This window comes from Ranitomeya variabilis, chromosome 3 (genome assembly GCF_051348905.1).
Source record: "Ranitomeya variabilis isolate aRanVar5 chromosome 3, aRanVar5.hap1, whole genome shotgun sequence".
Taxonomy (NCBI): Eukaryota; Metazoa; Chordata; class Amphibia; order Anura; family Dendrobatidae; genus Ranitomeya; species Ranitomeya variabilis.
Window position 1 is genome coordinate 16,698,974 of NC_135234.1, and position 72,089 is coordinate 16,771,062.

Below are 72,089 nucleotides of genomic sequence, written 5' to 3' on the forward strand. Positions count from 1 at the left end.
CTTTGTTATGTCATTCTCAATTAAGCAGATAAAAGGCCTGGAGTTGATTTGAGGTGTGGTGCTGCATTTGGAAGGTTTTCCTATGAAGTAAACATGCGGTCAAAGGAGCTCTCCATGCAGGTGAAACAAGCCATCCTTAAGCTGCGAAAACAGAAAAAAACCATCCGAGAAATTGCTACAATATTAGGAGTGGCAAAATCTACAGTTTGGTACATCCTGAGAAAGAAAGAAAGCACTGGTGAACTCAACAATGCAAAAAGACCTGGGCGCCCACGGAAGACAACAGTGGTGGGTGATCGCAGAATAATCTCCATGGTGAAGAGAAACCCCTTCACAACAGCCAACCAAGTGACCAACACTCTCCAGGAGGTCGGCGTATCAATATCCAAATCTACCATAAAGAGAAGACTGCATGAAAGTAACTACAGAGGGTTCACTGCACGGTGCAGCCACTCATAAGCATCAAGAAGAAAAAGGCTAAAAAACATCTAAAAAAGCCGGCACAGTTCTGGAAGAACATTCTGTGGACAGATGAAACCAAGGTCAACCTCTACCAGAATGATGGAAAGAGAAAAGTATGGCGAAGGCTTGGTACAGCTCATGATCCAAAGCATACCACATCATCTGTAAAACACGGCAGAGGCAGTGTGATGGCTTGGGCATGTATGGCTGCCAGTGGCACTGGGTCACTAGTGTTTATGGATGATGTGACACAGGAATGAATTCTGAGGTCTTCAGAGCCGCCATACTGTGTGCTCAGATCCAGCCAAATGCAGCCAAACTGATTGGTCGTCGTTTCATCCTACAGATGGACAATGACCCAAAACATAAAGCCAAAGCAACCCAGGAGTTTATTACAGCAAAGAAGTGGAATATTCCTGAATGGCCAAGTCAGTCACCTGATCTCAACCCAATTGAGCAGCATTTCACTTGTGAAAGACTAAACTTCAGACAGAAAGGCCACAAACAAACAGCAACTGAAAACCACCGCAGTGAAGGCCTGGCAGAGCATCAAAAAGGAGGAAACACAGCGTCTGGTGATGTCCATGAGGTCAAGACTTCAGGCAGTCATTGCCAGCCAAGGGTTTTCAACCAAGTACTAGAAATGAACATTTTATTTAAAATTATTGAATCTGTCCGATTACTTTTGGTCCCTTTAAAAACAGGGTGGCACATGTTAAGTAGCTGAAACTCCTAAACTCTTCATCCAATTTTAATGTGGATACCCTCAAATGAAAGCTGAAAGTCTGATCTTCAACTGCATCTGAATTGTTTTGTTTAAAATTCATTGTGGTAATGTCTGTAACCAAAATTAAAAAAATGTTGTCTCTGTCCAAATATATATGGACCTAACTGTATGTACCACATGCACTGGGGATGATGGTCACGGTCAATGTAAAGTCAGTACAGCACTTGCAGTAATCGAATGGTTAATGGCACTGTTACAGGTTATCAGTAGACAGATGGCCAACAGTAGAGAAGAAGAAAATCAGCAAACAAATGGTTAACCACAGGCAGTAGTGATGAACAGGCAAGTTAAAAGATTACATACTGTTGAAACGGCATTGTAGTGTGAACAGCAAAAAAAGTTTACAGTATTATCTGCAGGTGTTATACAGACTCTTTCTCTGTCGGATATTTCAAAGAAGATCATGTCTCTTCCAAGACTGACATTTTACTTCCTACTGGACCAGTCAGGAGTGTTTTATGTGATGGCTGCTTACAATTTTCATTGACCTCTCCATGGTACACTGGAGTTGCAGACTTGCTCTACTTCTTCCACGCATAACCTGAGATTACTTGGGCTCCATATTCTCCCACTTTGGTTCCTTCTGGGGCATTTTGTGTTTTCGGACTGATGAAAGAGTCATTTTTAATTCGGCAGAGCAATCTTTCCATCTGAGGCTGAAAATCTCCTGGGTTAATGAATGGAAATGAAAGCCGCACACTGGCCTGCCAAGTCAACGTCACTTTAATCAACTTTTTAGACGGAGTAGAGAAAAAAAAAATCCAACTTGTCCATTTCTTCCTGCCTCATTTCAGGCACTTAAATGATTTGATGAACGCGTAATGTCAAGGTGAACCTCGGCTTCCAATCTGTTTTGCTTCCCTGGTTTGAGTTCAGAAGTTACATTTTAGGGATGGAGCCAATAGATAGATTTAATAAAGCACAGATTAGCGGAGATCTGCAGAGCCGCATGGTCTTTTTACTCCATCACCGGTACAAAAAGTCAGATTTGTGTTCACTTACTGTACATTATGGAACATCTCCGAGGCCGGGCACGGAGATTATTAAATGGTCAAGGAAAACTAATACAGAATGGATTCAAAGAAAGTTTCTAATAGCTCAAGGAAGAACACTAGAGACGGACAAGGCTGTGAAAATGGAGAATTTATATCACTCCTAATGCAGAAGTTGTGTGTCAAGATGAAGGGTAAGAAAATAGTAGTGAATCGATTCAAAACAAATGAAATTAATTACGAATTTCCCAAACTTTTTGAATTCTGTTGAATCTGAAATGTACGGGATTTGATTCGCATTAATGCAGCAAAATCGAGAAAATCTGCATGAAATGAATATTGGGGAGATTTGCTCATCTTTGAAGACATGCACAATTTATGTATCTTTTTTGGTGGAACAGAAGGAAGAGGAATGTCTCTGTCTGCTCTTCCATGTTCTCCGTTGATACATTGTTTCTTCCATGTTCGCCATTCATACATTGTTTTGATAGCACTTTTTTTTAATAAATGTTTCACAACTTGTTTTATAGTATTCTAATACAATGACTTGTGCTATATAGAGAGTTTCTATTTTGTAAAAACTTTGTGTCATTTGTAGGCATCGCTGCTTCAACTGGATGACGTATCCCCTTTGATGACTAATATTAAGTGGAAGTGGCTTTGAGAACAAATTGTGCAACTTTAGCGCTTGTTGACTCTTTATTTTCATTGTCTGCTTGGTCCATCATTGGTTATCGAGTTACACCGTGATACCATGAGGTCACGCAGTGGTCCCTAACATAACGGGAGCTGTAATTGTATAAAACCTTGGCAATGTAGACAATGTAGACTTGAGCCCTCTCTTTTTGTGACATGCAGCAGATCTATGCCTGCAGTTTTCCAACCTCTACATATGGAAGTGTCTTTCTATATCTTTTTCTTAGCTATATATATACTTTTGAAATAAAAAAAACATAATTTTGAGATACTCTGTGAAGAGATGTCTATGCTGCCTGTGTCTACATGTGGCCACCTGGTGGTTGTGATGTGAATTGCAGCTTGTCAAGGATTTTGTTAGCATGTCGTGACGATGTATTGAATTGATATCTTAAGAAATTAAAGTCCTTAAGGTAAATGTTGGAAAATGTAAGGGTAAACACATCCTTAGTTGCTCAATTACCATTATATTTAGAATTAGGCACTCTCATTCCATTGAATGGATGCACAGATCACATTTCTAGTAACGTGTGTATAAATGTTGCCTAGAAGATGAGAATATCCTGTGTATACAGCATCTCTAAGGAAGGAAGCTACAATTTCCTCCTGGATTTGAGGCATCGCGAGCTTCTTCTAGACAGACAGCGGCGATACAGAGAGATGAGCAGGGCCGAGCCGGGAAGGATCTGTCTTTATCTGCCGCTCAGGACACCCAGTTTCTGAGAAAACCCATTAAAAAGTGCTGAACAAGGGGTCTTCTGTGGGGGAAGCGGCTCTTACAAATGCGCCCAATTTCTGGAACGTGTATCTCCCTGTTATTTTGTCTTTTATCATGGGAGACAAGTTGCCGGAATCTGCAGACTTCGGTGTTTTTCTGTTCTGAGACTTAACGTCTGTTCCTATGTCGGGCTTTTATAATCAAAAGGAGATAATAGAAAGAGAGGAAATACGGCCAGCTCTCCGGTACACGCGCCCCCGGCTTCCAGAGACAGCATTTTCTGTTGAACCAGCAGATTATTCCTCCGCTATCGGCATATTAGCGATACCGCTCCCCAATTATTACAGTCCCCGCAGCGATCTCACGGGAAGCACAATCATGGCCCCCTGGGTGTCGGTGTTTTGTCTGCTCTGTGACGGAAAGTTTTGTAATTTTTGTTTCTTTTGACATCTCTTTCCTGTTAGTGCAGCTTGTTTGACGATTGTAGCAAATGTCAGTTACATATTGCAACAAGAGAAGGAAGAAAGGTTGTGGAGCAGAGGCAGCCGAGCATCAAAGGACGCCGGGAAATGGCCGCTCTGAGGCTCAGAGAAGTGCAATGAAACCTACGGAACAAGCAGAGAAGTGGAGGACGTTTCCTCATCAAGATTCTGGCGCATTACTAAGAACGAGGACTGAGATGGAAGGAGTTCACTATCGGGAGTGAGCAACGCTCACAGGAGAAAGTATCAGGATATTTGTCACATGGCCTCTGATACTGTGTGATAATAAGACATCTTCCATAGCGTTTCTAGGGCCAGTGGTGTAACTAGAGTCCGATGGGTCCGGGTGCAAAATTTGGACCTGGGCCCCCACCTCCATGTTGTTTTGATCTAAGGGCTCTTTTTTATCCTATAAATACATACGTGTTCACCCTCCATGTAATAATGTCCCCATCCTGACACCTTCATGTTATAATGTCCGTCATCATGGGCTCCTTCCTGGTATAATGTTACCCATCCTGAGCCGCTTCCTGTAATAATGTCCCCTGTTCTGGGCCCTTTCCTGGCGTAGTATCCCCCTTCTTGTCCCCTTTCGTGTATAATATCCCCCATCCTGGACCCCTTCATTGTATAATGTCCCTCTTCCTGGTATAATGTCCCCCTTCCTGGCCCCTTCCGGGTATAATATTCCCAATCCTGGCCCCTTCTGGATATAATGTTCCCAAACCTGGCCCCTTCCAGATATACCATAATATTCCCAATCCTAATCCCTTCTGGGTATAATGTCCCCCTTCATGGCCCCTACTGGGTATAATGTTAACAAACCTAGCCCCTTCCAGATATAATGTCCCCCTTCCTGGCCCCTTCCGGGTATAATTTCCCCCTTCATCGCCCCTTCTGGGTATAATGTTCCCAAACCTGGCGCCTTCTGGATATAATGTCCCCCTTCCTGGCTTCTTCCAGGTATAATATCCCCCTTTCTGTCACCTCATGGGTATAATGTCCCCCTTCCTGGCCTCTTCCAGGTATAATATCCCCCTTCCTGTCACCTTATGGGTATAATGCCCCCTTCCTGGCCCCTTCTGGGTCTAATATCCCCTTCATCACCCCTTCTGGGTATAATGTCCCCCTTCCTGACCTCTTCCAGGTATAATATCCCCCTTCCTGTCACCTTATGGGTATAATGCCCCCTTCCTGGCCCCTTCCGGGTATAATGTCCCCCTTCATAGCCCCTTCTGGGTATAATGTTCCCAAACCTGGCCCCTCCTGGATATAATATCCCCTATCCTGGCCCATTCCAGGTATAATGTCCCCCATCCTGGCCCCTTCTGGGTATAATGTCCCCCATCCTGGCCCCTTCTGGGTATAATGTCCCCCATCCTGGCCCCTTCAAGGTATAATGTTCCCCATCCTGGCCCCTTCTGGGTATAATGTTCCCCATCCTGGCCCCTTCTGGGTATAATGTCCCCATTCCTGTCACCACTTGGGTATAATGACCCCTTCCTGGCCTCTTTCAGGTATAATATCCCCCTTCTTGTCACCTCATGGGTACAATGTCCTTATTGTCTGGAGGCATGTACTGCACTGCAAGGAGCCAGAGGATCTCTACACCGCTTTGCATTTCCTCAGACGCACATTAAACTGACATCGGCTCAACAAATTGAGCTGGCAGTTTTCTTAAGGGGTACAATCCCTTTAAAGGCTACTTCTGATTTTTCTAGTTTAATTGTTCATAGGCTTCATAAAAATACATAAGAAATGACTGTTCTGTCCTAAAAGCAGCAGCGGATTTGTTCTTCTTTCTCCTTTTTCTCTTGGATCAACTAAACTCAATATGATCGGCATTGGAAAACAAAAAACGATTTGTGACACTCTGTCAGGAGATATTTTTGCTATATGCTTATGCTCTATGTCGCTACCTGGTGGCTGTGATGTGAGTTGCAGTATACTGAGGGTTTTGCTGACATGTCTTGGTAGTCATTTCTTGACTACATCAGGACTAATTACAGACCTTAATGAATATTGGTGTAAGAACGCATCCTGTAACTTATTCATTGATAATGATTTCCATTTCTCATGATCGACTCCTTAGAATTAGAAACATGATTACAAAGTATTTGAAAAAAAGGAAACTTCACATTTTCAATTATTTTATTATTTACTTTAGGAACAAAGTTCTAAAATACAAAAAATATCCACTTCTACAAGTAACTGAAATGGATTGTATCACATTTTGTAGCAGTAATGACCATTCTAGTATAACTTGATATCAGTTTAATATTTTTATTGACTCTAAAAGAGGTTTCCCAGGACTGTGATACTGATGAGATATCCCTGGATCATCAGTGCTAGATCAGTGGAGATTTGATATCCCTAAAGATCAGCTGATGTAAGATCCCACAGCTTCTAGAACAGCACAGCGCCATACATCCTGCAGTGGTCATTTAATGGTACTGCAGCTCAGTTCTCATTCCCTCCACTAGAGGCTGAGCTGCAGTACCGGTATACGGCCACTACACGGTGTGCGGCGCTGTGCTGTACAGGCTTTCTACACTGTGTGGTTCTATAGAATGCGGGACCTGATGACAGCTGATCGGTGAGGGTGACGCATGGTGCCACTAATCTGATATTGATGACTGGGGTGCATTCTACATGTGCAATACATTTTTTTTTCTGTTCATTCTCAGAAGTAAAATCTATATTGTATATATGAATTTTATAGCCCCTTAGAGGACTGTATGATTAATTTTAATCTAATTTTTTTAGGTAACAGACTCCCTTCAAGCAAGCTTAAAAATCACTTTCGGCAGCACATTGCTCCGTGTAAACAGGGGATGAGCTGCCGATAATGTAATATTCTATGTGCGCAGAATGACTGCAGGCCGAGTGTGAAGAACGTTCATAAGCTAATCTGCGACTGACGATTGGCTTCCACATGGTGGATCTGCGGCTGTTTAATGGCACAAATTATGGAGCTTTAGATATTTTACAAGATATTCTCCAAACCGCATCGTAACATCACACGAAAGAGCAAAAGAATCCACCTTCACCAGACCGGCGGAACGAGATGAAGGCGCGACCAAAAACTGTGAGTCTATATCAATAGACAAGTGACTGCCGGGGAGAAGTGACTGCCGGTAAGATGGAAAGTGATAGTCAGCCGACAGTGAAATTGCTTCTGACTGTAATGACATGCATTCCTCTGGCTGGTGGAAACAGCATCAACAAGTCACAGATATTTCCATTCCCACCAGTAGAATAATCACAAAACCCAGAAGCATGTTCCATAGCAGAGTCTGTCAGCGAATCATCACTTCTCCCGAAGTAGCAAGCGGCATCGTAACATTACAGGGCGGTAATATCCACTGTATCAAGAGCGACACAGCAGTTCCCAAAACTCCGAATCTGTACATTGCCATGAAGAATGTGAGAGTTTGGCTTAACTACTCCCAAGTATTATATCTGCCCCTTTAAGGTGGAAACTCAAAGCTATTTCTACAAAAAAATGTATCAAATCCACCAACACAATGTTACAACCTCAAAACCAAATGTTCCGTGCTTTGTTTTCTATTTGGCTACTTTTTGTTACATTTACACAAAGGACACGTGCTACACATGCACCGCTCACACATAAGACACATGCTACACATGCACCGCTCACACATAGGACACATGCTGCACACGCACCGCTCACACATAGGACACATGCTGCACATGCACCGCTCACACATAGGACACGTGCTGCACATGCACCCCTCACACATAGGACACATGCTGCACATGCACCACTCACACATAGGACACGTGCTGCACATGCACCGCTCACACATAGGACACGTGCTGCACATGCACCGCTCACACATAGGACACGTGCTGCACATGCACCACTCACACATAGGACACGTGCTGCACATGCACCGCTCACACACAGGACACATGCTGCACATGCACCACTCACACATAGGACACGTGCTGCACATGCACCGCTCACACACAGGACACATGCTGCACATGCACCACTCACACATAGGACACATGCTGCACATGCACCGCTCACACATAGGACACATGCTGCACATGCACCGCTCACACATAGGACACATGCTGCACATGTACCGCTCACACATAGGACACATGCTGCACATGTACCGCTCACACATAGGACACGTGCTGCACATACACCGCTCACACATAGGACGCGTGCTGCACATACACCGCTCACACATAGGACACATGCTGCACATACACCGCTCACACATAGGACACAAGCTGCACGTACACCACTCACACAAAGGACACATGCTGCACATGTACCGCTCACACATAGGACACATCCTGCACATGCACCGCTCACACATAGGACACGTGCTGCACATGCACCGCTTACACATAGGACACGTGCTGCACATGCAACGCTCAAAAAGGACACATGCTGCACATGTACCGCTCACACATAGGACACATCCTGCACATGCACCGCTCACACATAGGACACATGCTGCTCATGCACCGCTCACACATAGGACACATCCTGCACATGCACCGCTCACACATAGGACACGTGCTGCACATGCAACGCTCACAAAAAGGACACATGCTGCACATGTACCGCTCACACATAGGACACATCCTGCACATGCACCGCTCACACATAGGACACATGCTGCACATACACCGCTCACACATAGGACACATGCTGCACATGCACTGCTCACACATAGGACACATGCTGCACATACACCGCTCACACATAGGACACGTGCTGCACATGCACCACTCACACATAGGACACATGCTGCACATACACCGCTCACACATAGGACACGTGCTGCACATGCACCCCTCACACATAGGACACGTGCTGCACATGCACCGCTCACACATAGGACACGTGCTGCACATGCACCGCTCACACATAGGACACGTGCTGCACATGCACCACTCACACATAGGACACATGCTGCACATGCACCGCTCACACATAGGACACATGCTGCACATGCACCGCTCACACATAGGACACGTGCTGCACATGCACCACTCACACATAGGACACATGCTGCACATGCACCGCTCACACATAGGACACGTGCTGCACATGCACCGCTCACACATAGGACACGTGCTGCACATGCACCGCTCACACATAGGACACATGCTGCACATGCACCGCTCACACATAGGACACATGCTGCACATACACCGCTCACACATAGGACACGTGCTGCACATGCACCCCTCACACATAGGACACGTGCTGCACATGCACCGCTCACACATAGGACACGTGCTGCACATGCACCGCTCACACATAGGACACGTGCTGCACATGCACCACTCACACATAGGACACATGCTGCACATGCACCGCTCACACATAGGACACATGCTGCACATGCACCGCTCACACATAGGACACGTGCTGCACATGCACCACTCACACATAGGACACATGCTGCACATGCACCGCTCACACATAGGACACATGCTGCACATGCACCGCTCACACATAGGACACGTGCTGCACATGCACCGCTCACACATAGGACACGTGCTGCACATGCACCGCTCACACATAGGACACGTGCTGCACATGCACCGCTCACACATAGGACACATGCTGCACATGCACCACTCACACATAGGACACATGCTGCACATACACCGCTCACACATAGGACACGTGCTGCACATGCACCGCTCACACATAGGACACGTGCTGCACATGCACCGCTCACACATAGGACACATGCTGCACATGCACCACTCACACATAGGACACATGCTGCACATGCACCGCTCACACATAGGACACGTGCTGCACATGCACCGCTCACACATAGGACACGTGCTGCACATGCACCGCTCACACATAGGACACGTGCTGCACATGCACCCCTCACACATAGGACACATGCTGCACATGCACCGCTCACACATAGGACACATGCTGCACATGCACCCCTCACACATAGGACACATGCTGCACATGCACCGCTCACACATAGGACACATGCTGCACATGCACCACTCACACATAGGACACATGCTGCACATGCACCGCTCACACATAGGACACGTGCTACACATGCACCGCTCACACATAGGACACATGCTGCACATGCACCGCTCACACATAGGACACGTGCTGCACATGCACCGCTCACACATAGGACACGTGCTGCACATGCACCGCTCACACATAGGACACATGCTGCACATGCACCGCTCGCACATAGGACACGTGCTGCACATGCACCGCTCACACATAGGACCACTTACATTTCAATCAATCATATTATTGGGGTCACTTTTCACTATTGCGGGCCCCTGGCACAATTATTCCACAGCCTTTCAGATTTTGCTAAATTACCAACAGTCTAGATAGTGTCTAGATAATTCTGTTCTGAATTTTGTCCATTGCTCGGCTTCCTAGACTTACTACAATGACGGAGAGGACCCTTCCCATCTGCAGGACCCCTGAAAAGCTGAATCTATCCCTGCATCCTAGAAATATTCCATTATGCTATATACGTCTCCTAATATGAAGGAAATACAAATGTTTCAAAAAGGATAAATAAAGTAAACCGTCCATTGTCTTGTTGATTTTGAGTTTTCTACAAAAAATGGCCGATATTTCACAATCCTTTGAGATCAGCAGTAGCCGAGTGGCCCTGAAAAATTCAACTCCTGGTTCCTGATATTCTTCAATGACTTACTTGGGAGAACATCTTTTTTTTCAGGATTGTGCTGCTGTTTCCATACGGAAGACATTTGTCTCTTGTGTATTGGATCAACCTCTAGATTCTCTGTAAAGGGAGGAAACATTGATCCTACTGTTGTCCAACACGGACCAGACGTGGATACAGAGCAGGAACAGAGGAAAAAAGAAATCCTGGGTGGGAAAAAAAACGTTTTCTGGGATTTTTACAACTGAGCTGGAAGAATGTGTTCAGTCCAAAGTTTACAAGGCAAAAAAAATCAATGTCATAATCTCATATCACACAAGTAGTGCTGTGTGCAGAAAGGTCAGAAAGAGGATTACACTTCATAGTACTCAGTTATTCTAAAGTACCATAAACTCCCTGATATATCATACACGTGATATTACACACATGACTGGTACAGGGGACCCTGCACTCCCGGGGTCACAATCTATAGGGCAGTGGAGAAGGAGACAGGAGGTTGGGGGTTGTAGCAGATCTGGTGATAGTGAGGTAGCAGTGGGGTTATTGCAGGATGTAACTCTCCTGTTACAGCTGAAGGATCCAAAAGTAGAAGACAACTCGATATGTTGAGGCATTTTTTTCCATATATAGGACCAGATATTATATGTGGGAAAATATCAGGAGACTAATTGGGAGAAGTACGGAATTGGTAGGATACGTATTATAGTAGTTATATTCTTGTACATAGGGGCAGTATTATAGTAGTTATATTCTTGTACATAGGGGCAGTATTATAGTAGTTATATTCTTGTACATAGGGGCAGTATTATAGTAGTTATATTCTTGTACATAGGGGCAGTATTATAGTAGTTATATTCTTGTACATAGGAGCAGTATTATAGTAGTTATATTCTTGTACATAGGAGCAGTATTATAGTAGTTATATTCTTGTACATAGGGGTCAGTATTATAGGAGTTATATTCTTGTACATAGGGGCAGTATTATAGTAGTTATATTCTTGTACATAGGGGCAGTATTATAGTAGTTATATTCTTGTACATAGGGGTCAGTATTAAAGGAGTTATATTCTTGTACATAGGGGCAGTATTATAGTAGTTATATTCTTGTACATAGGGGCAGTATTATAGTAGTTATATTCTTGTACATAGGGGCAGTATTATAGTAGTTATATTCTTGTACATAGGAGCAGTATTATAGTAGTTATATTCTTGTACATTGGAGCAGTATTATAGTAGCTATAGTCTTGTACATAGGGGCAGTATTATAGTAGTTATATTCTTGTACATTGGAGCAGTATTATAGTAGCTATAGTCTTGTACATAGGGGCAGTATTATAGTAGTTATATTCTTGTACATAGGGGCAGTATTATAGTAGTTATATTCTTGTACATAGGAGCAGTATTATAGTAGTTATATTCTTGTACATAGAGGGCAGTATTATAGTAGTTATATTCTTGAACATAAGAGCAGTATTACAGTAGTTATATTATTGTACATAGGGGCAGTATTATAGTAGTTATATTCTTGTACATAGGGTACAGTATTATAGTATTTATATTCTTGTATATAGGGTACAGTATTATAGTAGTTATATTCTTGTACATAGGAGCAGTATTATAGTAGTTATATTCTTGTACATAGGGGCCAGTATTATAGTAGTTATATTCTTGTATAAATGGGCAGTATTATAGTAGTTATATTCTTATACATAGGAGCAGTATTATAGTAGTTATATTCTTGTACATAGGTGGCAGCATTATAGCAGTTATATTTTTCAAGTGTGGTATGTTTGGGTGGTATTAGTTATTTTCTAATATCCATCCCTTCTTATCCAGGGAGGGTCATTTATAAGGAAGCAAAATATTTCAAATAAGAATTATTAATTACTCTTGTAAACTAAAGATGTTTTCCAAGATTTTTCTAAAAAGTTGTTAGATAGTTGTTAGTATATTGTCATAAAATCCCCAAATTATTATATTATGTATTTATTAGAAATTATTATATCCTTCCTTTGAGTCTCTTTGCTCTTTGTGGTGTTCCACAATAATGTCCTTATTTTATAACATTCCTTTCTCTCTATGAATCTTTATAAAATACCTTATTGTATGTGGCTTATGATGAAATCAGTAGCTGGCTGTCAGCGCGCCACAAATACGGAGCTCCCAGAAGCCGCCAACCAGCTGTTTCGCCCACAATGCCGCGCGCTTGGATAGCAGCACTTGTGTCAGGACTAAGATTTGATTACATGCCGCAATCAACAGTAAACTGAGGCTTCAAATATCCAAGCCACAGAAATATTATCACCGCCGTGCAGACAGCATATGTTTCCCTCTCTACTTCAAAGCCGGTCAGACTTCAAAGTTGTGTCTGTGTGATATGTGAGACAGGCCACATGTTGCATTAATCAGCCTCCAGGTTTTGATTTCCAGAAATATTACAATTGCTCCTTAAATCGTCCGTGAAAAAAAAAAAAACCTCATTAATTTTGTGGCGGGTCATCTTCTCCCGGTAATGATTGTCCTTTGCCGCTAATCATGTTTGTTTTTGAGGGACTTTTTTTGTATCATTCGTCACTTTCAAGATAAGTAAAGGGAACGACGGCGAACCGTTGCTTGGTGTTAACGGGATCTGGGGATGATCAAAGCCGCTACAGTTAATCATGTGTACTTGAAAGATCGCATCGATCAGCTTTGACTGCAACATGTGATAGAAGAAAGGAAAAGAAATGGAAAACGACGGTAAAAAAAAGAAAAAAGCAGAATTAACTATGTAAGATGATGGAGATGGGGAAAAAAAATGTGAATCTTTTTGAAGGGGTGGATTGATGCTAAGTGCCATCCGGACAGGAGGGGTGGACAGCTCCGGGGTCAGCGAGAGTGTGGGGCAACCTCAAGTCTTTGGTAATTGTTCCACACGTGGGGTTTGGAGTGCGATCTTCTGATACAGAGCTCCGAATATTCAACATGGACTGCTATAGACTGACCTGTGTAGGAGTAGTGATATTGCAACCACTAGGGGCAGCACTGGCAGGTAGCGCAGTCATGGAATCGCCAGAGGTCGGTACACGGGGCAGCAGTGTAGTTGGGAGGACAAGCGGGAATCATAGTCAGGAGATAGCCAGAGGTCGGTACACGGGGCAGCAGTGTACTTGGGAGGATAAGCGGAAATCATAGTCAGGATATAGCCAGAGGTCGGTACACGGAGCAGCAGTGTAGTTGGGAGGATATGCAGGAATCATAGTCAGGATATAGCCAGAGGTCAGTACACAGGGCAGCAGTGTAGTTGGGAGGATATGCAGGAATCATAGTCAGGAGATAGCCAGAGGTCGGTACACGGGGCAGCAGTGTAGTTGGGAGGACAAGCGGGAATCATAGTCAGGAGATAGCCAGAGGTCGGTACATGGAGCAGCAGTGTACTTGGGAGGATAAGCGGAAATCATAGTCAGGATATAGCCAGAGGTCGGTACACAGGGCAGCAGTGTAGTTGGGAGGATAAGCAGGAATCATAGTCAGGATATAGCCAGAGGTCGGTACACAGGGCAGCAGTGTAGTTGGGAGGATATGCAGGAATCATAGTCAGGAGATAGCCAGAGGTCGGTACATGGAGCAGCAGTGTAGTTGGGAGGATAAGCGGAAATCATAGTCAGGATATAGCCAGAGGTCAGTACACGGAGCAGCAGTGTAGTTGGGAGGATAAGCGGAATTCATAGTCAGGAGATAGCCAGAGGTCGGTACACAGGGCAGCAGTGTAGTTGGGAGGATAAGCGAGAATCATAGTCAGGAGATAGCCAGAGGTCGGTACACAGGTCAGCAGTGTAGTTGGGAGGATAAGCGAGAATCATAGTCAGGATATAGCCAGAGGTCGGTACATGGAGCAGCACTATAGTTGGGAGGATAAGCAGGAATCATAGTCAGGATATAGCCAGAGGTCGGTACACAGGGCAGCAGTGTAGTTGGGAGGATAAGCAGGAATCATAGTCAGGAGATAGCCAGAGGTCGGTACACGGGGCAGCAGTGTAGTTGGGAGGACAAGCGGGAATCATAGTCAGGAGATAGCCAGAGGTCGGTACATGGGGCAGCAGTGTAGTTGAGAGGATAAGCAGGAATCATAGTCAGGAGATAGCCAGAGGTCGGTACACGGGGCAGCAGAGTAGTTGGGAGGATAAGCGGAAATCATGGTCAGGATATAGCCAGAGGTCGGTACACAGGGCATCAGTGTAGTTGGGAGGATATGCAGGAATCATAGTCAGGAGATAGCCAGAGGTCGGTACATGGAGCAGCAGTGTAGTTGGGAGGATAAGCGAGAATCATAGTCAGGAGATAGCCAGAGGTCGGTACACGGGGCAGCAGTGTAGTTGAGAGGATAAGCAGGAATCATAGTCAGGAGATAGCCAGAGGTCGGTACACGGGGCAGCAGAGTAGTTGGGAGGATAAGCGGAAATCATGGTCAGGATATAGCCAGAGGTCGGTACACAGGGCATCAGTGTAGTTGGGAGGATAAGCGGAAATCATAGTCAGGATATAGCCAGAGGTCGGTACACAGGGCATCAGTGTAGTTGGGAGGATATGCAGGAATCATAGTCAGGAGATAGCCAGAGGTCGGTACATGGAGCAGCAGTGTAGTTGGGAGGATAAGCGAGAATCATAGTCAGGAGATAGCCAGAGGTCGGTACACGGGGCAGCAGTGTAGTTGAGAGGATAAGCAGGAATCATAGTCAGGAGATAGCCAGAGGTCGGTACACGGGGCAGCAGAGTAGTTGGGAGGATAAGCGGAAATCATGGTCAGGATATAGCCAGAGGTCGGTACACAGGGCATCAGTGTAGTTGGGAGGATAAGCGGAAATCATAGTCAGGATATAGCCAGAGGTCGGTACACAGGGCAGCAGTGTAGTTGGGAGGATATGCAGGAATCATAGTCAGGAGATAGCCAGAGGTCGGTACATGGAGCAGCAGTGTAGTTGGGAGGATAAGCGAGAATCATAGTCAGGAGATAGCCAGAGGTCGGTACACGGGGCAGCAGTGTAGTTGGGAGGATAAGCGAGAATCATAGTCAGGGGCTCGTCAGAGGTCGGTACACAGGTCAGCAGTGTAGTTGGGAGGATAAGCAGGAATCATAGTCAGGAGATAGCCAGAGGTCGGTACACGGGGCAGCAGTGTAGTTGGGAGGACAAGCGGGAATCATAGTCAGGAGATAGCCAGAGGTCGGTACACGGGGCAGCAGAGTAGTTGGGAGGATAAGCGGAAATCATGGTCAGGATATAGCCAGAGGTCGGTACACGGGGCAGCAGTGTAGTTGGGAGGATAAGCGGAAATCATAGTCAGGATATAGCCAGAGGTCGGTACACAGGGCAGCAGTGTAGTTGGGAGGATATGCAGGAATCATAGTCAGGAGATAGCCAGAGGGCGGTACATGGAGCAGCAGTGTAGTTGGGAGGATAAGCGGAAATCATTCAGGATATAGCCAGAGGTCGGTACACGGAGCAGCAGTGTAGTTGGGAGGATAAGCGGAATTCATAGTCAGGAGATAGCCAGAGGTCGGTACACGGGGCAGCAGTGTAGTTGGGAGGATAAGCGAGAATCATAGTCAGGGGCTCGTCAGAGGTCGGTACACAGGGCAGCAGTGTAGTTGGGAGGATAAGCAGGAATCATAGTCAGGAGATAGCCAGAGGTCGGTACACGGGGCAGCAGTGTAGTTGAGAGGATAAGCAGGAATCATAGTCAGGAGATAGCCAGAGGTCGGTACACGGGGCAGCAGTGTAGTTGAGAGGATAAGTGGAAATCATGGTCAGGATATAGCCAGAGGTCAGTACACAGGGCAGCAGTGTAGTTGGGAGGATATGCAGGAATCATAGTCAGGAGATAGCCAGAGGTCGGTACATGGAGCAGCAGTGTAGTTGGGAGGATAAGTGGAAATCATGGTCAGGATATAGCCAGAGGTCGGTACACAGGGCAGCAGTGTAGTTGGGAGGATATGCAGGAATCATAGTCAGGAGATAGCCAGAGGTCGGTACACGGGGCAGCAGTGTAGTTGGGAGAATAAGTATGAATCATAGTCAGGAGATAGACAGAGGTCGGTACACAGGGCAGCAGTGTAGTTGGGAGAATAAGAGTGAATCATAGTCAGTGACTCGCCAGAGGTCGGTACACGTGGCAGCAATATAGTTGGGAGGATAAATGTGAATCATAGTCAGGATATAGTCAGAGGTCGGTACACGGGGGAACAGCAATGAAGTTGGGACGATAAGCGTGAATCATAGTCAGGGACTCGCCAGAGGTCGGTACACGGGGCAGCAGTGTAGTTGGGAGAATAAGCGTGAATCATAGTCAGGGAATCGACAGAGGTCGGTACACTGAGCAGCAGTAAAATCTTGAGGACAACCAGCAGGTAGAAAGAAGCTAGACTAAAGGCTGGGAGCTCAATAACCTGGCAATGAAGGAAGTGCTGGTTTAAGTAGGGTGTTTAGTCAGGTGATCACAGGTTTGAGACAATCAGGATCTCAGGGTGGAGGCCATCAGGAACAACACAGGTACTAGTATCTGATTTAGTAAGGTACTGTCCAGCGAGCTGAATAGCTCAGGGTGAAGACCTGCTGAGTTTGAGTAGTGACATGGACAGAAAAAGGAAAAAATTGGTTACCAACTAATTAAAGGGGTATACCAATCTCCGTAAGTTATTATTGGAGGTCTCAAGGGTGAGACGCAAAGCAATCATTTCATGGTATTATCAGAGAAATATTCTTCTGTCTCCACCATATGACCCCTGAACTTATCATTCACTATGAACAACTACTCAAATTAATCCTGCTCAAGACAAGACAATCAGCACAAACAGGGACCAGGCTACAGCTGCCTGTAGAAGTATATGTAGAGGAAAGGCTGGTGGAGGAGGAGACACACATACATTCATGTAAGTGTTTTATCTCACATCAGACTTGGATCCACAGCTACACCACTTAATTACCAGTGCTGTATTATACCTTCCATGCTCCTGCCTGTTTTGTAGTGTTACATATTATCCGAGTGTTGGATTCACGGCTACATTGTTCATCACTGTTGAATATCCCGCATGTGTTGCTGCCTGTTATCTAGTAATTTATCTCACCCAAGTGTTGGATCTACAGCTACACTGCTCAGTCCAAACGTATAATATTTTCCAAGATACTGCTTCACTGTATGTATTGTAGGGATTCACTCACTCTGGCAACACTTGGGTTAGGCACAGGCAACAGGTTCTTAATCAAATGGGAAGCTTTATTGAAGTCCATAAATCCTTCAAAAACAAAACAAGTGGCCATTCTTTGGTACCAAAGGTACAACAAAACCAAAATACAGTCCATACAGCAAGTATGTACTCATTAGCTTTCTACCTTGTCAGATAACAAAGACTGACCAACACAATACAAGTCTTTACACCTTCACTTCCCAGACACTGATGGACTACCATAAATAGGCCTAGATGTCTCAACCCACAAGGGTCAGTCCAGTGGATAGCACAACAAACACCAACAACGGTGTGGAAAAAGGGAGAGGAAGGTCCTAACAGTAGAGAATGAAAGATGGGGTACCTCTTAACACAGCCTGTACCTATCCCTAAGTTCCCCTAACTCCTTATGTGGGTCCTTCCCCCACCGCCATCATGATATTACTGCTTTTACTGCTGTATGAGGACCGGTAAGCTACAGTACAGATGGAGGGGGGGCCAGACTGAGTCTGGGCCCCCCTGTTGTGCTTCCCCTCAACGGGGCCCAGGGTATAATAACGTGCTGTGTGCCTCTGGAGCTTTCCTGGAGCTCCACGGCCATTTCACCTGTATGACTGCACAGCTGCTGCTCCCTCCACCTTCTCTGGATGTGTGGTCATGTGACAGTGCCTACGCGATGATGTAATTGTGTACGTGCTGGCATGTATGAGGACACCACAAGTAGAGCTGCATATGCAGGGGATCGTCAGTGAGGTAAGTATATTATTTTCCTTTATTAAAGAAATTAAATGGGTGAGGGGGACTGCCAAAGATGAAGTGAGGGAGGAGCGGGGGACTGTACAGGATGAAGTGAGAGGGGGAGGGGACTGCAAATAATGAAGTGAGAGGGGGTGAGGGGACTGAAAAGAATGAAGTGGGAGGGAAGGCGGCTGCAAATGACGTAGTGGGGGGACTTCGAAATGATGAAGTGAAGGAGGGTCGGGGGACTGCAAAGGATGAATGGGGGTAGGAGGCTGCAAATGATGAAGTGAGGGGTGGAGGGAGACTGCAAATGATGAAGTGAGGGGGGACTGCAAATGGTGAGGTGGGGACTGCAAATGATGAAGTGATGGGGAGGGGACTGCAAATGAAGTGGGGGAGTGGGACTGCAAATAATGAAGTGAGTTGGGGGAGGGGGACTGCAAGTGATAAAGTGAGGAGGGACTTCAAATGATGACTTGAGGGTGGGGGATGAGGACTGCAATTTAACTGAATGTGGAGGGTGGGGAGATCAAATGATGAATTGGGGGTGGGGAGAGAAAATGACTTGGGAAGCTGGGGGGAGCTAATAATGATGAATTTTAATGGTGGGGGAATAAATGATCATGAATTGAGGGTGGGGGGCAACAAATGATGAATTGAGGGTGGGGGAGAGGAATTGATGTATTGAATGTGGGGAGAGCAGATGATAATGAATAGAATATTGGTGTGGGAGAGAAAGAAGACATGACATAATGAATTTGGTCAGAAAGGGCATGTAAATACAAGTGCTTATCACAAAATTAAAATATAATCAAAAAGTGAATTTATTTCAGTTCTTCAGTAAAAAAGTGAATCTCATATATTCTATAGAGTCATTACACACAGAGTGATCTATTTCACTTGTTTATTTCTGTTAATGTTGATGATTATGGCTTACAGCCAATAAAAACCCAAAAGTCATTATCTCAGTAAATTAGAATACCTTATAACACCAGCTTGAAAAATGATTGTAAAATCTGAAATGTTGTTCTACTGAAATGTATATACAGTAAATGCCCTCAATACTTGGTCGGGGCTCCTTTTGCATCAATTACTGCATCAATGCGGCATGGCATGGAGGCGATCAGCCTGTGGCACTGCTGAGGGGTTATGGAAGCCCAGGTTGCTTTGATAGCAGCCTTCAACTTGTGTGCATTGTTGGGTTTGGTGTCTCATCTTCGTCTTGACAATATCCCAAGTCAATAGAATTGCAACAACCCATTAAAAAAAAGAAATGTAATAATCTTAATTGGTTTGCTTCTTCTGGTTAAGGCCAGGCACGTTTTCTGGCCAATCAAGCCCAGTGATACTGTTGTTTTTACACCAGGTATTGGTACTTTTGGCAGTGTGGACAGGGGCCAAGTCCTGCTAGACAATGACACTTCCATCTCCAAAAAGCTTGTCGGCAGAGGGAAGCATGAAGTGCTCTAAAATTTCCTGGTAGACGGCTGCGCTGACTTTGGTCTCCATAAACCCAGTGGACCTACACCAGCAGATGACATGGCCCCCAAACCATCACTGATTGTGGAGACTTCACACTAGACCTCCAGCAGCTTGGATTGTGGCCTCTCCACTCTTCCTCCAGACTCTGGGACCTAGATTTCCAAATTAAATGCAAAATTTCAACGCTTCTGGCGTTGTCTACTGGTCATGAGCGGCTGACACAAGGAATGTGACACTTGTAGCCCATGTCCTGGATACGTCTGTGTGTGGTGAAGCAATGACTCCAGCAGCAGTCCGCTCCTTGTGAATCTTCCCCACATTTCTGAATGGCCTTTTCTTAACAATCCTTTCAGGGCTGCGGTTATTCCGGTTACTTGTGCACCTTTTTCTACCACACTTTTTCCTTCCACTCCACTTTCCATTAATATGCTTGGATACAGCACTCTGTGAACAGCCGGCTTCTTTACCAATGACCTTTTGTGGCTTCCCCTCCTTGTGGAGTGTGTCAGTGACGCCTTCTGGGCATCTGTCAGGTCTGCAGTCTTCCCCATGATTGTGGAGCTACTGAAACAGACTATAAGCTCACAGACGCACAGACTATAGGGCCTTTATAAACACTTAGGAGCCTTTACAGGTGTTTTTTGTTAATTATTCAAATATACTGAGATAATGACTTTTGGGTTTTCATTGGCTGCGAGTAATAATCATCAACATTAACAGAAATAAAGACTTGAAACAGATCACTCTGCGTGTAATGACTCTATATAATATAAAAATTTCACTTTTTATATTGAACAACTGAAATAAATTAAATTTTTGATGATATTCTAATTTTGTGAGAAGCACTTGTATAATGAAACAGGGGAGTGGGAGGTACATAGCGGGGGCATTGAGGATGCAGTGGCTTGTGTTAAATCGGGGAAAGAGTACAGATGCTAATAAATGTAAATGTTTATTAGTTGAGGAAAGTGGATATTTACAGTTGGTGGGGGCACAGCAGTTAGGTTTAGAATGGTGTTTGCATAATAACTAATTATATATTAATTGTGGATGCTCGTCTGTATTCAGCTATGTAGTGCAGAAGTTGGGGAATGTGCTCAGGAAGCGGTGCTCTAGATAACTATGCGTTACTTTCTGTAGAGACGAGTCCTGGCTGGAAGAAGTGATGACAGTGTGTGCTGGATGAAAATAAAAGCAAATATGAAGGACCTCAACTAGAGATGTCACTAGTGAGTCAGTGTGTTATATTTACACTTATACTATACACTGTATACTATATACAGAGCTCTTCGGTATAATGTCACCTGTGATCACTGTATTACCTGTACACTTACACTATATACAGAGCTCCTGTGTATAATGTCACTGGTGATCACTGTATTACCTGTACACTGACACTATAAACAGAGCTCCTGTGTATAATGTCACTGGTGATCACTCTATTACCTGTTCACTGACACTATATACAGAGCTCCTGTGTATAATGTCACTGGTGATCACTGTATTACTTGTATACTATATGCATAGCTATTGTGCATAATGTCACCTGTGACCACTGTATTACCTATACACTATATACAGAGCTCCTGTGTATAATGTCACCTGTGGTCACTGTATTATCTGTACACTGACACTATACACTGTATACTATGTACAGAGCTCCTGTGTAAAATGTCACTGGTGATCACTGTATTATCTGTACACTGACAGTATATACAGAGCTCCTGTGTATAATGGCACTTAGTATTGTCAGCTTTTTTATATAATGATCAGTATTGTAGTTTTTGGTCACTATGTGGTGGAAATATGTGGTCTGGTCATGGAGTGGTGTATTTGGTCCATGTATGTGATATTATTTGGTCACTATGTGCTTGTAATACATGGTCTGGTCACAATGTGACGGTATTTGTCCCTTATATATGGTATTAATGGTAATTTTTTAAAAATGTACTGTATGTGAAAATTTACCTAAAAAGAGTATTGAATATTTAAAGAAATGTTTAATAGGTTAGAGCAGAGTAGAGCCCAACAAAAGTATCTACCTTGTCGTAGTGGCAGCTTAAAAAATCTTTTGGCCCAAACAACAGCTGCTGGCTATATGTGTGATCTGGTATTCAATGGAAACTGCTGCTGTGTGATTGATGAGGATGTGGTGCAGAAGTGGAGTTTTTTCAAGAGTGGGTCGTGGTGCTGTGGAAGGTTTGAGGGGTGGAGGCAGAGTTGGGGTGCAGCTTGGGTGGAGTCTCAAGGGGGCCCGAAAATGTTGCCAGTATAGGGTCCTGACATTCTTGGTAGCAGCTCTGCCGCCCACTGCGCTTTTTGCTTTGGGTTCCTGGATTTGAATCCAACCAAGTGTGACATCGAGTCATTGCAGACCCTGAACAGAGAAATTTATGCCTCGTGAGTGCCCCCTTTTGCTGACAGCGGCACCCGGCACACGGTAGCGACTGCCTACACATGCAGGCAGAAGATAAGATGCTTTTTTTCTGTTTTTCCCCGAGACTAGGAACAGCTGTAAGTGCCCATATATCTCCAATTTACCCCTGTAAAACAACTAAGTAAATGTCTCCCGAAATGCAATTTTCCTGCCACATTATGTTTGTTACCCGCCATAAATAAACAGGATCCAGGAAGCATAAAATCTAAGAAATTTTCATAATTAAAGACTATTGTCCTCGTCTTCTGTGGATCACAATCGTTGGTCTATTATTCATAATCCAATATGCCAAAAACAAAAATAGAATTTTATCCGAGCTTTTAAGAAAATGAGAATGAGCAGCCTCTTCCCCGGGGAGCGGAATTCGTGCGCGTTACAGGCGGCCATCAATATCTCCAAATAAATAAATAAAATTGGAATATGTGAAGGCGGCGGACGGCAGGAACGCAGATGTATCGACTAGAGCGCCATGAAACCAGTCCACATTAGCATAACGGGAAACGATCTGTGAGGTTGGAGGAGAGGACGGCAACAAATCAGGATTTACAAAGTAACGCGGGGTAATGGCGGCTTGGACTAAATTCTGAGAAAATACAAGAAAAAAAGACGACTGTAAATTTCCTGGGGAAAGTGAATGTGTAAAATGGAATTCATAGTACTGCCGCGCTTGGACTCGCCGCTCGTCGATGCGTTGTTTTTTTTTCTACTTATGGAGGAAACGTAAAAGGTGTTTATGGAAGTAATGTGTGATCGGAAAGCAAAGTTGGTAAATTTCACTTGGATTTCTCAGCTCAGCTCTGAAAACACCAAGAAGGAGAGAAAAAGAGAAAGATGTCAATGCAGAAAGCAGGAAGCCGTGACCCCACAAACATCCGACAGTGAATGGGTTAACGCTGCATCACTGGACACAGCAAGAGCCAATTAATTAGGAATGTAACACCTTAATGTGAAGTGAATGGCAATATTTATTTTAGAATCATTTTTTTTTACATTTTCACCCACAGGGCAGAATACTGTTATTTTATTGTTTAATCGCTTTATTGGCAATATTCAATATGGCAAACCGGCCTCTATTTTGCTGGACCCACATTAAAGAGGCGGTCCGAAATCCAAGGTAATTGTCATTCTAAATCTATTTAGTGCCATAATGTCAGCTATTTACTAATATACTTAAATGAAAAATCTGCGCCATTCCCTAACTACAGTATCCAACTGCTTTTCTTTTTCTACCCTACTTGTTTTTTGATGACACTTCATTTGACAATCCCAACGAAGTGTTGGTGAGCAGAGGCTGTGGTCACTGCCCCCTCCCTGAAAATAAACATCATTAGTAACATTTGTTTCAGGGCCTGGACTAGTTTATTGTGCGATGTGCACAATGACAGTGCGCTCTGTCGCTGGATCAGATCAGCAGGCACTGCCAGTGCAGGATGTAAGACAAATACCCGGTGAGAAAAGATCACTGTGACATCACTTTTAGGGGTGGAGCTGATCTCTGCAAGCAGGTAATTCATGTTACAATGTGAACTGACAGTGCACTCTGCTCTGTGGCCGGTTCTACACTGCTGATCTGAGTAAGTGACAGAGTGAACTGTCATTGTGTACATCACACAGTGCACAGCATGCAGGTACCAGTCCAGCCTCTGAAACAAACGTCACTGATGACACTTCCTTTCAGGGAGGGGGAAGAGGCTTTAGCAGTGATTGCTGCCTCTGCCCCCTGATGACGCTATGTTTGAGTAATTTTGAATTCAGGAGAATCCAAATTTTAATAAATTTACACCGAATTCTTCTTGTTCCAATTCTATAGGACACATATTTTTCATTTCATGTACGTCCTTGTCTATGCATTTATATTATTATTTATATCATCCCATAGCATAAGGTTAATCAAACGGTAACAACGCAAAGTTACAGTATATCATATATTAAAAACCTCATTATAATAATTGTTGTTGATATGTAATATTTTTTCAATATTGCGGCACCATCTTTTTATCGTTTTTGAGTACTGCATTCAGTATCTGGAGGATGACTATAAAATAAAATACACTTTACTATTGTATCTTTTTGGTCATCAATCAGCCTAGAGAGTAAAGAAAGTCCATTAACCTTGCGGAACATGAAAAGTGCATTAATTGGTGCAGAGCTATTGATTGACATCCCGTCCGTCAATAACCAGCGACACACGGACATAGAATTCAACGAAAATTCAATTTGTGAAGTTTATAAATCAATCGTTTCTGTTTAGTGAAAGTGATTCCATGAATGTATCTGCCAATACTTGTGTGCACGACATATGTCTGTGACCAGTCTGCGGCATATTACTGGATGGATATATGAGAAGAGACGCGAGGCCTGGCATCATAAGCAAGCTGCGAGGAGAAGTGCTAGTTATGTAATATAATAAATCCCATAATATACACATAAGATTACATATAAAAAGATGTGCAGAGGATACCCAGGTTATACCAGCTGTATATACATAACCATAAGCAGAAAGCACCCAGGTTATACCGGCTGTACATATTTAATAGTATACAGAAGATACCCAGGTTATACTGGCTGTACATATATAATAGTATACAGAAGATACCCAGGTTATACCGGCTGTACATATATAATAGTATACAGAAGATACCCAGGTTATACTGGCTGTACATATATAATAGTATACAGAAGATACCCAGGTTATACCAGCTGTACATATATAATAGTATACAGAAGATACCCAGGTTATACCAGCTGTATATACATACCCATAAACAGAAGACACCCAGGTTATACCGGCTGTACATATATAATAGTATACAGAAGACACCCAGGTTATACCAGCTGTATATACATACCCATAAACAGAAGACACCCAGGTTATACCGGCTGTACATATATAATAGTATACAGAAGACACCCAGGTTATACTGGCTGTACATACTGTATATAATAGTATACAGAAGATACCCAGGTTATAACAGCTGTACATATATAATAGTATACAGAAGATACCCAGGTTATACCAGCTGCACATATATAATGATATACAGGAGATGTCCAGGTTATACCAGCTGTACATATATAATTATAGACAGGAGATACCCAGGTTATACCAGCTGCACATATATAATTATATACTGGAGGTGCCCAGGTTATACCAGCTGTACATATATAATTATAGACAGGAGATACCCAGGTTATACCAGCTGTACATATATAATTATATACAGGAGATGCCCAGGTTATACCGGCTGTACATATATAATTATATACAGGAGATGCCCAGGTTATACCAGCTGTACATATCTAATTATATACAGGAGATGCCCAGGTTATACCAGCTGTACATATATAATTATATACAGGAGAGGCCCAGGTTATACCAGCTGTACATATCTAATTATATACAGGAGAGGCCCAGGTTATACCAGCTGTACATATATAATTATATACAGGAGATGCCCAGGTTATACCAGCTGTACATATCTAATTATATACAGGAGATACCCAGGTTATACCAGCTGTACATATATAATTATATACAGGAGATACCCAGGTTATACCGGCTGTACATATATAATTATATACAGGAGATGCCCAGATTATACCTGCTGTACATATATAATTATATACAGGAGATGTCCAGGTTATTCCTGCTGTACATATATCATTATATACAGGAGATGCCGAGGTTATACCGGCTGTACATATATCATTATATACAGGAGATGCCCAGGTTATACCAGCTGTACATATATAATTATATACAGGAGATGTCCAGGTTATACCGGCTGTACATATAGAATTATATACAGGAGATGCCCAGGTTATACCAGCTGTACATATATAATAGTATACAGAAGACACCCAGGTTATACCAGCTGTATATACATACCCATAAACAGAAGACACCCAGGTTATACCGGCTGTACATATATAATAGTATACAGAAGACACCCAGGTTATACCAGCTGTATATACATACCCATAAACAGAAGACACCCAGGTTATACCGGCTGTACATATATAATAGTATACAGAAGACACCCAGGTTATACTGGCTGTACATACTGTATATAATAGTATACAGAAGATACCCAGGTTATAACAGCTGTACATATATAATAGTATACAGAAGATACCCAGGTTATACCAGCTGAACATATATAATTATATACAGGAGGTGCCCAGGTTATACCAGCTGTACATATATAATTATAGACAGGAGATACCCAGGTTATACCAGCTGTACATATATAATTATATACAGGAGATGCCCAGGTTATACCGGCTGTACATATATAATTATATACAGGAGATGCCCAGGTTATACCAGCTGTACATATATAATTATATACAGGAGATGCCCATGTTATACCAGCTGTACATGTCTAATTATATACAGGAGATGCCCAGGTTATACCAGCTGTACATATATAATTATATACAGGAGAGGCCCAGGTTATACCAGCTGTACATATATAATTATATACAGGAGAGGCCCAGGTTATACCAGCTGTACATATATAATTATATACAGGAGATGCCCAGGTTATACCAGCTGTACATATCTAATTATATACAGGAGATACCCAGGTTATACCAGCTGTACATATATCATTATATACAGGAGATGCCGAGGTTATACCAGCTGTACATATATAATTATATACGGGAGATGCCCAGGTTATACCAGCTGTACATATATAATTATATACAGGAGATACCCAGGTTATACCGGCTGTACATATATAATTATATACAGGAGATGTCCAGGTTATACCAGCTGTACATATATAATTATATGCAGGAGATGTCCAGGTTATACCAGCTGTACATATCTAATTATATACAGGAGATACCCAGGTTATACCGGCTGTACATATATCATTATATACAGGAGATGCCCAGGTTATACCAGCTGTACATATATAATTATATACAGGAGATACCCAGGTTATACCGGCTGTACATATATAATTATATACAGGAGATGTCCAGGTTATACCAGCTGTACATATATAATTATATACAGGAGATGTCCAGGTTATACCAGCTGTACATATATAATTATATACAGGAGATGCCCAGGTTATACCAGCTGTATATATCTAATTATATACAGGAGATACCCAGGTTATACCAGCTATACATATATAATTATATACAGGAGATGCCGAGGTTATACCGGCTGTACATATATGATTATATACAGGAGATGACCAGGTTATACCTGCTGTACATATATAATTATATACAGGAGATGTCCAGGTTATACCAGCTGTACATATCTAATTATATACAGGAGATACCCAGGTTATACCAGCTGTACATATATAATTATATACAGGAGATGCCCAGGTTATACCAGCTGTACATATATAGTTATATACAGGAGATGCCCAGGTTATACCAGCTGTACATATATAATTATATACAGGAGATACCCAGGTTATACCAGCTATACATATATAATTATATACAGGAGATGCCCAGGTTATACCAGCTGTACATATATAATTATATACAGGAGATACCCAGGTTATACCGGCTGTACATATATAATTATATACAGGAGATGTCCAGGTTATACCAGCTGTACATATATAATTATATACAGGAGATGCCCAGGTTATACCAGCTGTACATATCTAATTATATACAGGAGATACCCAGGTTATACCTGCTGTACATATATCACTATATACAGGAGATGCCGAGGTTATACCAGCTGTACATATATAATTATATACAGGAGATGTCCAGGTTATACCAGCTGTACATATATAATTATATACAGGAGATGCCCAGGTTATACCAGCTGTATATATCTAATTATATACAGGAGATACCCAGGTTATACCTGCTGTACATATATCATTATATACAGGAGATGCCGAGGTTATACCAGCTGTACATATATAATTATATACAGGAGATGCCCAGGTTATACCAGCTATACATATCTAATTATATACAGGAGATACCCAGGTTATACCTGCTGTACATATATCATTATATACAGGAGATGCCGAGGTTATACCGGCTGTACATATATGATTATATACAGGAGATGACCAGGTTATACCTGCTGTACATATATAATTATATACAGGAGATGTCCAGGTTATACCAGCTGTACATATCTAATTATATACAGGAGATACCCAGGTTATACCAGCTGTACATATATAATTATATACAGGAGATGCCCAGGTTATACCAGCTGTACATATATAGTTATATACAGGAGATGCCCAGGTTATACCGGCTGTACATATATAATTATATACAGGAGATGCCCAGGTTATACCTGCTGTACATATATAATTATATACAGGAGATGCCCAGGTTATACCGGCTGTACATATATAGATATATACAGGAGATGCCGAGGTTATACCGGCTGTACATATATAATTATATACAGGAGATGCCCAGGTTATACCAGCTGTACATATATAATTATATACAGGAGATGCCCAGGTTATACCGGCTGTACATATATGATTATATACAGGAGATGCCCAGGTTATACCAGCTGTACATATATAATTATATACAGGAGTTGTCCAGGTTATACCAGCTGTACATATATAATTATATACAGGAGATGCCCAGGTTATACCAGCTGTACATATATAATTATATACAGGAGATGTCCAGGTTATACCAGCTGTACATATATAATTATATACAGGAGATACCCAGGTTATACCAGCTGTACATATATAATTATATACAGGAGATGCCCAGGTTATACCAGCTGTACATATATAGTTATATACAGGAGATGCCCAAGTTATACCGGCTGTACATATATAATTATATACAGGAGATGCCCAGGTTATACCTGCTGTACATATATAATTATATACAGGAGATGCCCAGGTTATACCGGCTGTACATATATAGATATATACAGGAGATGCCTAGGTTATACCGGCTGTACATATATAATTATATACAGGAGATGCCCAGGTTATACCAGCTGTACATATATAATTATATACAGGAGATGCCCAGGTTATGCCGGCTGTACATATATGATTATATACAGGAGATGCCCAGGTTATACCAGCTGTACATATATAATTATATACAGGAGATGCCCAGGTTATACCAGCTGTACATATATAATTATATACAGGAGATGCCCAGGTTATACCAGCTGTACATATATAATTATATACAGGAGATGCCCAGGTTATACCGGCTGTACATATATGATTATATACAGGAGATGCCCAGGTTATACCAGCTGTACATATATAATTATATACAGGAGATGCCCAGGTTATACCAGCTGTACTTATATAATTATATACAGGAGATGCCCAGGTTATACCAGCTGTGCATATATAATTATATACAGGAGATGCCCAGGTTATACCGGCTGTACATATATGATTATATACAGGAGATGCCCAGGTTATACCAGCTGTACATATATAATTATATACAGGAGTTGTCCAGGTTATACCAGCTGTACATATATAATTATATACAGGAGATGCCCAGGTTATACCAGCTGTACATATATAATTATATACAGGAGATGTCCAGGTTATACCAGCTGTACATATATAATTATATACAGGAGTTGTCCAGGTTATACCAGCTGTACATATATAATTATATACAGGAGATGCCCAGGTTATACCGGCTGTACATATATAGATATATACAGGAGATGCCGAGGTTATACCGGCTGTACATATATAATTATATACAGGAGATGCCCAGGTTATACCAGCTGTACATATATAATTATATACAGGAGATGCCCAGGTTATACCGGCTGTACATATATGATTATATACAGGAGATGCCCAGGTTATACCAGCTGTACATATCTAATTATATACAGGAGAGGCCCAGGTTATACCAGCTGTACATATATAATTATATACAGGAGATGCCCAGGTTATACCAGCTGTACATATCTAATTATATACAGGAGATACCCAGGTTATACCAGCTGTACATATATAATTATATACAGGAGATACCCAGGTTATACCGGCTGTACATATATAATTATATACAGGAGATGCCCAGATTATACCTGCTGTACATATATAATTATATACAGGAGATGCCCAGGTTATTCCTGCTGTACATATATCATTATATACAGGAGATGCCGAGGTTATACCGGCTGTACATATATCATTATATACAGGAGATGCCCAGGTTATACCAGCTGTACATATATAATTATATACAGGAGATGTCCAGGTTATACCGGCTGTACATATAGAATTATATACAGGAGATGCCCAGGTTATACCAGCTGTACATATATAATAGTATACAGAAGACACCCAGGTTATACCAGCTGTATATACATACCCATAAACAGAAGACACCCAGGTTATACCGGCTGTACATATATAATAGTATACAGAAGACACCCAGGTTATACCAGCTGTATATACATACCCATAAACAGAAGACACCCAGGTTATACCGGCTGTACATATATAATAGTATACAGAAGACACCCAGGTTATACTGGCTGTACATACTGTATATAATAGTATACAGGAGATACCCAGGTTATAACAGCTGTACATATATAATAGTATACAGAAGATACCCAGGTTATACCAGCTGCACATATATAATTATATACAGGAGGTGCCCAGGTTATACCAGCTGTACATATATAATTATAGACAGGAGATACCCAGGTTATACCAGCTGTACATATATAATTATATACAGGAGATGCCCAGGTTATACCGGCTGTACATATATAATTATATACAGGAGATGCCCAGGTTATACCAGCTGTACATATATAATTATATACAGGAGATGCCCATGTTATACCAGCTGTACATGCCTAATTATATACAGGAGATTCCCAGGTTATACCAGCTGTACATATATAATTATATACAGGAGAGGCCCAGGTTATACCAGCTGTACATATATAATTATATACAGGAGATGCCCAGGTTATACCAGCTGTACATATCTAATTATATACAGGAGATACCCAGGTTATACCAGCTGTACATATATCATTATATACAGGAGATGCCGAGGTTATACCAGCTGTACATATATAATTATATACAGGAGATGCCCAGGTTATACCAGCTGTACATATATAATTATATACAGGAGATACCCAGGTTATACCGGCTGTACATATATAATTATATACAGGAGATGTCCAGGTTATACCAGCTGTACATATATAATTATATACAGGAGATGTCCAGGTTATACCAGCTGTACATATCTAATTATATACAGGAGATACCCAGGTTATACCGGCTGTACATATATCATTATATACAGGAGATGCCCAGGTTATACCAGCTGTACATATATAATTATATACAGGAGATACCAAGGTTATACCGGCTGTACATATATAATTATATACAGGAGATGTCCAGGTTATACCAGCTGTACATATATAATTATATACAGGAGATGTCCAGGTTATAACAGCTGTACATATATAATTATATACAGGAGATGCCCAGGTTATACCAGCTGTATATATCTAATTATATACAGGAGATACCCAGGTTATACCAGCTATACATATATAATTATATACAGGAGATGCCGAGGTTATACCGGCTGTACATATATGATTATATACAGGAGATGACCAGGTTATACCTGCTGTACATATATAATTATATACAGGAGATGTCCAGGTTATACCAGCTGTACATATCTAATTATATACAGGAGATACCCAGGTTATACCAGCTGTACATATATAATTATATACAGGAGATGCCCAGGTTATACCAGCTGTACATATATAGTTATATACAGGAGATGCCCAGGTTATACCAGCTGTACATATATAATTATATACAGGAGATACCCAGGTTATACCAGCTATACATATATAATTATATACAGGAGATGCCCAGGTTATACCAGCTGTACATATATAATTATATACAGGAGATACCCAGGTTATACCGGCTGTACATATATAATTATATACAGGAGATGTCCAGGTTATACCAGCTGTACATATATAATTATATACAGGAGATGCCCAGGTTATACCAGCTGTACATATCTAATTATATACAGGAGATACCCAGGTTATACCTGCTGTACATATATCACTATATACAGGAGATGCCGAGGTTATACCAGCTGTACATATATAATTATATACAGGAGATGTCCAGGTTATACCAGCTGTACATATATAATTATATACAGGAGATGCCCAGGTTATACCAGCTGTATATATCTAATTATATACAGGAGATACCCAGGTTATACCTGCTGTACATATATCATTATATACAGGAGATGCCGAGGTTATACCAGCTGTACATATATAATTATATACAGGAGATGCCCTGGTTATACCAGCTATACATATCTAATTATATACAGGAGATACCCAGGTTATACCTGCTGTACATATATCATTATATACAGGAGATGCCGAGGTTATACCGGCTGTACATATATGATTATATACAGGAGATGACCAGGTTATACCTGCTGTACATATATAATTATATACAGGAGATGTCCAGGTTATACCAGCTGTACATATCTAATTATATACAGGAGATACCCAGGTTATACCAGCTGTACATATATAATTATATACAGGAGATGCCCAGGTTATACCAGCTGTACATATATAGTTATATACAGGAGATGCCCAGGTTATACCGGCTGTACATATATAATTATATACAGGAGATTCCCAGGTTATACCTGCTGTACATATATAATTATATACAGGAGATGCCCAGGTTATACCGGCTGTACATATATAGATATATACAGGAGATGCCGAAGTTATACCAGCTGTACATATATAATTATATACAGGAGATGCCCAGGTTATACCAGCTGTACATATATAATTATATACAGGAGATGCCCAGGTTATACCGGCTGTACATATATGATTATATACAGGAGATGCCCAGGTTATACCAGCTGTACATATATAATTATATACAGGAGTTGTCCAGGTTATACCAGCTGTACATATATAATTATATACAGGAGATGCCCAGGTTATACCAGCTGTACATATATAATTATATACAGGAGATGTCCAGGTTATACCAGCTGTACATATATAATTATATACAGGAGTTGTCCAGGTTATACCAGCTGTACATATATAATTATATACAGGAGATGCCCAGGTTATACCGGCTGTACATATATAGATATATACAGGAGATGCCGAGGTTATACCGGCTGTACATATATAATTATATACAGGAGATGCCCAGGTTATACCAGCTGTACATATATAATTATATACAGGAGATGCCCAGGTTATACCGGCTGTACATATATGATTATATACAGGAGATGCCCAGGTTATACCAGCTGTACATATATAATTATATACAGGAGTTGTCCAGGTTATACCAGCTGTACATATATAATTATATACAGGAGATGCCCAGGTTATACCAGCTGTACATATATAATTATATACAGGAGATGTCCAGGTTATACCAGCTGTACATATATAATTATATACAGGAGATACCCAGGTTATACCAGCTGTACATATATAATTATATACAGGAGATGCCCAGGTTATACCAGCTGTACATATATAGTTATATACAGGAGATGCCCAGGTTATACCGGCTGTACATATATAATTATATACAGGAGATGCCCAGGTTATACCTGCTGTACATATATAATTATATACAGGAGATGCCCAGGTTATACCGGCTGTACATATATAGATATATACAGGAGATGCCTAGGTTATACCGGCTGTACATATATAATTATATACAGGAGATGCCCAGGTTATACCAGCTGTACATATATAATTATATACAGGAGATGCCCAGGTTATACCGGCTGTACATATATGATTATATACAGGAGATGCCCAGGTTATACCAGCTGTACATATATAATTATATACAGGAGATGCCCAGGTTATACCAGCTGTACATATATAATTATATACAGGAGATGCCCAGGTTATACCAGCTGTACATATATAATTATATACAGGAGATGCCCAGGTTATACCGGCTGTACATATATGATTATATACAGGAGATGCCCAGGTTATACCAGCTGTACATATATAATTATATACAGGAGATGCCCAGGTTATACCAGCTGTACATATATAATTATATACAGGAGATGCCCAGGTTATACCAGCTGTACATATATAATTATATACAGGAGATGCCTAGGTTATACCGGCTGTACATATATGATTATATACAGGAGATGCCCAGGTTATACCAGCTGTACATATATAATTATATACAGGAGTTGTCCAGGTTATACCAGCTGTACATATATAATTATATACAGGAGATGCCCAGGTTATACCAGCTGTACATATATAATTATATACAGGAGATGTCCAGGTTATACCAGCTGTACATATATAATTATATACAGGAGTTGTCCAGGTTATACCAGCTGTACATATATAATTATATACAGGAGATGCCCAGGTTATACCGGCTGTACATATATAGATATATACAGGAGATGCCGAGGTTATACCGGCTGTACATATATAATTATATACAGGAGATGCCCAGGTTATACCAGCTGTACATATATAATTATATACAGGAGATGCCCAGGTTATACCGGCTGTACATATATGATTATATACAGGAGATGCCCAGGTTATACCAGCTGTACATATATAATTATATACAGGAGTTGTCCAGGTTATACCAGCTGTACTTATATAATTATATACAGGAGATGCCCAGGTTATACCAGCTGTACATATATAATTATATATAGGAGATACCCAGGTTATACCAGCTGTACATATATAATTATATACAGGAGATGCCCAGGTTATACCAGCTGTACATATATAGTTATATACAGGAGATGCCCAGGTTATACCGGCTGTACATATATAATTATATACAGGAGATGCCCAGGTTATACCTGCTGTACATATATAATTATATACAGGAGATGCCCAGGTTATACCGGCTGTACATATATAGATATATACAGGAGATGCCTAGGTTATACCGGCTGTACATATATAATTATATACAGGAGATGCCCAGGTTATACCAGCTGTATATAATTGTATAGTAGTGAAACATGCTATCTTCCTGTTGGGCTCCTGGATTTTGCAGGATGAGCTTCTCGCAGTACTTTCTGTGCAGTTTGCTGATCTTGTGACTAATGAGTCTCTTTCATTAATGGCTCGTTTCTTCTCCTGGCTAATAGCAGTAATATGATAATTATTTCAGCTGATTTTTCTTTTCCATTCTGCAATGTTTTGCTTGTACTGGGCTGCGCTGACGGGAGCTGGTGACGGTCGCGCCGAGGAAACACGAACTCTAGATGTAACATTTCCTCAGCAGGTCTCTTAATGCAGAAAGTCACCTAGCTGGATACATTTCATGACTTGTGTTGCGATCTGTCCAGTTACAGCTTTCTGCCCCAGGTTGTGTCAGGTTCACAAATGCGGAACCAATAAATCTCTACAAAAAGATTTCCATGTAATTATTATTATTATTATTATTATTATAGTGCCATTTATTCCATGGCGCTTTACATGTGAGGAGGGGTATACAAAAACAGGTACAATAATCTTGAACAATACAAGTCACAACTGGTACAGGAGGAGAGAGGACCCTGCCCGCGAGGGCTCACAATCTACAAGGGATGGGTGAGAATACAGGAGGAGAGAGGACCCTGCCCGCGAGAGCTCATAATCTACAAGGTAATAATTATGAACTAATTCTTTTATGTATCAACCTGATACCAGAGATGAGCAAATCTGTCGAAATTCATAATGGGCAAATTCACTTTAATTCTGCCATGGATCCGATTGTAACCTTTATATTCACATCCCCCTCGGTGAGAAGAAGATTACTTTACAGAATGTAGGAACATTGTCACCAGGCTTGTCACGATTTTGCTGCAACTTCTACAAACTGTTTGTGAAATTTGCAACAAAATTGAATTTGTTGCAAATGAATTTACTGATCTTTATCCAACACCCTTTACAAAAAAAAAAATCCTTTTTCTACAAATAAAACTTGATTTTTCCGTCTCCCGGTCTCCCTCTCAAGTTAAAAGTCAACATGGTGAGTGGTCCATGGCCTCCCATAACTCTGGTCTCATGTCCCTGACATTCCCTATGATTTCCATCCCATTGTCATCTTTTTCCACTTTCTCCCGGGTGTAACAAGACCTGCACCGATTGGACGTATACAGCACCCTGGAGGAAACCAAGCTCACACTGGAGGAAAGGAGCGTGGAGAATTGTCATCTATGCTGATTCTATTCATGGATGTACGAATAAATGGCGCTATAATAATAAATAATAATAATAATAAATAATAATAATTTTACTCCCAGATCTCAGGGTCTCTGCACTCACTGCCAGGCCCAATCCTTAAGTAATCACAGATGTGTGAGCATTTCAGCACCAGGCTGCGCGGACAGCAGGAAGTTGAGTCCAGTGATACAATGTCTACATTTGAAGCAGAATCTTGAATTCTTCGCTGGTTGTACAATTTCAATTCATTTCACCAGTGGGGCCATGCACTCTTGTACTAAAACGGAAGCACCTGACATTCTTTCTTACGATCCTCTTTAAATGTGTCTCTTCTAAAATACATGTATTTATGGCATTGGCCATGCTCTTGATTGTGCAGAGAGTAAATTTTGCATCTATGTAATGATACAAATACATAGGGCTCTGGCTGATTGTAACATGTGCAAGCTCCATCTAGTGGCCATCTGAAGCGTTGCATGCTATGTCCTTTGCCCTTCACTGTAGAAGGTCATCAGCTCGACAATGCATAAAAACATATAAACATAACAATTTGTTCTATATTGTCAATGGTAGACCACCTGAGAACTAAATTAACAGTTTTAACTGAAATAACAGTGAAATTTTAGGATATGACAATCGCTTATCCCCTTTTATGGTATAGGGATGTCATGGATTTTGTCCAGGGATGATCCAAAAGGAGGTATGACCTGGCAAACCTCAAAATATCATGTTTTCATGGAAAACCATGAATCTGAATAGCCACAATAAAAAAACAGCATGTGACCCCTGAGCCATAAAGTTTTGTATGCTGCACTTATATATCATGACTGTGATAGCTAAAGGGACCTAATTTAGAGCAAGCAGTAGATTTTATTCCTTTTTTTTAAATCTGGTGAAATTGTTGAAAACACAAAAGATCTGACTACACAAATGTTATTTCCAGTTGCATACTGAAATGTTAAATACATAGAACTTTCTGCCGCACTGAACACCCACACACAGAATAATACGCAGAACAGATGTTAATATAACAATAAATACCAGAAAATTCTTACACTGAAACAGATCTGTAAAAAAACAAAGTCATTTTAGGATCGGACATAAAAGAGAAGAATGGAGCTAAACATGCAGGTTACAAAACTTAAATGGGATATGGAGGGATGAGGGGAAAGGTTCTGATAAAAATATGAAAAATATATTACATTGTTACAAATATGATCCACGTGAGTAATAATACTGACCCCATTACTCAAGAATATAACATGTTATCTAACATATATGCAAGAATAAACCTACAATACTTACTCCAAGCTTCAAGAATAAACCCGCTATTAGACTGTTCTCCTCTCTGAAAAAACTATAATACTGCCCCTATGCTCAAGAATATAACTACTATAATACTGCTCCCTATGTACAAGAATATAACTAATATAATACTGCCCCTATGTGCAAGAATATAACTACTATAATACTGCTCCTATGTACAAGAATATAACTACTATAATACTGCCCCTATGTGCAAGAATATAACTACTATAATACTGCCCCTATGTACAAGAATATAACTACTATAATACTGCACCTATATACAAGAATATAACTACTATAATACTGCTCCTGTGTACAAGAATATAACTACTATAATACTGCCCCTATGTACAAGAATATAACTACTATAATACTGCTCCCTATGTACCAGAATATAACTACTATAATACTGCTCCTATGTACAAGAATATAACTACTATAATACTGCCCCTATGTGCAAGAATATAACTACTATAATACTGCTCCTATGTACAAGAATATAACTACTATAATACTGCCTCTATGTGCAAGAATATAACTACTATAATACTGCTCCTATGTACAAGAATATAACTACTATAATACTGCCCCTATGTGCAAGAATATAACTACTATAATACTGCCCCTATGTACAAGAATATAACTACTATAATACTGCACCTATATACAAGAATATAACTACTATAATACTGCTCCTGTGTACAAGAATATAACTACTATAATACTGCCCCTATGTACAAGAATATAACTACTATAATACTGCTCCCTATGTACCAGAATATAACTACTATAATACTGCTCCTATGTACAAGAATATAACTACTATAATACTGCCCCTATGTACAAGAATATAACTACTATAATACTGCCCCTATGTACCAGAATATAACTACTATATTACTGCTCCTATATACAAGAATATAACTACTATAATACTGCTCCTATATAAAAGAATATAACTACTATAATACTGCTCCTATGTACAAGAATATAACTACTATAATACTGCTCCTATGTACAAGAATATAACTACTATATTACTGCTCCTATGTACCAGAATATAACTACTATATTACTGCTCCTATGTACAAGAATATAACTACTATAATACTGCTTCTATGTAGAAGAATATAACTACTATAACACTGCTCCTATGTAGAAGAATATACGGGTTGCTCTTATTGGTTACTTATGTGTATCCCCTCTCATTAAGAATTTGAGTATTTAGGATGTGATGTGTTGGACAGAGAATTGGGGTACCTTTGGCGCACATTGAGGCTGCCCTGTTGTGAATTCTGCTCTTGGGCTCCCTCCGGTGGTTATAAGTGGTAGCGCTGCTGTCTCTGAATCGCAGCATTTATCAGGTGTGTTCACTTTTTGCAATTCTGACTGGGCTATTTAGTCTTGCTTCACCCCTTAGTCAGTGCCAGTTGTCCATTGTTCCTGGAGGATTCACATCTCTGCCTGGTCTCTCCTGCTTTGCAGTTCTTTTTAACAAAGATAAGTTCTGGCCTTGATTTTTTGCTGTCCACATGCTGTGGCCTTATTGTTCAGTTCTTTTCCATGTTTTTGTCTTGTCCAGCTTGGTCTGTATAAGGATTTGTTTAGCCAAGCTGGTATCTCTGGAGATGCAGATATACCCTCCATATCTTTAGTTAGCTGTGGAGTTTTTTGTATTTTCTGTGGTGGATATTTTCTAGTGTTTTAATACTGACCGCATAGTACTCTGTCCTATCCTTTCTATTTAGCTAGAAGTGGCCTCCTTTGCTAAATTCTGATTTCAGTCTGTGTATGTTTTTTCCCTCTCCTCTCACAGTCAATATTTGTGGGGGGCTCGCCTATCCTTTGGGAATTTTCTCTGAGGCAAGATAGTTTTCCCTTTTCTATCTCTAGGGGTAATTAGTCCTCCGGCTGTGTCGAGATGTCCAGGGAGCGCTAGGTACATTTCACGGCTACTTCTAGTTGCGGTGTTAAGTTCAGGGTCTGCGGTCAGTACAGGTACCACCTTCTCCAGAGTACGTCCCATGCTGCTCTTAGGCCACCAGATCATAACACTGCCCTCACTGTCAGTGTCAGCCGCAACTCATTGGAAACTTTTTGATGAAATTCTTGCAGGATACATTTGATTTTCCTTGATGGTGTAAAAGGATCAGGAGATAATACAGTGCCTTGCGAAAGTATTCGGCCCCCTGGAACTTTTCAACCTTTTCCCACATATCATGCTTCAAACATAAAGATACCAAATGTAAATTTTTGGTGAAGAATCAACAACAAGTGGAACACAACTGTGAAGTTGAACGAAATTTATTGGTTATTCTAAATTTTTGTGGAAATTCAAAAACTGAAAAGTGGGGCGTGCAATATTATTCGGCCCCTTTACTTTCAGTGCAGAAGTTCATTGTGGATCTCTGAATGATCCAATGTTGTCCTAAATGCCTAATGATGATAAATATAATCCACCTGTGTGTAATCACGTCTCCGTATAAATGCACCTGCTCTGTGATAGTCTCATGGTTCTATGTGAAGCACAGAGAGCATCATGAAGACCAAGGAACACAACAGGCAGGTCCGTGATACAGTTGTGGAGAAGGTTAAAGCCGGATTTGGATACAAAATGATTTCCAAAACTTTAAGCATCCCAAGGAGCACTGTGCAAGGATCATATTGGAATGGAAGGAGTATCATACCACTGCAAATCTACCAAGACCCGGCCGTCCCTCTAAACTGTCATTTCAAACAAGGAGAAGACTGATCAGAGATGCAGCCAAGAGGACCATGATCCCTCTGGATGAACTGCCGAGATCTACAGCTGAGGTGGGACAGTCTGTCCATAGGACAACAATCAGTCGTACACTGCACAAATCTGGCCTTTATGGAAGAGTGGCAAGAAGAAAGCCATTTCTCAAAGATATCCATAAAAAAGTGTTGTTTAAAGTTTGCAACAAGCCACCTGGGAGACACATCAAACATGTGGAAGAAGGTGCTCTGGTCAGATGAAACCAAAATCGAACTTTTTGGCAACAATGCCAAACGATATGTTTAGTGTAAAGGCAACACAGCTCATCACCCTGAACACACCATCCCCACTGTCAAACATGGTGGTGGCAGCATCATGGTTTGGGCCTGCTTTTCTTCAGCAGAGACAGGGAAGATGGTTAAAATTGATGGGAAGATGGATGGAGACAAATACAGGACCATTCTTGAAGAAAACCTGTTGGAGTCTGCAAAAGACCTGAGACTGGGACGGAGATTTGTCTTCCAACAACACAATGATCCCAAACATAAAGCAAAATCTACAATGGAATGGTTCACAAATAAACGTATCCAGGTGTTAGAATGGCCAAGTCAGAGTCCAGACCTCAATCCAATCGAGAATCTGTGGAAAGAGCTGAAAACTGCTGTTCACAAACGATCTCCATCAAACCTCACTGAGCTCGGGCTGTTTGCCAAGGAAGAATGGGCAAGAATTTCCGTCTCTCGCTGTACAAACCTGATAGAGACATACCCCAAGTGACCTGTAATCGCAGCAAAAGGTGGCGCAACAAAGTATTAAGTTACAGGGGCCAAATAATATTGCACGCCCCACTTTTCAGTTTCTGAATTTCCACAAAAATTTAGAATGACCAATAAATTTCGTTCAACTTCACAATTGTGTTCCACTTGTTGTTGATTCTTCACCAAAAATTTACATTTGTATCTTTATGTTTGAAGCATGATATGTGGGAAAAGGTTGAAAAGTTCAAGGGAGCTAAATACTTTCACAAGGCACTGTATATTACTATAGATGATGGGAGATCATATCCGTCAGTGGTATTATGTGTATATTATGAGCAGCGACAGCATATGGAAATGTTAATAAGCTCAGCAGGAACCGTCCTATCTCCTCCTTGTCCCTTCTACAATTTTTCATTTTCTCAACACCTGTTTTTTTTTTTTTAATCTGGAGATCACGGAAGGTAAAAAATGATGAGATGACACCTCCGCTTTGAAAAAAGTTACATTTCGGAATGAAGAGACCTCAACACATTTCAAAGGAAAGATGAGGACAACAGTGCAGCAGCCGTCACCCGCAGGCTACTGCCCCCAAACTTTGTGGTTGACAAAAAAAGTTAAAGTTTTACTTTCTGAATTCTTCATTCTTCAGCTTAAAAAGAATCTTATATCAGGATCTCTATATGGTAGGAGGTGAGGATGCAGGAGAAGATGCCGTGTCCTGACATAGTATGGCTACCGGGGGAACAACATGCATTTTTTATGATATTGAGACCTGTGTAATAGAAGGAGCTGCAATGGCTGCTCAGAAACGGAATCTTAGAATGGATAATAAATCTGCAACATTTATATGTCCAGTGCCAATCCATTCTTCTCATATATTTAGCTCCTAGTAGTGGTGATATCAGAGTTCTAAGGGCCCCTTCTTTTAATAATGTCCCCATCCTGGCCCCTTTCTGTAATAATGTCCCCCATTCTGGTCCATGATTGAATTACTGTGACCCATTCTGTGTCTTTTTTTGATATACTGTCCCCTGTCCTGGGCCTCTTCTTCTTACAATGTTTCTCAACCTGGGTCCATTCGTTACATAATTTCCCCCTTACTGGTATGACGTCCCTCAAACTGAGACCCTTCCAATAATAATGTCCTTCATCCTGGCATAATGTCCCCCTTTCTGTTATAATGTCCCTCATACTATAAAAATGACCTCAATAATGGTCCCATTCCTGATATAATGTCCCCCTCCTATAAAAGTAGACTCCTTCCTGGCATAATGTCCCCATCCTATAAAATAAACTCCTTCCTGGTATAATGTCCCCATACTATAAAAATAGACTCCTTACTGGCATAATGTCCCCATCCTATAAAAATAAACACCTTCCTGGCATAATATCCCCATCCTATAAAAATAAACTCCTTCCTGGCATAATGTCCCCATCCTATAAAAACAAGCTCCTTCCTGGCATAATGTCCCCATCCTATAAAAATAAACTCCTTCCTGGCATAATGTCCCCATCCTATAAAAATAGACTCCTTACTGGCATAATGTCTCCCATCCTATAAAAATAAACTCCTTCCTGGCATAATGTCCCCCACTGTATAAAAATAGGCTCCTTCCTGGCTTAATGCCCCCCATCATGGGTCCCTTTCTGTTATAATGTGCCCCATAATATAGCAATAACCCCAGTTATGGGCCTAGTCCTTGTATAATGTCCCCCATCCTATAACAATAGGCTTCTTCCTGGCATAATGTCCCCAATCCTGGGCCTATTCCTGGTACAATGACCCCATTCCTCCCCATTCCTGGATTTATTCCTTGTATAATGATCCCCATCCTGGGCACCATTCTATCATAATGACCCCCATCTTGGACCCGTTCTTGGTGTAATGTTCTCTATCCTCAGCCCCTTCTTGGTATAATGTCCATTCTGCTGCCCTTTTCCAACACATAAAAAAATACACGATCCTCCTTACCACCCTCCACTCCCACAACGAGGGGCATCATCTCTATAACCATGGGCTGCGTATTGCGACACTGCGATGCGACAGCCGTCATGGGCACGCCAACGTTAGCTGCCGGCACATCCAGCTAAATAGGCGCTGGCATTGGGGGGCCCTCCTCTTGTACAGTCCCGACTTCCTTTACGACTTTTAGTACTATAATGTCCCACTTTGTAGCATTCCTAGGACCCCAAATTCATCAAGACTGACATTTTTTGAACCATGGTCTTGATGATTATTAGGAGGTGGTGAGCAACATTTATAAATGTGGTGCATCTTTAAGCCTCCATGTCGAGACCCTCTTAACCACCCACGGTGCACTGACCGCCATAATTAGCAAAGGTGCAATTCTTAATAAAGGATACATCCCCTCGAAGTCTACTTTGGCTGACACTCTCCCATTGAGATTTGCATTTAATTTCACGGTTGCTTCCAACATTATATTCTAGATACATGATGACTTGCTAAGAGATGGGTTTTGACCACTGGGAACCCCACCAATCCTTGGAATGGAGGGTATAAAATGCCTGGTATGAGTATGTCTGTGGTGCATGCTCGTCGCCTCTCCATTCATTCTCTATGGCACTACCTCCAGCGTCCCACAGACAATGAACAGAGCAGCAGTTCCGCATTCGTGGCTACTTCTCCATCTGACTGGACATTGCAGTCCTGTTTAATGGATCAGTGGGGGACCCAGAGATCGGACCCAACCAATCACTATCCTTTTGGAATTTTTGGATATGCTATTTGTTACTGAACCTTAATAAAATGATTATTTTCTACCCTTTCGAAACGTTATAGATTTGTTCATACACTTTTTAAGAGGATAGAGATACAGCGTAAGTGTGGATGTGAATGGACCTGTCTTTAATTGGCTCCTTGAGATTCATAGGTGACTGCTCAGCCCTGCGGGAGAAAACTCTGGAGAGGGTCCCATGGGAAATTACTGCTCAGAGGACATAAAAAGTTTTATCTGTCCAAAATATAGAAAAAATATATATGTTCCCGTCATGTTCCCACTGGTGACTCATTTCAGGAGCAGGAATGACCCTTCAGCTCTGATCCTGTAATCTCAAGAGATTTGTTCTCTGACTTCAAGATTCAACACATATGTATCTCTATATCCCTACATGCAATTAATAGGACGAAAATGCTGGAATATAAGAAAGCAATTTACACCAATAGAGCAAAAAGGGCAGTAACAAAAACTACCGAGGACTGGAGAGAACAAGTGTAATACATCTGTACTCATTGTTATCTAATGCTGAAAGCTAATTCCAAGCAATGATACTTTACACACAAATGTATCTTACAGAAACATTATATTATAGTACTGTCCCATATATAGTAGAATATGACTACTATACAAAACACAAAAAATGTAACTACTGTAATACTGCCCCTATGTACAAGAATATAACTACTATAATACTGCTCCTATGTACAAGAATATAACTACTATAATACTGCTCCTATATACAAGAATATAACTACTATAATACTGTTCCTATAAACAAGAATATAACTACTATAATACTGCTCCTATGTACAAGAATATAACTACTATAATACTGCCCCAATGTACAAGAATATAAATACTATAATACTGCCCCTATGTACAAGAATATAACTACTATAATACTGCTCCTATTAACAAGAATATAACTACTATAACACTGCCCCTATGTACAAGAATATAACTACTATAATACTGCTCCTATGTACAAGAATATAACTACTATAATACTGCTCATATGTACAAGAATATAACCACTATAATACTGCCCCTATGTACAAGAATATAACTACTATAATACTGCCCTATATACAAGAATATAACTACTATAATACTGCCCCTATGTACAAGAATATAACTACTATAATACTGCTCATATGTACAAGAATATAACCACTATAATACTGCTCCTATGTACAAGAAAATAACTACTATAATACTGCTCCTATATACAAGAATATAACTACTATAATACTGCTCCTATGTACAATAATATAACTACTATAATACTGCCCCTATGTACAAGAATATAACTACTATAATACTGCTCCTATGTACAAGAATATAACTACTATAATACTGCTCCTATGTACAATAATATAACTACTATAATACTGCCTCTTATGTACAAGAATATAACTACTATAATACTGCCCCTATGTACAAGAATATAACTGCTATAATACGGCCCCTATGTACAAGAATATAACTACTAGATTGGTATAAGTTGCATGGAGCAGGTCAGATTTGACTTTAGTCAGATGTGACATAATTTCAAGTGACATATTTTAAGTGTATCATCTGAAATATACCAGAAATAGTCCAGAAATCAGCCAGACGGTAAGACTAATCCATGTGTTCTTACTTTACTTGCCTTTCTTTCTCTCCCCTGCTCTTTAACCATGCTCACATTTCCCCCACAATTTTTTGCCCCACTAATCCTCACTGTCCTCCACTAACCCCATACCCTCGCACCCTCAAACCACATAACTATCTCCCCTCTCTCTTACCCCCCACCTCATTCATCACTAATCCTCCCCCTAGCCTTCTCACACTATGAGAAACTATCGCAACCCCACACACTTAAAATCTGTGCCACTGACCCCCACCCCCCTTCTTCCTCTCCCTGGGGCACTTTGGAATGCCCGCTCTATATGCAACAAGCTCCACATGGTCCATGATCTCTTTACTGCCCGCAACCTTTTCTTCCTGGCCCTCACTGAGACCTGGCTGACACCCGATGACACGGTCTCGCCTGCAGCACTGAGTTACGGTGGCCTCCAATTTACCCACACTCCTCGCTCTGGCAACAGACATGGTGGAGGAGTGGGTATCCTTTCTAAAAACTGTTTTTTCAACCCTATCCAACCCCCACCCTCCCTTATCCTCCCTTCTTTTGAGGTTCACTCTGTCCGTATCTATGCTCCCTCCAATCTCCAAATGGCTGTCATATACTGACCACTGGGCTCAGCCACTGCCTTCATCGACCAATTCTCCACCTGGCTCCTTCACTTTCTCTCCGCTGACATCCCCACTATCATCATGGGTGACTTTAATATCCCTACTGTCACCCGCCAGCCAGCAGCCTTCAAACTACTGGCCCTTACTTCATCCTTTGGACTCACCCAGTGGTCCTCCACAGCCACCCACACAGACAGACATACACTAGACCTCATCTTCACCCTCCTCTGTTCCTTATCTAATCTCACAACCTCTCCCTTCCCCCTATCTGACCACCATCTACTCACCTTCTCATCCTTGTCCTCCTCACCTGCCCCCTATGTCCGGCCATTACCACATGCACGCAAGAAACCTCACACATCTAGACATTCACAGACTCTCAGACTCTTCTACCTCTGTCCTCCATATCTTCACTGCACGACACGGACAGTGCCACCGCTTTCTATAACTCGACCCTCACATCAGCCATAGACTCAGTCGCCCCTCTCATGCATGGCAAAGTGCGACGAACCAATAGGCAACCTTGGCATAACAATGTCACAAAAAACTTAGACAAGCATCCAGGGTTGCAGAGCGACGTTGGAAGAAAACACGCCTGCCAGACGACTTCACTGCTTTCAAACAAGCTACATTTGACTTCAAATTAGCCCTCACCTCTGCTAAACAGACCTATTTCACTAACCTTGTATCTTCACTATCCTACAACCCAAAACAACTGTTCAGCACATTTAACTCCCTCCTCTGCCCACCACTGCCACCCCCAACTCCCCTCATCTCCTCCGAGGACTTTGCCACCTACTTCAAAAACAAGATCGACCAAACAAGGCAAACCCTAACTGTTCCACCACCCCAACCACTCCATATACCAGACCTCTGCCCTTCCCTAATAACCTCCCTCTCCAACATCACTGAAGGAGAGCTTACTCGCCTCTTCTCCAAATCACACCTCACCACCTGTGCACTTGACCCCATCCCCTCCCACTTGCTCCCCAACCTCACTAACACGCTCATTCCAGCCCTATCCCATCTCTTCAACCTATCGCTCTCTTCTGGTACCTTCCCCTCTGCCTTCAAACATGCTACCATCACACCCATCCTTAAAAAAACTAACCTTGACCCAACTGCTATGTCCAGCTATCGCCCCATATCACTGCTCCCGTTTGCTTTCAAACTCCTTGAGCAGCATGTCCATGCTCAATTTTCCTCCCACCTCTCATCTAACTCTCTCCTTGACAACCTCTAATCTGGCTTCCGCCCCCACCACTCCACCAAAACTGCCTTGACAAAAATTACTAACGACCTAGTCACAGCCAAAGCTAACAGACAGTTCTCCATCCTCCTCCTTCTAGACCTGTCCTCTGCTTTTGACACAGTCGATCACTGCCTACTGCTACAGATTCTTTCTTCCCTTGGCATTAAAGACCTCGCCCTGTCCTGGATTGCCTCATACCTATCCAACCGCACATTTAGCGTTTCCCACTCCCACACTACCTCCTCATCCCACCCTCTCTCTGTTGGAGTCCCTCAAGGCTCTGTCCTAGGACCCCTACTTTTTTCCATCTATACCCTTGGCCTAGGACAACTCATAAAGTCCCATGGCTTCCAGGACCACCTGTATGCAGACGACACTCAGATCTACCTCTCTGGCCCAGACGTCGCCTCTCTGCTGTCCAGAATCCCGGAGTATCTATCAGCCATATCCTCCTTCTTCACCTCTCGCTTCCTAAAACTCAATGTAGACAAAACCGAACTCATCATCTTTCCCCTATCACACGTATCCTCCCTACCTGATCTATCTATTATGGTAAACGGCATCACGTTCTCTCCCGCACCTGAAATCCGCTGCCTCGGGGTAACTCTCGATTCTGTCCTGTCCTTCAAACCGCACGTCCAAGCTCTTGCCACCTCCTGTCGCCTCCAACTCAAAAATATTGCCAGAATCCGTCCCTTCCTCACCCCACAATCTACTAAGACTCTTGTGCATGCCCTTATCATCTCCCGCCTCGACTACTGCAACACCCTCCTCTGTGGCCTCCCCGCTAACTCTCTTGCACCGCTCCAGTCTGTCCTCAACTCTGCTGCCCGACTAATCCACCTCTCTCCTCGCTACTCCCCTGCTTCTCCCCTTTGCAAATCCCTCCACTGGCTCCCAATTCCCCAACGAATCCAGTTCAAACTACTAACACTGACCTACAAAGCCATCCACAACCTGTCCCCTCCCTATATCTCTGAACTAATTTCCCAATACCATCCCTCACGTAATCTCCGATCCTCCCAAGACCACCTACTCTCCACCACACTTATTCGGTCCTCACACAAACGCCTCCAAGATTTCTCCCGAATATCCCCCATCCTCTGGAATTCCATGCCTCAACACGTCCGACTATCCACCACCCTCGGATCCTTCAGACGGAACCTGAAAACCCATCTCTTCAAGAAAGCCTACAGCCTACAATAGCCATTCTGCCGCCTCGCCATCGCCAGAGCAGCTGCCTCACCACCGCCAGAGCTGCTGCAGCTCCGACCTTCTGTCTCTTCCCCACTATCCCACAGAATGTAAGTCCGCAAGGACAGGGTCCTCTCCCCTCTATACCAGTCTGTCACTGTAAACTTGTTTACTGTAAACGATATTTATAACCCTGGATGTAACCCCTTTCTCATGTACAGCACCATGGAATTAATGGTGCTATATAAATAATAATAATAATAACAACTATAATACTGCCCCCTATAAACAAGAATATAACTACTATAATACTGCTCCTATGTACAGGAATATAACTACTATAATACTACCCCTATGTACAAGTATATAACTACTATAATACTGCCCCTATGTACAAGAATATAACTACTATAATACTGCTCCTATGTACAAGACTATAACTACTATAATACTGCTCCTATGTACAAGAATATAACTACTATAATACTGCTCCTATGTACAAGAATATAACTACCATAATACTGCTCCTATGTACAAAAATATAACTACTATAATACTGCCACTATATACAAGAATATAACTACTATAATACTGTTCCTATGTACAAGAATATAACTACTATAATACTGCTCCTATGTACAAGAATATAACTACTATAATACTGCCACTATGTACAAGAATATAACTACTATAATACTGCCCCTATGTACAAGAATATAACTACTATAATACTGCTCCTATGTGCAAGAATATAACTACTATAATACTGCCCCTATGTACAAGAATATAATTACTATAATACAGCTCCTATGTACAAGAATATAGCTACTATAATACTGCTACTATATACAAGAATATAACTACTATAATACTGTCCCTATGTACAAGAATATAACTACTATAATACTGCTCCTATGTACAAGAATATAACTACTATAATACTGCCCCTATGTACAGGAATATAACTACTATAATACTGCCCCCTATGTACAAGTATATAACTACTATAATACTGCCCCCTATGTACAAGAATATAACTACTATAATATTGCCCCTATGTACAAGTATATAACTACTATAATACTGCCCCCTATGTACAAGAATATAACTACTATAATACTGCCTCTTATGTACAAGAATATAACTACTATAATACTGCCCCTATGTACAAGAATATACCTACTATAATACTGCCCCTATATAAGAATATAACTACTATAATACTGCTCCTATGTACAAGAATATAACTACCATAATACAGCTCCTATGTACAAGAATATAGCTACTATAATACTGCCACTATGTACAAGAATATAACTACTATAATACTGCCCCTATGTACAGGAATATAACTACTATAATACTGACCCCTATGTACAAGTATATAACTACTATAATACTGCCCCCTATGTACAAGAATATACCTACTATAATACTGCCCCTATGTACAAGAATATAACTACTATAATACTGCCCCTATGTACAAGAATATAACTACTATAATACTGCCCCTATGTACAAGAATATAACTACTATAATACTGCTCCTATGTACAAGAATATAGCTACTATAATACTGCCCCTATGTACAAGAATACATCTACTATAATACTGCCCCCTATGTACAAGAATATAACTACTATAATACTGCCCCCTATGTACAAGTATATAACTACTATAATACTGCCCCCTATGTACAATAATATAACTACTATAATACTGCCTCCTATGTACAAGAATATACCTACTATAATACTGCCCCTATGTACAAGAATATAACTACTATAATACTGCTCCTATGTACAAGAATATAACTACTATAATACTGCTCCTATGTACAAGAATATAGCTACTATAATACTGCCCCTATGTACAAGTATATAACTACTTTAATGCTTCTCCTCTGGATAATGTTACTGATTTGGACAGTTACATGTTTCCTCGTATCGTTCTTGATTTTATTCACTTCTTTATGTCAGTATCTCTCCTTTTTCTTTCCTGATATCTCCAGTTGTGCGCACAGTCTTCCACCCTTATCTCACACACACATATTGCACCATTCTTCTGCAGACAATATGCCTCGTTGCAGGTTCATGAGTCTTTTTCCATCCGGCTTCATATTGGAACTGAAAATGTTATTTTTCATATTTGCATTTTTTTCCAATTCACTAATTGATTTTTTCCGACTACGTTTGTCCTGATCTTTCATTGAGTCCCCAGTGATGTGATGGCGGTAGCCGGCCGGCGCTTTGCACCCTGAAGTGTTTTCAGTGGAGGAAAAGAAAAGGAAAGACTTTATCTTAGAATTAGCAGTCAGCGGTAATTTACATATTCTTCTCATATTTGCTGGATAAATTAAAGTAAATGAAGCCTCTGGAGAGATGATTCTTTTATATGTCTGTGATACATTTCCTTGGAGGGTGATGGTGTTTCGGACCGGAAGCAAGAAATCATTATACTATCTCTAGTTTTCTGATTTTTAGGTGGAAACATTTTTGTAACTTTATTCATTCTATTCCATATGTTACTTCTGCCCATCACTCATTGAATAAAAAATAAAGCCCGATAATGCTCATCCTCCCTGCTGCTGCTTTCATCCTTGTGTTTTGGTTGAAGTGGCGCCATCATCTTCACAACTCACATCACCGCTGCAGTCAATCACTGAGCTCTGCTCCTCTGCTGTAGTGATTGCCTGCAGTGGTTATGTGAGCTGTTGACGTGATTGACTATTGATTATTATGGGCAAGAGACATGGTGGGGAGCAGTAGTTAGACTGTTGGATGAGGAGTTCTGGTTCATGACATATACGTTCATAAGACTTTGAACTCAATTGATTGGCTGCAGTGGTGATGTGGGCTGTCAATGGCAGCAATGGTGAGTCATCACCGGAATAGTGGAGGTCGATTCCTATTGGGCTTTGTCATTTTACATTGCTGGAATTTCGGGTAAACCCCTTGAATTCCAGAGCATGCCACAAAATAATGAAAGAATTAGAAAACATCCTGCTTGAAAAGAAAGGGACCACAACTCTTATAATGATCCTGTACGGGTCATAGATCACTGAAAGTGTGCACATTTTTTCTGCTGACCCTTCAGATAAAACCTGTATCCTGCATTTTACACCATTGTATCACTCAATTTTTATATCTGCTGCTATAATGTCTCCTTACACAGCACACACAGACTTGAGGGATTCCATCTTGCCCGTCTCTATGTAGCACATATTCAGAAGCAGCGACCATGGAGGACATTATGCAGCAATAGTGAGCAGTATAAATATGAATCCAGCACTTATTAGATAAAACACTTACTAGAAATCACCAGAAGCATACAGTGCATTTTACATCAGTACTGAGCAGTGTGGCTGAGAATCCAACACTGAATTAAAACATTTCTAGAAAGAAGCAGCAAGGATGACAATTTATGGTAGTGCTAAGCAGTGTAACTGTGAATCCATAAACTTACTAGAAATTACATGAAGCATACCGGACATCATACATCAATACTGAGTAGTATAGCTGTGAATTCAAAACTGAGGTGAGTTAAAACATTTCTAGAAAGCAGTAGCATGGAGGACAATTTACAGCAAGCGCTGACTAGTGTGGCTGTGCAACCAATACTGAAACGAGTTAAAACATTTCTAAAAAGCAGTAGTGTGGAGAACAATTTACATCAGTGCCTCACAGTGTAACCGTGAATCCAGCACTGGTGCTAGAATAAAAACACTTACTAGAAATCAGCAGTAGCATGGGGAGATAATACATCAGTACTGAGCAGCATGGTTTTAAATACAAGTCTGAGATGAATTAAAGCACTTACTTAAAAGCAGTAGTATGGAGAACAATTTGCAGCAGTGCTGCGCAGTGTAACTGTGAATCCAGCACTGGTGTTCGATAAAACACTTACAAGAAGGCAGTAGCAAGGTGGGCATTTTACAGCAGTACTGAGCAGTATAGCTTTGAATACAACACTGAGGTGAGTTAAAACACTTTACTAGAAAGCAATAGCAAAGAGAACAATTTACAGCAGTGCCGCGCAGTGTAACTGTGAATCCAGAATGGTGTTCAATAAAACATTTCTAGAAAGCAGTAGCAAGAAGGGCATTGTGCAGCAGTACTGAGAAGTATAGCTTTGAATACAACACTGAGGTGAGTTAAAACAGTTACTAGAAAGCAGTAGCAAGGATGACAATTTACAGGAGTCCTGAGCAGTGTAACTGTGAATCCAGCAATGGTGTTAAATAAAACTTTTATTAGAAATCAGCAGAAGCATGGACACTTGAAACACATCATAATTCATTCATCTCTAATTAGAACCAAATTAACCCTATACTGCACCAAAACTGCGTTTTAACCTCAGTATAGTCACTATTTTTGCCCATTAAACTACAGGACATTTTAGCTCCTTGGGTCCTAGATTAGGTGACTGCGCACTGTAGGTGTCCTGAGGTGACCACAAATCATCGCTCCACACGTCTTACCGTTAAATGTAACATTCAGTCACTAGAAGATTTGCTAAATCCAGTGTAAAAAGTGGTGTGAAACGACGCAGCAAAGGATGGAAGCGATTCCTCAGTGTCTAGAACTGCACCGAAAGCAGGACGCAATCTTTGAAGATCACAGAGGCAGTAATTGGTCTGACATGATTCATGTATATTCCTCATAGCCAGCACAAATGATAAATACCGCACTGACCTACTTACATTATAAAGCTGCGCCCCATCGTCTCCCTGATGACGGTGCAGACAGAGTAACCTCCAAAGCTTCACAAATATTACTATATAGCAGGAAAATAATGAGCGAGAACCGGGGACGGAATCCGGGAAGTCAGGACCAAAACCCTTTAAGAACTTAATGTATCAGCTTCCATTTACCAAACATCCTCATTGTCCAAGCACCTAAGTCATTACTTGCTAAGCACAAATTTCACAGTTACATAGGTTGAAAATAAGCACAAAGTTCCACTTTTCTCAATGATACATTGTTTATCTAGGGGAATAACTGGGGGGAACAAAATGTGAGCGGGTGCAGTAAGCAGGGAGTGCGGAGGGGGGCGCCGAAGACATGGAAAACTACAATTTTGTTTCAGCCATGCTCACCTATTTGCAGGTCCAACGCTCCCCCTCCAAACTTGTCCGTTCACTGGTAACTGGTTGCAGAGGTATTATCATGGCCACAGCTCACATGACCGCTGCAGCCAATCACTGGGCTCAGCAATAATGCTGTAGTAGTCGCTGAGAAAAGGCTGAGCCAAACGATTGGGCGCAGCGCTCATGTGAGCTGCAGTCATGATGTCACCACTGCAGCCTATCGAATACAAATGGGAGCCGAAAAGAAGAGCAACCTGCAGAGGGTGACCACAGATGAGTTTGTCATTATATGGGTCTGTAAGTATATGGAGGAAACAAAAAATCTTGGAAAATCCCTTTAAGCCTAAAGGCTTAAAGGGATTTTCTAAGATTTTTTGTGAGGTTTGTTGTCTTTAATTAACATATGTAACAGGATGTATAAGTTGGAGGGTTTTCCAGGCAATCACTGTAGGATTTCAAATCCTCGCAGCATGTAATATACTCACTGTTAGGATCCGGCTGGAGCGCTTGTCACGTGATCGCTCATATGCTAGCTGAATACTTGCGGCCACGTGCCGTCAAGCTTCTCATCCTGCTGGTCTCAGTGAAACAAGACATGTAGATTTTCACTGAACATTGAATCAGGAAGAGCAGCTCGTCGGCACGTGATTGTAAGCATGCAAAATCAGACAAGAGCGAACACATGACGACCCGAATCCTGACAGTGAGTATATTACACACTCATAGAATTTGGCATGCTACAGTGTTTGCCTTAACCATGAAATGCACTATAAATGGATTGTCCCCTTTCATAAAACTTTTGCCCAAAAGCAAATCAGAGCTTTACCCAACAGCGCTGCAGCCAATCATTGAGCATGTGCCACCTAAATTGACAGGGCCACTGAGCTCAGTGATTGTTTGCAGTGCTGTTGACATTACGTCTGCAGCCACAGACCACGGCAGTAGTGGAGCCCCCATGATTAGCATTCTGCATTCTTCTCCTTAGCTTGATTGACAGGGTTTGCTCGCCCTGAACAAGCAGTGCCAGAGTCAGCGCTAGCACACTCTCATCCCTCTTTCCTGCCTGTATCAGCTGCTGCCTACTGCGTGATCTCGTGTGCCGTGACTGCTGTCAGTCAAGCTAATGGGAAGCGTGCAGCATGCTAAGTGAGGGGGCTAAATGGTGAACTGAGCTCTCGGCCACATTTCAGGGGGTTGCAAATAGTGATGAGCGAACGTGCTCAGACAAGGTGTTATCTGAGCATGCTCCTGTGCTAACCAAGTGTCTTCGGTGTGCTCAAAAAATATGTTCTAGTCTCGCTGCTTGTCAACAGCTGCAACACATTCAGGGATTGCCTAACAGACGGCCAATCCCTGCAGTCTATCAGCCGCGAAGCTTGCAGCCGCGGGGATTGGAACATATTATTTGAGCATGCCGAAGACATGACGTGAGCATGATAACACCATATCTTCGATCATCACTAGTTGTAAACTGGTTAACTAGTTACTGTTTCAAAAAACTTTTGGGAGCCGATCATTCAGGTTTACAAAATAAACAAACTGAGATTTGCTTTCCCCTCTTGGGTTCAGTGTTGTGTACTGCCCTGGAGGTCTGTGTTGTGTACTGCCCTGGTGGTCTGTGTTGTGTACTGCCCTGTGGTCTGTGTTGTGTACTGCCCTGTGGTCTGTGTTGTGTACTGCCCTGGAGGTCTGTGTTGTGTACTGCCCAGGTGGTCAGTGTTGTGTACTGCCCAGGTGGTCTGTATTGTGTACTGCCCTGGTGGTCAGTGTTGTGTACTGCCCTGGTGGTCTGTGTTGTGTACTGCCCAGGTGGTCTGTGTTGTGTACTGCCCTGGTGGTCTGTGTTGTGTACTGTCCTGGTGGTCTGTGTTGTGTACTGCCCTGGTGGTCTGTGTTGTGTACTGCCCTGGTGGTCTGTGTTGTGTACTGCTCCGGTGGTCTGTGTTGTGTACTGCCCGGTGGTCTGTGTTGTGTACTGCCCTGTGGTCTGTGTTGCGCACTGCCCTGGTGGTCTGTGTTGTGCACTGCCCTGGTGGTCTGTGTTGTGTACTGCTCCGGTGGTCTGTGTTGTGTACTGCTCCGGTGGTCTGTGTTGTGTACTGCCCGGTGGTCTGTGTTGTGTACTGCCCTGTGGTCTGTGTTGCGTACTGCCCTGTGGACTGTGTTGCGCACTGCCCTGGTGGTCTGTGTTGTGTACTGCCCTGGTGGTCTGTGTTGTGTACTGCCCTGGTGGTCTGTGTTGTGTACTGCCCTGTGGTCTGTGTTGCGCACTGCCCTGGTGGTCTGTGTTGTGTACTGCTCCGGTGGTCTGTGTTGTGTACTGCCCGGTGGTCTGTGTTGTGTACTGCCCTGGTGGTCTGTGTTGTGTACTGCTCCGGTGGTCTGTGTTGTGTACTGCCCGGTGGTCTGTGTTGTGTACTGCCCTGTGGTCTGTGTTGTGTACTGCCCTGGTGGTCTGTGTTGTGTACTGCCCTGGTGGTCTGTGTTGTGTACTGCCCTGTGGTCTGTGTTGCGCACTGCCCTGGTGGTCTGTGTTGTGTACTGCCCTGGTGGTCTGTGTTGTGTACTGCCCCGGTGGTCTGTGTTGTGTACTGCCCTGGTGGTCTGTGTTGTGTACTGCCCCGGTGGTCTGTGTTGTGTACTGCCCTGGTGGTCTGTGTTGTGCACTGCCCTGGTGGTCTGTGTTGTGTACTGCCCTGGTGGTCTGTGTTGTGTACTGCCCCGGTGGTCTGTGTTGTGTACTGCCCCGGTGGTCTGTGTTGTTTGCCTGCAGTGGTGGTGTCCCGTGGAGAGTGCTGCAGAGAGTCACTAAGCTCTGCGGCTCTGAGTGGCTCTTGCTGTCTATACGGGCATAGCTGCTAACCGCAGCGATTGGCTGCAGTGCTGATAAGTAATGGTTGATTTATTTGCATGTTTGTTTATTTTTGTATCTGAGACTGTGGATAGAATGGTTTTTTTTTTTGGTTTTTTTTTTTAAAGGGGCAAAACACCTTATTATAGAGGTTCCCAGGCGGACATAGCAATAGGAAATGTGATCATTTAAAAAACAAATGACCAATACTCTACTATTAAAATTGCCTCTCCAGTACTGGTGCTCTGCTAGTCCTCAGCAATCTTTGTTTCTGTGTACTCCCATCGAGACCACTGCTGACAATCACAGGTCTCAGCTGTTTTATGCCACACAAAATCCTAAGGGTATGGGTATGTGTCCACGTTCAGGAAACGCTGCGTTTTTGACGCTGCGTTTTTCCGCAGCGTCAAAAACGCAGAGTCCAGATGTTATAGCATAGTGGAGGGGATTTCATGAAATCCCGACTCCACTATGCGTTAAAAAACGCATGCGTTTTTGCCGCGAAAACGCATGCGCGGTGCGTTTTTTCAAAACGCAGCATGTTGCTACAATGAGCAAAACACGCAGGAACACCGCAGGTGACCTGCCAGTGACCTCAGGTGCAGTTTTGGTCAGGATTTTACTTGCATAAAATCCTGACCAAAGCCTGAAGCAAACCTGAACGTGGACACATACCCTATGTGTCCACATTCAGGATTGCATCAGGATTTGGTCAGGATTTTCCATCAGTATTTGTAAGCCAAAACCAGGAGTGGGTGATAAATGCAAAAGTGGTGCATATGTTTCTATTATACTTTTCCTCTAATTGTTCCACTCCTGGTTTTGGCTTACAAACACTGATGAAAAATCCTGACCAAATCCTGATGCAATCCTGAACGTGGACACATACCCTAAGAGACCATCAGACTTGCTGCTGTAGTGGCAAATGGATCAGGTGAGATTTGGTTTCTTTTTTGCATTTCACATCCATTGTTATTATTAAACTAATTTTTACAACTCCCAGGAAAACTTAGTAAAGTGAAGCTTTATGTTGCAGGAATTCTTGTCTTGAAATCCAGCAGATCTGGCGATATGGTGCGTACCGCTGCCACTGTCACGATTGCCCAGCACCTCAAAGTTGCCTTTTGCTCATTACAAACTCCACAGTTCTCGGCTTGTTTTCCCCAAACATTAATTCATGCAGAAGTTTTTAAGGTTTATGGTTTTATGATCCAAATATTTAGCTTTTTCCCCCTCTTTACAAAAACAACAAAAATAATCTATTTTCCATTTGTTTGTGGCTTATTTCTATTAGCGTCCTGTAAGAATAATAAGAGCCCTGAGCCGGTGGCACGCAGCGCGGCAGCTGTCCAGCCCTAATCCCTGCAGACACAGGAAAGATACAAACGCCGGTCACAGTAGGAATAAAGCCGCGAGTTCCAGGGGAAGTGAAATGTATCTGACGAAACAACGACCGGCAACAAACTGGTTTTCATTTTTGTCCTTGATAAGATCCTGCGATCGCTCAGTGACACCATGTAAGCTGATTGGCCACACAGGGGTCGATGTGACCCCCGCTCCGATCGAGCATTATACAAGATCTTCATGGATCACAGCGGTATTTATTTATTAATGTAATTGCTACATTTGTTGCACAATTCATCCAGAAGGTTTACTGCACGTGTTCTATCTCATCTCAGATATCGGGGCGAGATCACAGAAATAGCAAAAAAAAAGTCACCAGGGTCATAAAAAAACTGAAAACAATGTGGGAAGAATGAAACGTAAAGTAACCATTATCCTCCGGGGCTGCAGCCTCCCGGCCCGACCACCACTGAGCAAGAAACAGAAGTGCAAGGTGCTCAGTGCTCAGAGACACGGCCGAGGTGAGGAGGCTGAGCCCGACCACCACTGAGCAAGAAACAGAAGTACAGGGGGTTCAGTGCTCAGAGACACGGCCGAGGTGAGGAGGCTGAGCCCGACCAACACTGAGCAAGAAACAGAAGTGCAAGGTGCTCAGTGCTCAGAGACACGGCCGAGGTGAGGAGGCTGAGCCCGACCAACACTGAGCAAGACACAGGAATACAAGGTGCTCAGTGCTCAGAGACACGGCCAAGGTGAGGAGGCCGAGCCCGACCACCACTGAGCAAGACACAGAAGTACAAGGTGCTCAGTGCTCAGAGACACGGCTGAGGTGAGGAGGCTGAGCCCGACCACCACTGAGCAAGACACAGAAGTACAAGGTGTTCAGTGCTCAGAGACATGGCCGAGGTGAGGAGGCTGAGCCCGACCACCACTGAGCAAGACACAGGAATACAAGGTGCTCAGTGCTCAGAGACACGGCCAAGGTGAGGAGGCCGAGCCCGACCACCACTGAGCAAGACACAGAAGTACAAGGTGCTCAGTGCTCAGAGACACGGCTGAGGTGAGGAGGCTGAGCCCGACCACCACTGAGCAAGACACAGAAGTACAAGGTGCTCAGTGCTCAGAGACATGGCCGAGGTGAGGAGGCCGAGCCCGACCACCACTGAGCAAGACACAGAAATACAAGGTGTTCAGTACTCAGAGACACGACCGAGGTGAGGAGGCCGAGCCCGACCACCACTGAGCGAGACACAGAAGTACAAAGTGTTCAAAGACATGGCCGAGGTGAGGAGGCTGAGCCCGACCATCACTGAGCAAGACACAGAAGTACAAGGTGCTCAGTGCTCAGAGACACGGCCGAGGTGAGGAGGCTGAGCCCGACCACCACTGAGCAATACACAGAAGTACAAGGTGTACAGTGCTCAGAGACACGGCCGAGGTGAGGAGGCCGAGCCCGACCACCACTGAGCAAGAAACAGGAATACAAGGTGCTCAGAGACACGGCCGAGGTGAGGAGGCTGAGCCCGACCACCACTGAGCAAGACACAGAAGGACAAGGTGCTCAGTGCTCAGAGACACGGCCGAGGTGAGGAGGCTGAGCCCGACCACCACTGAGCAAGACACAGAAGTACAAGGTGCTCAGTGCTCAGAGACACGGCCGAGGTGAGGAGGCTGAGCCCGACCACCACTGAGCAAGACACAGGAGTACAAGGTGTTCAGAGACACGGCCGAGGTGAGGAGGCTGAGCCCGACCACCAAAGAGCAAGACACAGAAATACAAGGTGTTCAGTGCTCAGAGACACGGCCGAGGTGAGGAGGCTGAGCCCGACCACCACTGAGCAAGACACAGAAGTACAAGGTGTTCACTGCTCAGAGACATGGCCGAGGTGAGGAGGCTGAGCCCGACCACCACTGTGCAAGACACAGAAGTACAAGGTGCTCAGTACTGGGAGATTTGTGACCATCAGATTCACATGATCCATATACATTAATAGTTAGGTGGCTGCACTTGGACTTGACCCTCTCCATTCAAGTCCAAGGGAGTTAGGGAATAATTGGTTCTACATGCAGCATATTTCAAGTGGAATAAAGATAAAAAAAAATATTTTTGACAAACAGATTTATTATTATCATTGTTATTATTACTTTTTTATTTTTATTATAATTTTTTCCTAGATTGTTTTCTCCATTCCGCACTTCACGGTGCCTGGTATCTGTCTGGCAGTTTATGAAATTCTGCCTTTCAGATTTAATTAAGAATTTCCGTCTACATTTTTCAAGGCTCAAACCAAATGCTACAAACAGCGGAGGAGGTGCGGAGCGGGTCACTGATTCCATTTCACTGAGGCACCGAGTGAAGCTTTTAAGTGTGACAGCGATTGTACGTGGGAAGTTCTGTGAAGAAGACAAAGTGATTATTAGTTAACGAGACCACAATTTCTGCACTTGGTTCAGTTTTATCTGTGATGGGGTCAGCAACACTTTGTCAGCTATTTTGGATTTGCAGCATACAGCAAAGGAAGTGTTAAGTAATTTTTTTGGCATTAGGCATGCATAATTAGAGACAATGTCATAATCCCATCTCCTAAAAGCATAGACTCAAAAGAACACGGCATCATAGGTTAAGTGAAAATATTCTGGTCGACAGTCTGAAAATATATACTAAATAAATAGTAATATCACCTCCAATCTAAAAATATACTTACTCTAATAATACTAATATAATACTACCCAATGTACAAGAATATAACTGCTATAATACTGCCCCTATGTACAAGAATATAACTACTATAATACTGCCCCTATGTACAAGAATATAACTACTATAATACTGCCTCTATGTACAAGAATATAACTACTATAATACTGCCCCTATGTACAAGAATATAACTACTATAATAGTGCCCCTATGTACAAGAATATAACTACTATAATGCTGCCCCTATGTACAATAATATAACTACTATAATACTGCCCCTATGTACAATAATATAACTACTATAATACTGCCCCTATGTACAAGAATATAACTACTATAATAGTGCCCCTATGTACAAGAATATAACTACTATAATACTACCCCTATGTACAAGAATATAACTACTATAATACTACCCCTATATACAGTAATATAACTACTATAATACTGCCCCTATGTACAATAATATAACTACTATAATACTGCCCCTATGTACAAGAATATAACTACTATAATAGTGCCCCTATGTACAAGAATATAACTACTATAATACTACCCCTATATACAGTAATATAACTACTATAATACTGCCCCTATATACAGTAATATAACTGCTATAATACTGCCCCTATGGATAATGTAAACATTGCATTGTGTTTGTATGAATGTTATGTATCAGTAATTCAGTAACATGTAGATTAGTTTGTTGTGTCTTCGGTAAGATGCGGGGAGCAGGGTTGTAACTTGCAGTGAATACGGTACATGGTGTTGGTAGGTGGGATATTATTTATAGTAATCTCAGCCCCTCGTTGATTTGATGCATGATTCAATGTAATGAGTTATTAGCAGGTACATTGGGGGTCACAGGATAATGTGGAATAAGTGTAATAATGATTTTTTAACTGTGGTCCTAATTCTTCTCATTGTGAGTGGAGCAGAACAGGAGATCCGATCTCATAGACATCAGTGTCTTTGTGTCGGATGATTGATGTGCGGAGTCTTCACAATCACTTAATGACCCGGGTCCATGGAATGTCTTTAACCTGCGCTGGACATTAATTAGCAGTTAATGTCTTGGTCAGAAGCGATTACTGTTAATTGTATTGTATGAAGGGTCTCTGATGATAACAGCGCAGAATCGCTCATTATCTGGCACAGATTGAGAAGCATCAGCCGCTAAAGGTAAAAGTCACCAATGTCATCAGCTGCCGATAAGAAGACGCTATCAGACATGATCAATCGGGGTTTCTGAGTCTGGAGTCTGAGCCTTGTGCAGAAATCCCGGCACCTCGGCTGTTATCACTGAGGTTATTACTGGTCGTCTGAGGAAGGTTCTGCCGCTAAATGCACTTGGGCAAATCTTCAAGATCCACTGCTGGTAGCTCCTGTGTGAGCAACGACCAAAAATATTCCAATTATGCTCGATGGGAGACAAGTCCAGAGATGCTGCAGCCATGGGAGAACATTAGGCCCTACAGGCTGCTCACACATAGTCCGGATTCAGCAGGACGGTACCGATATGGGGGCTCTGTCCCGGGAGCAGGCAGCTTATACTAGTACATAGAGATACATCTGTGCATTGTAGTGCATTTCTATGTCCCTGTATCCTAGGAACAAAATAAATGTCAGATTTTATTTTCTTACTTTAAAAATACTAAAAAAAAATGAAAAACAATTACAATAATGTCATTTTTGCTGCCATAACGGACATATTTGGTATCCCTGCAATAGTAACAACCTGCACAACACAGCGATCTGATTACTTACGGTGTTCTGTAAACAGTATAAAAATGGCGAGGTTGATCTTATTCTCTATTAAACCCATAAGAAATACAATTAACTTGTAACACTGAGGCCATGTTCACATGGCTTTTTTTTACAGTGCGGTTCATATAGAAAGACATGTAAATGGGTGCGGCTTGGCATGTAAATGGGTGCGGCTTGGGGATGTGGCTGCAGGAAAGGTCAATATTCGATATGGGGCACTACGCACACCGCATAGTTTGTCGTCTTCCTGTTTTGTGAACCTTGGGATACATTGCTCGCAATAACACAAGCAACGTACAGACGTCAGTGTGAATCGGTCGGAGATCACAATGCACAGTGTGTGGATCTTCTGACCCAGGCGTGAGAGCTGCACATATATCTATGGGGCCGTCACTCCTGGGTCGGCCAGTCCGTACAGTATATTGCGGTCTGAAATCCACGGACGTGTGTATGGGCATTTATTGCAAGCAATGGAGCGGTGTAATCTGAACATCATGTTTTATATATATATGTTCATGATTGTTTTATACCCCATAAAAGAAAAGAAATAAAACAGAAGGTGACGGTACACACGTGATGAAATGATGGCGGTAGAGCAGGTTCTCTGTTGTTTGTCAATAAAACAGAACTGAGTATGTCATTGACATTGGGTTATCTGTGGATTTACATAGGACTGCATTACCTAATCTCAGCAGGCTTCTACAAAGACTCCGCTCTGCCTCCTCTGCAGCCATAGCGGTCTGCTACTGCGAGCGATTCATAGCGCACACTGCTCCCTCCAGTGGTGAACCTTTGTAATAACAGCCACTGGGATCCGCACTATTGGCGAATACGGCAGAGATCAGCACATCTGCTCTAAATAATGTGATAACAAGAGATCTATCTATAAGATATATATATATAATGGTGTTTTTATTTATTTATTTTTTTCGCCTCTCGTTGCGGAGAATAATGAGTTAAGTTTTTTCTAATGATCCATTGTTCCGAATAACACCGTGTTTCCCTTCACTAGTTTTTGTGGCTCACCAGGGGACTCAAAAGATCCCAAATTGTAGAGTAGGTGTCTCCAATGTGGAGTGAGGTTTAATACCCTGCGAGCACGTGAGCGGCTGTCCTACAGGTCCCTTCCTGCCATTCCTGGATGTGATGTTATGTATTTGGTGAGTGGAATGCACATGTGGTCCATCTGCCAGATACATCACCTCCCTTCTTTACTCCCGGAAGTGACGGTGGAACTGGCGGCAAGAGGCCGAATGTGCTCCCAAAAGTGATGTGTGACATGTGCAGTTCCACCAAGATCCTCCTGTGATGGTGTGATATGTTATATGGGTATTATTTTTGTGTATATTTCTATTTTACTTATTTTCATGGTGTTCTCTTGTAGGAGGAGTTGTTTGCTAATTGATGAATGGCTGTTGCTGCCATCTGATATCAGCCCTCACAGTACTGTATTGTTTGCTAATATGCTAATGACATGTTGACCTAGCTTGTTGAAACAATGAGCCCCTGAGACCTTCCCCCTCCTGACCTGTGAATGAGGAGAGGGACTTGTAAATATCAGGGAGGTGAGACACAGATTAGTCCTGTGTGGAATGATGATGTGTTCACAGCATCTCTGAGAGAAAGAAGAGTATATGGACTATGCTATCCTCTGTCTGCTGGATTGTTGGACTTTTATCCTGTTACTGAACTGCATTTGTGTTCTGGACTATTTTATCCTTTGTGTGGTGGATCGTATATGGACCTTTCGTATTTTTGCCTAAATAAAGGTCTTGGGATTGTTCGCTATACTCTAGCTCTGTTGATGTTGATTGTGTGACATCGTAGAAGGACCCCGTGACACCTCCCCATGGTTTTGGTTCATGTGTCCGGCCAGGAGGGGTTCTCTTTTGTGTCTGATGTTCCCCAGATGTTCACTGATCTAAACTGACTTTTCGTTTTTCCCACATAGTTCATGGGATGGGTGCAGGTCCAGTTCTACTTTGGAATTACATCATTAATTTTATCATATGATGCTCTACAATGCGGGAAAAAAAATTCCAAGTGCGGCCAAAGACCCAAAAAGCCAAAATTCTGCATTTTTAAAAAACGTATTTACAGGATTCATTATATGGTAGAAATTACTTGGAAATATGATTCTCTGGGTCAGTGCAAGTATGAAGATACCAAACATGTACAGTTTTTATTTTTTTTTTAACAGGAGAAAAAAATGTAGAAATTTGTAAAAAAAAACAAAAAACAAATAGAATAAAAAATGAATTTTGCCTGTTCCTTCATTTCGTCATTTTCCGAGAGCCGTAACAGTTTCAATTTTCGGAATATGGGGCTGTGTGAGGACTTGTTTTTAGTGCATTGAGTTAATGTTTTTAGTGATGTCACTTAGTAGTAGATATATTGTTTTAGGGTCTTCAGGAGACCCCTGGCTATCTATCTATTATCTATCCTGAACAATATTCTCATCTGTCGGCGTTCTGTGACATGTGACTTTTCATGTGTTTTCCAGTCTATCACCACTAGGTGTCAGTATAAAATTCTTCCATGTTTGATAATGATTCGCACTTGTTCTGCCTTTCGCTGAACCCCTAATAACTAGAGATACCTTTAGTAATTTTGTGCACATTGTGTCTTGAAAATAAATAATAGAAGTAAAATAAAATTTAATTTTTCCATTTGTCATTTGTCCTTTATTTTTCTAGTTCCAAGCATGACATTAGAGACTGATTGGAACCCAACCACAAGTGATTGAGAAATTATGGATCTGAAAACATTGGTTAGTGACTGTACATAATTCTGATATATCATTTTATGTTGATATATAGTCTATAAAAAGTTAAATTTAAAGTCTGCTATATATATATATATCTTCTTCCACTTTTTTCCAATTGAGGGTCCAGACATACATGGAATAGCGCCACCTGCTGGAAGACTCAGACTGCATTTATATAAAGAGATATAGGAGAGCTGACACCATCATCAAACAAGACAAACAACTCTGCTACACTTGCAGCTTTATACGTCAGTGAATTCTGTCTGAATATTTTGATTCCTGAGTTACACTGTAAGCCTATATGGTTTGTTATGATATCTGCCAGTTATCTCCTATGTGTCTGTCTGTATTGTGAAATCCTTTTCCAGGAATGGATTTGATTTCTTCATTGAACTTTTTTGTGTTTTGAAAAACCCCAAAATGAAAATGATTAAAATAAACATTTCTGCCACTAGAGGGAGCTATAGGCAACCGCTTTATGTTCTGTGATGCGAAAGGTGACAATTTAATTCAATAGCACACCCGGTGGTCAGGAGGAGAATTACACGTAAAACTTAAAGCTGTTTAAAGCCACCGATGTAAGTTGGAAATCACTCTTTTTTCATTTAATTTGAGATGACATGAGATATTGTAGAAAAGCAAGCAAAATATTTTGCAAAAACAAATTTAGATCAAACAATATTGACATTAGTTTCTGACTGCATTGTTAGAGCAGTCTGTTTGATATCAAATAAAATGAGGCTCCGCAAATGAAAATAAAATGTCCAATATTACTTTACACTGCCACTCACTGTTTGCCAGAGGACTTACTGTACAATTATCATCCTTATCACTATGTACAGTATTTATTTATTTTACTCCCTTATATGGCGCCATTAATTCCACAGTACAGACATCTGTATGACCCCTTAATGCTTACTCATAAAAACCCCCTCAATCCGTACTCTCATTCCCAACCCCCTCAATCTGCGCTCTCATTCCCTAACCAATTATGGCTGAGTTCTCCCTAGAGAAGGCAGTCAGGCTTGTAATGTAGTGGAATACACTAAATGAGTAAATACTGATGTATAACACTCTATGCTGAATATTATTGCAGCGCCCCAGAGTCCTGGTCGTTGCAGTAGCATGGTTCAGCCACTAAGGGGGGCCATGCTGCGTTCGATGGCACGGAAGGAGTTCTCTGAGCAGGTATCACAGTCACCAATACATTTCACAGCTGGGCCTCCGGGGGGAGCTAAGGGTGCTATTCATTAGGCCACTCCCCACCATAGTGGGTAAACTGGGGGTCAGGCAGGAAGTTAGAGAGAACGCTGACGGGATTGAACGGAGCAACACCTGGTGGCAGAGGGTGTTGTGAAGGGAGAGACAGTAGGGTCTCTGCCAGGGGTGGGATCCTGGCAGAGGCCTGGCATGGAAAGAACGTAAAGGGACCGTGCCTGCTCAGCATAGCGGCGGTGCCCAAGGAAGGACTAAGAAGCGAGATAGATTGTGCTGAGTGAGAAACGAAATCAAGCGAAAGGAGATACCAGTGAGGGTTGTGCTGAAAGAGGCAGCACCTTACTGAGGCGCACTACCGGTGGCCGGAACGCCGAGGAGGTAAAGAGTTTCAAGCCATACCTCAGACCTACGGCAGGGCAGTTAGCTTGAGGCGGACTGTCTCACGCATCACCCAGGAAGGCAAAGGGGGGTACCAACAGGAGAGGGGCGCAGATAGAGTCCCGGAAGATCTCCGAGCCTCCCCGTCATACGGGTGCGTTCCTACCATAGTATCTGGAGGGACGAGGAAGATCATTGCGAATTAAGTTGTTGTGAGGGAACACGAGAAACAGACACAACAGTTGTGGGGTACTTTCCGTAAGCACAGCAGGGAAGGACTGCAACACATAGCGCTAGAAGGAAGGCACCGATTTCCACCTGCAAGGAGAGCTCTGGAAGTGCCATTGGACCGGCCGGACTTGCGCAGCCTGGTGAGCCGTATTCCGGACTGAGGACCCAGAGAGCTTCAGTAAAGAGGTAAAGAGACTGCAACCTGGTGTCCTCGTTATTTACCGCGACCTGCACCCCACAACTGCACCGCTACAACATCACTTATTGCACCGGACGTCCCCCACTGACAGACAGGGCCACGGACCGGGTCTAGCCACCGTGACAACCCCAGGACTGAGACCTAGAGGCCCGGCTCCGGGTACCCCTCGGCCCTGCGGCGGTGTGGGGGCGCTCCAACTTGGCGTCACGAACAGGATCTACTTAAGCCTGAAGAATCAGGTCATGTGTGCCTAGAGACTGTGATTTACTGTGCTTGGACTGTACTTTATTGCAAGACTGTGTGCTGTGCCATTTGCCGCCAAAATCCACCGCCATTGCAGCGCTGAGGAAAGCACAGGAAGAGAAGAGGGGCGTGGAGTGGGCGTAGACGAGCTGGAGAGCGCGAAGAATAATGGCCGCCCAGTCTAAATATTTCTGTGCAGTGAGGACGTGTCCGTCAGCAGCAGAGATCCGCCTCCTAATCCTTAATGGGGGGCGGAGGCAGAGAAAACGAAACCGCCCACGAAGGAGAGAGCGGGAAAAGGACCAGGAAGAAGAAGTGAGCGACATGGAGGACGCCATGGCGAGCCGCCCGGAGCCGGAGCGTGGGGTCGGAGCAGAGGACTCCCCCAGCCACCCGGAGGGGCACCGCAACCAGGCCTCCACCGCTGATGCTGAATTCTTGCAGGCCGGAGTGGACGAGCTCAGCGACCGACCCCGGCGGACGCAGCTGAGCACTGAGGCCGGGTGGAAGAAGGCCATCATCAGGAGCCTCATCAGACGTCCGTCGGCAGCCTCATCTGGTCCGGAGCAGGGAAGAAGTTCCAGCGCTTTGAAGCCAGAAAGCGGGACACTGCAAGCAGAGATGACAACGCCGCAGCGCGAGGCCCTGCAGCCAGCGTTCCAGACCCCAGCGGAGGCAGAGCAGACCAGCACCGGAGGAACCGCATCTGAAGCAGGTATGAAGGACGACCCTGCCCTGACAACTGACACCCCTCCCGCGACTGCTAGTGCCACAGCTGCTGACCCCGTTCCAGTGACTGATCTTGGAGCGGCCGCTACCTCTGCTGCAGCAGATGCCCATACTCAAGCTGCGCAGACCTCCATCGCTGCGCATGATTTAACCATACATGCAAGACGGATTAACGGCGTTTGTCCAGCACTGGGTGTAACCCTGGACCTCACTTTTCCCAGGCCGAGAAGGGTTAAGTGCCAGGTGCAGCCCTGGAAGCCGTCCAACTAAGCCTCGGAAACCTGAAACTGTAAATAGTTAACTGTTTATTTCCTTGCTGTTTTGCTGCTAAAACCCGTCCTGGGTTAACTCTTAAAGGGATCCCTTTGTTTACCCGGGATCCCTATTGCTTTTTATTTTTGCTTTCACTTTCATTTTTGCTTTTTTGTTCCACAAAAGTTACACAAACTGCAGAAATCATGGACTGTGCATGATTCGAACTTCCTTTGTAAATAGTTTGCACCTTCTTAAAGGTGCACCCTACTGGTTTTAGCCAAAGACACTTTGCGAAGATATTTGCCCTATTTGTTTGAGCCAAGGACACTTTGCGAAGATACCTTTCCTACCGGTTCTAGTTAAAGACACTTTGCGAAGATACCATGCCGGAACCTTTGCATGGGCCGGTAGGCTGAGGAGATGAGCTACCTTAGAAAGACTTGGTCTCCTCTTAAAGGGGATGTGAGAAACTGAACTTGAGAGAGATACTGTTGCAGAACAGTAATGCCATAATGATGCCTTGAAAAGAAATGTAACTGTTTTACATGTTAAGTTATATGTGTTGAATTTGTTAAAATGTGAAATTTGAATAATGTTTTGAAGACAGGAAAGATGCAGAGAGCCCGTAGGGGTAGAAGTAGAGGTCTGCACAGTTGAAAGTAAGAGAAGTAATAATGAGGGTGAGGATAGAAGGTAAACCCTGCGTCCCCATTGAAAAGTTACTTTATTGCTAAGGACAGAGAGTGAACCCGTAGGGGTTAGAGAGAGAGTCCTTAAAGGGGCCGAGTAGAGCTGGCTCAGAGTTCTTCAACCGAAAGGAATGTTATGTCTATACCATGTATAGTAGAGAAAGGCAGTAGGCCCTGGCTGAACAGGGCGGTCCTGTAGAAGAAAGGAGAGGCAGTAGGTCTGGTGCCGTAGGGACAGGCGGTCCTGCAGGTTCACAAGAAGGAGAATGTAAAGTTGAAATGCCCTATAATGTGATTATAGGAAGGCCTTTGATAGACTAAGAGTGTGAGTTTCTTAAAGGCAATGTTAAGTTATTATTTCAAAAATTGCATTAAATAGAATACCCGGTTGGGTAACAGAAGTTATTTATACTCTGTAAATTATAAGGTTAATTATGTTTGTAACGTTACAAGTGTCCTCACCTCCCATAAAGGGAAGCCTACTTAAGTATACTTATTGTTATTTGCACTCAACAAAATTGTATGTCTTTTTGCTAACCTGTATTGTTGTTTTTCTTCCCAGTCCCGGAGTACTGTGTTTAACCAGGGGGGAGTGCAGCGCCCCAGAGTCCTGGTCGTTGCAGTATCATGGTTCAGCCACTAAGGGGGGCCATGCTGCGTTCGATGGCACGGAAGGAGTTCTCTGAGCAGGTATCACAGTCACCAATACATTTCACAGCTGGGCCTCTGGGGGGAGCTAAGGGTGCTATTCATTAGGCCACTCCCCACCATAGTGGGTAAACTGGGGGTCAGGCAGGAAGTTAGAGAGAACGCTGACGGGATTGAACGGAGCAACACCTGGTGGCAGAGGGTGTTGTGAAGGGAGAGACTGTAGGGTCTCTGCCAGGGGTGGGATCCTGGCAGAGGCCTGGCATGGAAAGAACGTAAAGGGACCGTGCCTGCTCAGCATAGCGGCGGTGCCCAAGGAAGGACTAAGAAGCGAGATAGATTGTGCTGAGTGAGAAACGAAATCAAGCGAAAGGAGATACCAGTGAGGGTTGTGCTGAAAGAGGCAGCACCTTACTGAGGCGCACTACCGGTGGCCGGAACGCCGAGGAGGTAAAGAGTTTCAAGCCATACCTCAGACCTACGGCAGGGCAGTTAGCTTGAGGCGGACTGTCTCACGCATCACCCAGGAAGGCAAAGGGGGGTACCAACAGGAGAGGGGCGCAGATAGAGTCCCGGAAGATCTCCGAGCCTCCCCGTCATACGGGTGCGTTCCTACCATAGTATCTGGAGGGACGAGGAAGATCATTGCGAATTAAGTTGTTGTGAGGGAACACGAGAAACAGACACAACAGTTGTGGGGTACTTTCCGTAAGCACAGCAGGGAAGGACTGCAACACATAGCGCTAGAAGGAAGGCACCGATTTCCACCTGCAAGGAGAGCTCTGGAAGTGCCATTGGACCGGCCGGACTTGCGCAGCCTGGTGAGCCGTATTCCGGACTGAGGACCCAGAGAGCTTCAGTAAAGAGGTAAAGAGACTGCAACCTGGTGTCCTCGTTATTTACCGCGACCTGCACCCCACAACTGCACCGCTACAACATCACTTATTGCACCGGACGTCCCCCACTGACAGACAGGGCCACGGACCGGGTCTAGCCACCGTGACAACCCCAGAACTGAGACCTAGAGGCCCGGCTCCGGGTACCCCTCGGCCCTGCGGCGGTGTGGGGGCGCTCCATTATCATCATGTTATAACACAACTGCATAAAAGATATTAAACATCAGTACTGAGCAGTGTAACAGTGAATATAGCATTGAAAAAGATTAAGATATTAAGATGCAGCAATATCAAGGAAATTACAGAGCAGTACTGAGCAGTGTAGCTGTGAATCCAGCACTGAGGGGATGAACAGATACAAGAAAGTAGCAGACATAATACAGAGGTAATAAGCAGTGTAACTGTAAATGCAGCACTGGGAGAGTCAAAATATTTGCAAGAGAGCAGAAGCATAGAGGATAGGACACAAAAGTACTAAGCTGTGGAACTGTGAATCCAGCACAAATCACAAAGGAGGATAAACAGATATTAGTAAGCAGCAGCATGAAGGATGTTTTAAAGCACTACCTAGCAGTGTGTTTATAAACTGAATCAAGCACTGAGGGGGATGAACAGATGTTAGAAAGACGAAGCATTGTGGATGTTATGCAGCAGTACTGATCAGTGTAGATGTGAACATGGCACTGTGGAAATTAAATAGATATTAGAAAGCAGCAGCATAGAGACTGTTATTCAGCAGTACTGAGCAGTATAGCTGTGAATCCAGTGCTTAGAGAAATAAACAGATATTAGAAAGCAGCAGCACAAAAGCACATTATACAGCAAAACTGAGCAATGGAACTGTGAATTCAGCACAAAGGGGTATTAAGAGATGTTAGAAAGCAGCAGCACTGAG